Genomic DNA, 72089 nt, shown 5'->3' on the forward strand with positions numbered 1-72089 from the left:
TTAGAAACTATGTTTGCCAGAGGGGCTGACCACAGACTGGCTTGCTTTCTTTATTGAAAAGGGATATTAATAATAAGAGCTAATATTTATTGAGAACCTAATATGTGCTAAGCACCTTCCACCCCTTTGCATTCATTACCTTCCTTAGTCTTCCCTATCACCCCTTATGAGGTAGGTATCATTTCTTATTATTCCCATTTTACAGATGAGGAAACTGAGCCACAGAGAAGTAAAGCAGTATGTTCAGGGTCACACAGCCAGTAACAGTATAATTGAAAGTAAACTGAAAGTAAACTGGAAAGGCAGTGACTTCCTCATGGTGCTATTATAGGCTCTATCCTCATAAAACCCAAATAGTCGCTCCATTCACTGGTGGTAAAGGACCTACGCTGCAGGAGACTCTGGCCTACTAGAGGACATTCTCATTTTTCTGGAATTTTTATAATTGGGCTTTCTTCTTTCTAGTCTCCTTCCTTGCCATAGTGATCTCTTAGGCTCTAATAGTACCCTGAGCCCAATATTTATTTGTTCTCTCTTGTCTTTGCTCACACTGCCTGGGATGACCGTCTCCCTCTTTTCTATTAATCCTAGTCATACTCAGCTCAAATGACACACCACAAGGCATTCCCCAAGGACCCCAGGCAAAATGAAGTGCTTCTTCACCTTGAGCCCAGGACAAAAGTTTATTCTCCTGCTGTGGAAGTTTCTCTTTTCTCGTACCATTCTCTAGAGAAAGGGGCTTCCTAACCTCCCAGCCTTACCATAGGGTCTTACACAGGGTTCATACTCAATAAACATTAGTTAAATGAGAAGTACTGACACCTGGAGGGGTTCTTCCCACATCTCCATCAATATAGACAGGAGATCCAAGTCTGTATAGGCCGGTCTTGATCAGGGCAGAAACTGTAAATGGGGGTAGAACGGGATCATGGGGCGGAGAAGGGAGTCTCCGTGAGTCTGGGCTGCGCGCTGCCGCCCTTTCAACAGCGCAGGGAGAGAAGGTGGGCTCTCTACCTCTCAAAGATTATTTCAAAAAAAAAAAATAATAATCCGGAAAGAATTACAGAGAAGAAAACATGTGCATACAAGAAAAATCCCAAAGTTCTCCTTATCGCTAGACTTGAAATGATCCCTGCCCCCAGACATAAAAGCTTCACTTCCCATCTGTGTTAGGAGGCTATCGTTCCCTGCACGGAGCGAACGGAGAAGGGTGGAAGCCCTGCTTCCCAGATGTTTCTGTACACAACTGGTCCCCAGCGCAGCGCCAGGTAAACACCGGTAAATGAACAGTCAGCATACGAGGGACCTCGGGAGTTTCTGTGCACGGACTCTCTTGGTCTGTTCGCCCACCCAGTCGTGGCCAACGCTTCGTAAACTTGAACCTATGGGTTCACAGGGGCCAGGCAGCCCTTTCCCACTCGAGGAACCAGTAAAGGCAAACGAGGGATGATGTGTCACGAAGAACGAGTTTCGGGGCCTATGCAACCTTCAGCTCACGGCGCGGTGATGTAATCTAGTCAGTTCTGGGTTTCTCGGGGTGGATTTCGAATGCTCGCAATCCGGTACGCTGGTCTGGAAACGCAATCCGATGCGTTCCGCAACCTGTTCTGGGATGCACCGTGACTCTCGCAGCACTGCAACCTACTCCCTCGCGTCACGCCCCAGCGCACCGGGTCCCCTTCAGCAGCTGCACTGCTTTTGAGAATCATGGATTCCCCAAAGCCTTTCCCTCGGCTTAGTTTAATTTTTCTCGAAAACCTCGTGCAGCCACGGCCGGCTCCGCCTCCCGGGCTGAAGGGGCAAGGCGCACCCCAGCCCCGGACCCCGAGGGGGCGTGGCGGACCGGCGCGGTGGGCGGGTCCTGGCGGGGCGGGGCGGGCCCGGAGGGGCGGGCCCAGGCGGCTGCTAGGCCCAGCCAGCCGCAGGCCCGCCGCAGGCCCAGCGCGCCACCATGGTGCGACAGCGCCCGCGGCCGCGGGGACCGCTGCAGCAGCAGAGGCGGCCGAGGCGGAACGGGGGCTGAGGCTGGGGCCTCCGGGTAGTGGGCCCGTGAATCCCCGCGTCCCCGAGCCCCGACTACCCCTCCTTGCCGGACCATGCGCGCCCACAGCCGCCCCGGAGGCTAAGCCGGTCGCCCCGCTTCGCCGTCGCCCTCCCGGTCGCCCCCCATGGCCTTGCCGGGCGCCGAGGGCGCGGCTGACAGGCCGGTGTCCCCGGCCCGGGGCGCCCCCGCCGGCTCCGCGTCGTCGTCGTCCGCCTCCTCCGGCGGCTCGGCCTCTGCTTCGGCCTCGGCGGGAGCGGGGCTGTGGGCCGCGCTGTACGACTACGAGGCGCGCGGCGAGGACGAGCTGAGCCTGCGGCGCGGCCAGCTGGTGGAGGTGCTGTCCCAGGACGCCGCCGTGTCGGGCGACGAGGGCTGGTGGGCCGGCCAGGTGCAGCGGCGCCTGGGCATCTTCCCCGCCAACTACGTGGCGCCGTGCCGCCCGGCCGCCAGTCCCGCGCCGCCGCCGCCGCCGCCGCGGCCCGGCTCGCCCGTGCACGTCGACTTCGAGCGGCTGGAGCTCAAGGAACTCATCGGCGCCGGCGGCTTCGGGCAGGTGTACCGCGCCACCTGGCAGGGCCAGGAGGTGGCTGTGAAGGCGGCGCGCCGGGACCCAGAGCAGGACGCGGCGACGGCGGCCGAGAGCGTGCGGCGGGAGGCGAGGCTCTTCGCCATGCTGCGGCACCCCAACATCATCGAGCTGCGCGGCGTGTGCCTGCAGCAGCCGCACCTCTGCCTGGTGCTAGAGTTCGCCCGCGGCGGAGCGCTCAACCGCGCTCTGGCCGCCGCCAACGCCGCCCCGGACCCGCGGGCTCCCTCCCCGCGCCGCGCGCGCCGCATCCCCCCGCACGTGCTGGTCAATTGGGCCGTGCAGATCGCAAGGGGCATGCTCTACCTGCACGAGGAGGCGGTCGTGTCCATCCTGCACCGGGACCTCAAGTCTAGCAACAGTAAGTGGGCCGGGGGTGGTGGGGGACGCAGCCTTGCCCCCGCGAAGCCCACCTCGGTGCCAGCCCTGGGCCGGCCGCTACCGGCCTTGAGCCAGGTGGAAGGAGGCGGGGGTCAGCCACCTGGCGCCAGCAGCACCCTCTGCGCCGGCGTTCCAGGGCCCGGAGGTCCAGCTAGACCTTGGTTACTTGCCTTGGGGGAGGTGACACACTTACCTTGACTTTGCCTTGTTGCTTTTTGGGCTCCTTTAAAAAAAAAATGCAGATCAGACTTGCTGGCTGACTAAACAGCTGTAAAATAGCTGGATCTTCTGGAAACCTCACGGTGCTCTTTGGCCTTTGGGTACAGTAAGTCGGTCATTTTCTGGAACTGCAAACTGGAGCCTTCCTCAAATGAGGAACCCATGGCCCTCCTTCTCGGGTTCGTCAAACTCCTCCTTTCCTTCAGCTTTACAAGTGCTGAATTGAGATCGCTCTTTACCACTTTAAACATGGCTTGATGTCCCTTGACATTTCCAAAGACTTTTCATTCAGACATCTCTGCACACGAAGTATAATTTTATCATTGGTTTGGTGGCTTGAGTGTTGATGGATCGATCGTCTCCAGACGAGAAATACCAGTTTGTGCCAATATGCACATGTAGGCTTAGAGCAAGCTCATGGTCCTTGCACAGGGTACTTGAAATCTTGAAGACCTGGCCTGTATCGTTTATTTTGTTTGTAAGTCAGGGTGAATTTTCTGTCAATAGAGAACTGACAAATGAGCTAAACCTGAATCCTATTAAATTTCACCTTATGAAAGAGTTAATGGGATTGCCGTTTGAAGTTGGTTCTTCAACATTGAAGATCACTTGGTATTCTTAGGATGGGATGAAATCGCATGAAAGATTAAAAATGCAGCCGGAACTGGCGTTGGCCTACCACAGCTGCCTGTCTTTCAACCTGGTAAAACCTGCTAGGACAGGCGCTAACCCAAACGGAAACACTGTCTTTCCCCAAGTCTGCAGGAAGAAGAGTGACAAGAAGAAATAATGTATTTGTTTTATGTTTGTGTAGATTCTTCTTCCTATTCGAAATTCTTCAGCACTGAAAGTTACTTGAAAATGACGAGGGTGGCATTTTCATTATGGGAGTCAGAATATTTAAGTGTTGCTAACTCCGCGTAAGCATTGGATCCTTGCTTTGGATTTTATTTTACGCCGTCTGCTAACCCCCAATATAAATTATAACCTTATAATTTAGATGGCAACTGCTCAAGTGTCAGAAGCAGATTCAAACAAGATATGGCATAAAAGAGTGGCAGTGGTAGCGTGCGTTCTTAGAGTTCGAACAGAGGTCGTATAAAGGACTCCAGAAGTATTTACTTTTGGACTGTGTTACAGTAAAGACATAGCACAGTTTTCAATGTACTTTTTTTGTAAATGCTTCAAACCCTGCAGTCTTCACTACCAGTTGGTGCTTATTTCCTGAACTGTGCTTTCAGTGAAAGATGGGTTTAACGTGCTGCCACAGAACAAGGCCTCTGTGCCCTGTCCGTGGGTCCCATAGGCTTTCTCCCCAGTGATATCCTGCAAGACCTTATCTGCTGGTTATTTTCTCCAAAACCAGGTTATTTTAAAGACAGCAAAAAAGAGCATCATTGCTTGCGCAGTCTTGATATTTGTGGCAGTTCTGTGATGTACATGGAACTGCGTTCTACAGGCTGATTCTTTTGCAGGACATCAAATAACCAACACGGGCAAATGATTTGGGTTAGATTGATCCTTAGACCAAAAAAGCAAAAGGGCCTGTAACAATTATTTTTTTTCATCACGCTTAGTAATGTGTGAGGTCAGAAGAAATTGCCAAACCTCCTGGAGCATTTTAATTTCTATAATTGTCAGGCAAGGTCGCCTTTGCTTTAAATTGTTGCGCTTTGAAAAAGACATAATTGGCTTCGTCACTAGCCTAGCCAAATATTTGTTACAATATGACCATTACTATAGTTCTTAAGTGACTACAACAGGAACATTTTGCATAGGGCCTAGAATGTGCAAATCACAGTGCCTAGCACACTGCCTTATCCTTGCTCTCTGATGTTATTTATTCAGTGAATAAATGCAGACACTGGGACTTCTCTTGTGGTACATGAAGCCATGACTTCTTATTCAGACTTTTGAGAACAGCAGAAACTCTATTACAGTGTGTTTTGTTTGAATTTATTGGTTATTTGCTAATGGTGGTAGTGAGTTAATAATGTAAACAAGGTTTTAAAAATCAATATTGAATTTTATCTTCATTCTGGAGTCCACAAAGAGCCAGTGTAAAACTACCTGGAACCAAGTTAGTTGAAATTACTGTTTCAAACAAATGTTTAAGTTTGTCACAGGGAGATAATGGTTCTTGACATGTTTTCTTTCCTCTTTTCTGGTTGGTTTTAAGTTTTAATCGTATGTGGGAGACAGTGATTATGTTGAAATAATAGTTGAAATAATAGCTATGTTGTGATGGTACAAACAACTTTGTTCCTTTTCTAACAGCAAAAGATTGCAAGTTGAACCAAATTAGCAAGTTTTAAGCATCATTTATGTTGTCAGAGTATCCTAGGCCCTGGCACCCCCTCTGGATGCAAAGTGTGTAGAAAAAACTTTGCTAAGTCTGTCTATGTGCAACAGCTAGAGAGGAGTGTGAAGCAACTTTGGGTTCCTGTGAACATGGCCAGTTTTCTGTGCATGCAGAGGAGAGAGAAAAATCATGTCTTGAGCCCTCCCCTCACCCTCCAGTCACTTCTGGACCCTGGGGACATGGTGGCAAACCAGATGACAGTATCCCCGCCTACATCCAGCATAGGCTAGCGGGAAAGATAGACGGTAGCCATGCAATGGGAAATATCAGTAAGTATGGTGGGGGTAGATGGTGATGGGGCCAAGGATGAGGATGCCAATCAGACTGGGGTGGTGGACAGAAGCCACTCTGAGGAGTGACACAGAGACGTAGGTGAGGAAGAAGAATGAGTCAAGCAAAGATCCAGGGAAAGGAAGGGTAAAGGAGAATGAGCCTCACCTCCTGCGGACTGGAGGGAAGGCTGGGAGGCTGAGAGAGAGGGAGGAGTAGAGGTAGGCATGGAGGGTCCTGTGGCCATGACCCACAGGGGTTGCACTCTGAGTGCCCTCTGTCCAGAGCCCAGGAGTGTTCTGTGTAGAGGAGCGGTGGGATCTGGTTCTGTGTTTACAAGAGCAGTCTGGCTGCTCTGGAGGATGGACTTAAAATTGGCCTATGTGAAGGCTGTGGAGGTTGTGCCCTTCAGAGGACGGGTTGCTTTCACCCAGGGTGGTAGCAACGGGAGTGGTTTTCAGGGAGGAGGAGTGAAGATAAGCTAGTACAATATGTGAATTACTGACGATGGTCTGAATTATTAGAATTTAGCGTTTTGTTTATTCTGACATAATTCAGTATTGAAAAAAGATTGTGTGGCATAATTTGTTTTTGGTTTTGTTTTGGTTTTTTTACTATTGCTTACCGTGTTGTTGTGATAGTAGTGGTTTTAGCAAAAATAAACATTCCGGGAGAAACTGACCCACAAATTTTGGTAGCTACTTACTTTTATATTTTTTTATTTCAGTGAGTAAGCATCTTTTTAGCTTGATCTTTTTTTTTTAGCTTTCTGGGGAGTAATTATTGTATGCATTATTGTCTATAATGGCATTTACAATCAATAAATAGACATGGTTACGTTTAGTATCACATGCAGTTTAGAGCTCTTAATAAAACTACAAAAGGAATCTTATTTTTTTGAAAAATTTTTCTTATTAATGCAGTGTAAATAAAGGAAAATTGTAGGAAATGTAGTCTCCAAATAAGGTGTTAGCAGCTCATTGGAGTGATTTGGAGGAACTATTAATTACACTATTATCAGTTAAAAGACACGCATCGTCTTTCTCCTCTGGTCTGTTCTTTATTCCAGACGCGTAGCTTCATGCCATGGCCTCTTCCCGCTCCAGCGGGCACAAGGAGATCAGTACAGATACCCCAACGGTGGCAAAAGCTAATCTGCTCTGACACAAAAACAGCTAAAGGATGTATTTTTTAGAAGAACAGCAGGGACAGATGGTCCCCACATCATCCCCTACCATTTTTATACTTTCATATTAAAAATAACTAGGCCACCCCTCTTTTTGTTCTAGTTGTAAGGAGGGGGGTCAGTAATTTGCTTCTGGATTATGCAAACTCGCTCTTCACTGTGCACGTCTGATCGAGTTTGTAATCGTTGTCGAGTGTATCACGCACAGTGAAGGAACGCGGAGAGGGAAGACCGCTCCATCCATTTCAGAAGGTGTCTGTGAGCCCAGCTCTCTCTTCTCGCGCCGGCCAGCAAGTGTGGAACTGCACCAGAGCCGCGCAATTACCGGCAGGAGCATCGCCTTCGAAGCCCGTCGGACCCGGGTTCGATTGTTGGTGTCGCCACTTAGGAGCTGTGTGACCTCGGACAAGTTGTATAACCTCACTGAGCCTGAATTTCTTGATTTCTGAAACTGTCTACTGAATTCCTCTCTTCGAGATGGACAGTCCTGGAGGGAAAATCTGTTTGATGTTTCTTTAACCTGTCAAAGGCATTCGTGGAAAAACTGGCATGAAAACATAGGGCATTTTTTAGGGAACCAAGAGTAGTTGGGTGCAGCTAGAATGAAAGGTAAACAAGGGGTTTTCTGGAAAGGAAACAGGCATCGAGCATGTGGCCAGCAGTGAGTGGGTGACTCGAACATCATCCTAACAAGGATAACAAGAGCCAGCCATTGGAGGTTTTGAGGAGGAAAGTGGTCTGCTCTGCTGAAAGATTAACATCTATACAGGAAAAAAAAATACAAGCTTGCGATAATTTGCTTTATGACTGTACTATCTAAGGTTATCAGTAGGGCAGTAAAAATTAAAATACTTAGACATTGGTTTGACGTAAATTGTTTATCATTTATGATTGGAACCTCGTATTTATAATCAATATTCATTTTGTGAGTTAGTTTAGGGCATTTTTCTCTTTCTGATTCACTATAGTTAGAAAACAGTGACCAGATTTACCGTGCCAGGCTGATGATTGTCTCTCCAAATATCAGGGTGACTGTCCCCAAACCCTCTGTAGCCCTCAAGGGTTCCGAAAAGGTGAAACACCTCTGTAAAGGAGTGTTGGGGGACAGAGGAGGTGTTCCTAGACATGCTGGCAGAACTGTGCTGGTTTTATTTTGGATCTTGAAACAAATTTGTACAGGTGACTTCCAATCAGTGTGAATTTAGTTATTTTTTAAAATTCATCTTTTCCAAATACTGCTTCGTCTCAGGTGTTTTAACTAAGGAATAGTCGTATGAGGCACAAGGGCTCGCGAGTATCTAATGCTTACGAGGCACTGGGTACTGCCCAACCTCGATCCTCACTTACTCTTCACAGCAAATTTTTGAGGTAGGTACTTTATTCCCATTTTACAGATGGAGAAACTGAAGCCAGGGTTTAATTGCCTTTATCAAGCTCACGTGGCTTGTCAGAGAATTGAATCCAGAGCCTGTAATCCTGGACCCTGAGCATTTATCTTCTCCATCTATTGCCTGGATGAACAGTTCTCAAATGTTTGTTCTCAGGACCCCAAAGAGCTCTTACTTACGTGGGTTATAGCTATTGATATTTACCAAGTTAGAAACTTAAAATGATATGTTTAAAATGTTTGATAATATAAAAATAACAGACCCATTACGTGTTAACGTAGCGTTTTTAATGGTAAAAAAAAAAAAATCTTATTTTCCAAAAGAAATTGAGAAAGGAGAGTGGCGTTGCGTTATACTTTTGAAACTCACTGTGATGCCAGATTTAATAGAAGACAAGTGGATGTTCATATCTGCTTCTGCATTTAATCTGTTGTTACCAGGGAAGCCCAGGGGTCCCTACTTTGAGACCCCCCCCCCGGCCAGATGATCATTTCTGTTGGCAAAGAACGGCACTCTAGAGGACTTGATCCTGTCCTTAATGTAGCATCAGAGGCTCCTCGTGAGCTTTTTTTTTTTTGACAGATTAATGTATGTATTTAATATAACATAGAGATTCACATATTTTTTAAAACAAAATGTAGGAGCATGTATACAGCTTTATAACTTTTTTTTTTACCTATTATAAACATTCATTCAATAAACATTTATTGAATATCTGTTGAATATCTGTATAATCATTTCAATGGGTGCATAGTATTCTGTTGTATAATACATCAGAAACAAGTAACCAGTCCTCTGCCGTTACCATTTATTTTTAAAAAATTTTTTAAAGATTTTATTTATTTGACAGAGAGGCAGCGAGAGAGGGAACACAAGCAGGGGGAGTGGGAGAGGGCGAAGCAGGCTCCCTGCTGAGCAGGAAGCCCGATGCGGGGCTCAATCCCAGGACCCCGGGATCATGACCCGGGCCGAAGGCAGATCCTCAATTGACTGAGCCACCCAGGCGTCCCTGTCATTACCATTTACAGCTACATTCAATCCTTGTACAGCCATCTTTGTGTACTTAGATTATTTTAAGTTAAATTCCCAGAAGGGGAGATGCTGAGGCAAAGGACACACACATTAAAATGCTGGTCCATATTCCCCAGTTTATCCCCAGAAGAGACGGTTCATCTCACTAACAGTGTATGACGATTCTTGTTTCTCAATATCAGTTCCCAAATGGGCACTTTTTTCCTTTTTAATTCTTACCAGCACATCAAATAAAAACCTCATTTGTTGTTATTTTGCTTTTAAAAAATAAAATTCTCTGTCTCATTTTTGGATGTTCTGATTTAGTTGACCTTGTTTGGGAATAGCCATGAATTTTTTTCTAATATTTTATGTAGAAAATCTTGAAATACAGAATCGAAGGACTTTAAGCCATCACTTATGTACTCACCACCCAGATTCTACCATTCATGTTTTACTGACTTGCTTGAACACAAATCTAACCCTGTTCGTTGATTAACCCATTTGAACTTTTGATGCAGCAATATATGTTTTTTAAAAAGCTTCTGGATGATTTAAATGCAGAGCCAAGTTTGGAAACTGTTATTCGAAGGACCAAATTTGTGGGATCCTTCTTATGGTTATCTGGGTTGATCTATAAATCCTTCCATGAACATAGACTGCATATAAAATCCAGTTAAGTGTCTGATGAAATTGCACGGTTGGTCATAGAAGGCACCAGGTGAGAGTATGGGTAGCTTTTTCTGGGCTTGTGTCTCTGGGGAAAGGAATCTCTGTAGGTATTTGTTCCTTTGACATTGGGTGACAAAGAGTGTCATTGTGGTGTCTGAGGTTTGCCCTCTGACTCCACGACTTAGCAGCTGTGGGTTCACGGCCCTGACTTCCTATTGAGGATAAAGTGAGATAGTGTACTGCAGGGGTTGGCACACTTTTTCTATAAAGATCCAGATAATAAATATTTTAGGCTTTGTGGACCATAAGATCTCCGTTGCAACTGGTCAACTCTGCTCTTGTAGCCGAAAGCATCTACAGACACTATGTGAGCAAATGAATGTGGCTGTGTTCCAATAAAGCTTTATTTACAAAATAGGCATTGGGCTGGATTTGGCCCATGGGATGTAGTTTGCTGACACCTGGAATATGTCAAAGTATTTCAAAAACTGTAAGACACAATCTAAGTGAAAGTTGGTAACTATGTTCATTTTTATATATTGTTTAGAAACAGTGAATGCTTTAAATATCTCCTAATTGTGTGTGTGTGAACTCATTAGTACTTAAAAGTTTCCTATACCTCTTTATAACCTTAAGAACATTATTATTAGTCATTCTGCAATATATAGTGCCATGTAATCATATATTTGTTCATCTTGCACAGGGGTGAGGGTCTTTTTGATTTGGCTAATTTGCTTGATTGGGGCCAGCCAGCAGTATGAGGAAACAGTCTGGAGCTTTGTTCTCTGTAGGAGTGCTGCCATCTGCGTGCTTTGGCAGGTCTGCTTGTAACTTGGGTTGATAAGTTGAGGGTCAAGGAGGAGGCATGAAGTACTATGTTGCTATTGTAACTGTTTCACTACCAGGTTTCATGACTAGTTGCTTTTCTAAGCTATTGGAAAAAGACCAAATCACATGCCATGTGGGGAAGTATCTTGATTGCATATAAGAATGTTTGAGTTATTACTGGCTTAAGGCGAATGAAGGAGTTTATTTAGTTTCAGGTTTTCTGCAAATGTTGAGTCAAATAATATCAGATATATGACTTTCCGTTCACTAATACATTAGCATAGAATATTGTGGAAGACGTCCTCCCTCAGTTTGCTTTGCACCTACTTTGTGAAAATACTAAGGGGACACAAATATTGAACTAGATTTGCACACACAATGAAATGTAAGAAGTTTTCTCTTTAAAACTGAACATTGTATGTGTCCATGAAAAGGTTTGTACAGTGGTTTTTATTTTTGGTGCAAGAGCAAGATGAAGCTCTATTTTAGCTGACCACATCTCTGTTTTCTTTAGAGAAGTCCATCTTCTTGTATGTAGTAAGCTAACTCTGTCATTCATGCAACAGCTGCTTATGGATTGTGTGCTATGTGCCAGGAACCCTCCGAGGCTCTCGGTGTTCAGTAGTGAGTGAAGCAGAAACGCATTCATCTGCTCCCAGAAGTTACATCCCAGTAAGCAACGCAGACGTTAAACAAGAAATAATAAAAGATGTAGCATGTGGGAGAGTGGGTAAGTGCTTGGTAGAAAAACTAAAACAGTAAGATTGAAGAGGATGAATCCGTTGAGGTGAGCAGTTGAAGTTTTAGGTTGGATGGGTCAGGAAGGCCTTCCAGAAAAGGTAGCTGATCAGGAAAACCTGAAGAAGTGAGGGAACGTGTCATCCGGGGAGAACCACTGTGGTAGAGGGAATGGAAACTGCAGAATCCCCAGAGCAGGAGGCCAGCGTGATGGGAGGGGATTGAAGGAGAACAGTAGGACGTGAGGGGGTGGGGGTCAGGTCAGGCAGGGTCTGGTAGGTCTTGCAAGACCTTTGACTTTACCATGACCCTGGAGAGTTTCAAGCTGAGGACTGGGATCTGACTTGCTTTCTAGCAGGATTGTGCTGGCTGCAGCGTTGACAAGAGATCGGAGGGACACCAGGGAAGAGGTGAATTTGGGAGTCATCTGCGCCCAGGTGGTATTCGAAGCCCTGAGGTGGACTGAGATTATCTGGGAAGTGAGTAGATAGGAAGACCAGAGATCCAAGGCTCTAGTCCTGGCGGTCTGCAGTAATTAGAGATCAGGGCGATAGGAGGAACCAGAAGAAGGAGTGGTTAGAAAAGAAAGGGAGCCCCAGGGAGCTGCGGATGCTCTGGAGGTCAGTGAAGAATGTGTCTCAGGGAAGAATGATCAGCTGTGTCAAATGCTGCGGACGGACAGGAATTCAAAATAACTATTCTGTTGTAATTCTCTTTAAGACAGTCTTTGTTTGCTCATACCGGTTCAGGAGTGCGGAGGTGAGCTGGTTTCCCGTAGCAGCAGCTGACTTCATGTGAGACAGCTGGTAACTCATCTTCTTCATGCTCCTGTTTTCCCCTTATCCTGTTTATGTACCTATTCATTTAACAAATATGAATGGTTGCTGTGTAACATCGGTGAATCAATACGTAAAGTTAATTAGGTGCAAATTCTATCCTCCAGTTGCTTCTAATTTAATCAGAGAGCTGAGAAGAACAGGTAGGGTAAGACAGGCTGATAGAACTTCAGTGCCTTAGAGATGGGGACTTGGAGCTGAGGCCATGCGGGGAGAGGTATTGATAGAGTCCTCTAATACTGCGGCAGGAGGAGAGTGAGGGCATTGCTCATTTTTGGGGGGGGAAGGGGAATTGCAGATTCCGAAGGCTAATGGACTTGAAGCAGTCTCCCAGTTAACACCGCAGTGGGAAGGCAGCGCCGGTGCCCTGATGCTCCTGCAGGAGGTGGGGTGACCGCCCCATGTGGTTCTTACGGAGGATGGAAGTGGAGAGCGTTCTATACGGCAGGAGCCCAGATGCAATGTTGTGTTTTTCAGCGATGGCCAGTAGCACGCAGAATTGTTAGGTTACAGGTTCAACTCAGGGGGCACGAGAAGATCCGGAGAGGTCATTCTGAATGAGGTCCAGAAGGGGCTTGAAGGCCAGGGGGAAAGTTCGCATTTGCCTCCACAGACTGGTGAGTGAGGGGAGTATGTGTCGGGGGAGGCAACATGGTGTCAGTGAGGGACAGATAGAAAGAAATACACGAAGTGTGGTAGTGTTTGGTAAACTTAGAAAGTTAGCACTTACCACAGGTGGTTCTTTTCAGACTTGAAATTCTCAGAGTAACCTTCCTTAGGCTGAGAAAAGTGTGTTCATTAATATTATATTCTTTCACATTCTGCTTTTCTCAGACCCGCTTTCTTTCTTACAACTTTTTTTTTTTCTGATAATGTATTCCTAGTTAAAGATTAATTGAAACTAGCCCATTTGACTCAAATGGAATTTGGACACAGCAATCCCATAAGTGTTCAAAAAATAGAATGGATACAGTGTAATTGCTTTTAAAAAAATATACATTATATGCTATAATTCTGAAAACAGCAATGTGAAACTTCAAAGGAGCCGGAAAAACCACGTGCCTCATGGTTGAGTAAGTAGAGTACGTACAAGGTTGTAAAGGCCGATTGTTCGAGAACGGGGCTAACGAGGGTCAAAAATCTTCACTGAAATCTCACAAAAGGGGGCTCAAACACCCGTCGCTAGGTTACTCACAAGAATTTACCATTTCTGTGGCCAAAAAAGTTTATTTGCCTGGTCTGTACATTATAATTTCTGGTGGCAGGCTGGTGTGCCTGGGCTCTTCCTGGGGAATGGCAGGAAGTGGAAGTTGGCTGCCGACCTGGAGTCCTCAGGCTGAAACCTGGCCAGGTGCCCAAATCTACCTGTCGGGACGCTGGCTATTTTTGGTTTCGGTCACTTTGCCCAAAAGATAAGGAATTTCAGGAATTCTGCTCAACACCTCTGAAATAGAATCCAAAACAATGGGCCTTTCATGGAACTCTAAACGTTTGGCATTCACAATGTTATTTTAACTTGTTTTCTGTGCAAAGTGTGGAGGCACTTAGCTCCTGTGGAAATTTGGACGGCGGTGGAGGGGGGGACGCTCTGAAACCGTCAGTACAAAGGCTGCTCATAGCACATTGTGCCCTGCCATTTATTTAGAAAACGATCAATTTTAAATATTTCGTTGTTAGTTCTCACTTTTATTTCTGTTTTCACTTATTTTCAGGCGTTCTCGGCCTTTGCTTCTCAAGGGCTGCCAGGCCTTCCTGGGGCCTGGGGGGGACAGTCATTTTTAGGCCTGTTTTAATCAGTGCTTCTTCATGCCTTCCTGTGTGGATGTTTGTAGGAGTGAAGACACACGTGAAAATGTCTTGGAAAACAAACTTTGATAGAACTACTGGCCATTTTGATCATTAATTTGGGGTTCTTTTTGGTGGTAAAAATAACCGTTGCTTAAAAGTGAAATTAGTAGTATTATAAGTGGAAAAATATAATCTGATGAAGAAGCTGATTAATTTTTTTGTTTGTTTCTGTGGTTTAAGTATTTCGGGTTGTAAGGGAGTAGATATTTGTTTTTCTTGATATTCATGAGGAGTAAGGACTGAGAGATAAATATACCCTAAGCTGATGTGGAAGGAAGGAAGTTCAAAAATTAATCTCGTAAGCAATCTACAAAAAGAAATATCTGGTTGTTTTGCCCCCTTCTTACAACCAGTAGCTTTATCAGTTTTGCAGGAGACTGAGAATGCATCTGCAGATGGGATCTGAAATCTGGCTCTAAACTGTAACCACATGCTTTTGGATAACATTTCTAGACTGTAGACTGGAGATTAGGATTCCCACTTCATATAATGGTGTGACGATGAAATGAGATATTAAATGTGTGAAAACAGCTATACGTAGTAAAGGATCAGTAAATGGTTGCCAGTATTCTTAGTATTAGAACTGGTGATAATTATCACTAATATCAACTATTCCATTGAGGAATCGATGAAGAGGGTACTTTGTTAGGTGATATTGGGGGATACAGGGGAAAATCTGTAAAATTTAGTTCCTAGGATTAAGTAGCTTTGTATATAATTTAGGGCAATAAACCTTGGGTACAAAGATAACGGACAAAACAACATAATATGTGGGCAGTGAATGATTGGAAAGATGAAATAGTCCTTATTTTGTAGAATGCTCTGGAAGGTTTTCCTAAGGAAGCTGGGCCTTGATAATAGCTACAGTGTAGATGGACAGAAAGAATAAGAGGCTATTCCAAAGAGAAGTGAGTCTCCCCACTCCCAGCCCCTCCATCCTTCACTTTATAGTATAGCGTTGAGATTACAAGCAGGAAAAATGATAGAATTGGGCCTTACTACTTACCAACTGTGTAACCATGAGCAGGCATATAAACCACCTTAAAACAGATCCGTCACCTGTGTAATGGATGTAAAGATAGAATAGGGGGTTCTTGCTCTCTAAGTCTCATAGTTAAAGGTCAATGGGGAAAGAATTGTTACAGCATTGGTATTGGCAACTTATGCGAGTCCCCACTCAAACACCTCTTCATGTTTAAATCTAGTGTTGACTCTGGCCAGTTGCAGTAATGCTTTGACTTTTGTCCCTGTTTAATATTATAAACATTTGACGGTATGATGCAAACACAATACGAATCCACTGCAAAGTGAAATTTCAAGCCTTGGAAAAGATAGAGGATTCCCTGAAGCCCATGAAAGTGATTTTGAAAGACTTACTAAAAACACTTTCAAACCTATTGATAAGGGTGTGTGTGCGTGTGTGTGTGCGTGTGCGTGTGTATGTGTGTGTAATCCTCACAAAATGCTCTTTCAGACACTGTTCTAAGCACCTGATATGTATTCATCTCTCGCACAGTACAGCCTTATGATGTAAGAACTGTCACAATTCCCATGACAGGCAAAGAAACAGAAGCAGGGAATCCGAACCAAGCAGTGTGGCCCGGCGGTGCACGTCCTTCCTCACTGCGCCATACTGCCTCCACTGAGATCAGGTGGTAATTCTCCAGTGAGAGGAAATCAGAAAGAAGAGAACGGGCACCTGATTGGAGAGAGATTTCCAAAGGATAAAGAAAGCTCTCCTGAAAAACTGATAAAAGCTATCCTCTGAGCAATGTTGACAGTGGTTAGGAGGGTATGTTCCTGGGGTCAGACCTCTGGAGCCTCGCTGCTCCTTAGCCATGTGACCAGGGACAGCTTACGCAACACCTGTGTCTCAGCTTCCTTATCTATAAAGTACAGATAGTAAATAGTAAACACCTATTGTATTGCGGTGTGGATTTTATGATTAAAATAGCCGTAAATGCATTTGACAAATAGAACATACTTGGTAAATGTTCATTATTCTTATAACTAACATTTGGGAAAACGCTCCTCTTTATGGTCATGTTCCAAAAATCAAAAAAGAAGAGTGTCTTGTGCTATTCTCCAATTGTGTTTGGGTAATTTATTCTAAAAGACCTCCCACACATGTTTTGTTTTTATCCTTCTAAGAATTAGCACATGGTTACGACAGTGGCACAAACATCCTTATTTAAAAAACCAAAGGATGAAATAGACTTACTTTCATTTTATTTTTCAAGGGAAAACCTGAATAATAATCCCCCATATACCCTATTTACTCTGAAATTACTGTTTAAGTGGATTCGTTCTGTTGCTTTATTTTTTTCAGCACTCATTGTCCTCAGATAATGAAGGCCTATCCCTTGGGATTTTTGTGACAATTGAATGAAATAATGGATGTGTGCAAGGCATATAGGAAAACTCCACGCTTGTTAGCGACTGTCTTATTAATTTGTTGTCATTACTATTAGGTGGGACAGGTGTGAGCAAAGGGCAAGTAGAAGAATGTGCCTGTCGTGTGCATTTGAAGGCATTCAGCACCTGCTGTGAATAAGACGAGACACAGATAGGGACTATGAATGTCGATTGAATGTGTTTGTCCCCCTCGCCCTCCTCTTTCCCTACCAACTTTCTCTCTCTCTCTAACTCATTCACTCACTGTCTCAGAGCTACTAGTCTGGTGGAGAAGTCCGAGGTGAAAACAAGTGCTGATTGTACCTTATGCTTTGTAAGTGCTGCAATAGAGACGAGGTTCACGTGCGTGTGGAGGCGGAAGCATTTCCTCCGTTAGGGGTCTTGGGAAGGTTTCACCAAGAGGACACTATTTGGGCTGGATGAGGAGCTGAAGTGGAGGAAACACAAGGTTGAAAGGTAGGTTCCTACCTGTGCAGGTGTAGAGGCCGTGGTGGCTGCAGTGTGGGAGTGCTGACGTCATCTCCGAGTTTCGCGGAACCATGGAAGTTCGTGTGTTTTTAATGCAGGTTTATTACCATATAACTTACATACAGTAAAACTCACCCTCTCCGGGCGTTCAGTTTGATGAGTTTTGACAAATATATTTATATAATCCTGTAACCACCACCAAGGTAGAGAATTTGCATCACTCCAGAAAGTTCCCTTGGGTAGCTTTGCCGGGAAGCCTCTGGCAAGCCCTGATCTGATGTCTGTCCCCATCCAGAATACGTGTGGAATCATCGCCTGGAAGCTTGACGTCTGGCTTCTTGCATCTGCATGACGGTTTTGAGACCCAGCCATGGTGTTGTGTATATTGGTAGTTGGTGTGTGGAAGGTTTAAAAATTAAGGAAAGCTCTGACATTTTAGGACATCGAATCTGCTGGTTAGGTGCATTATCCTGTCCGGTTAGGACGAGCGTCGTGCCTGCGTGTGGCGGTGAGGCTGGAAGCGAAGTCGTGGCAGGGGAAGTGGACAAGCGGGGGTTGGGTTGTACTGGAACCGTGGAGCTGCGAGTGGGAATGCAGGATTTTAAAGAAGGAGTGAGAGAAGTTAGCAAAACCAGTAGGTTTAAAGCCTTCGCTTGGTAGCAAATGGGAGGGAGGAATCTGGTCAGGGGGCTGCATTACAGCCACATGGAAAACCTAGGGAACTTTCCGCATGGTTATAGAGGAAGATCAACCAGGTGGAGGAGAGAAGAGCCCCAGGTGCTGGGAAGGGCAGGATGTGCGGGTGCAGGTGGGGAGACATGGAGAAGCGTGTTTATTTTAGCTCCTGTTGATGTGAGAGCTCAGGTGCTGACTCTGGCGGGAGTTCTGCTCCTGGAAGTGGCTCTGGAGTGTTCTGTATTTTGTCAGGAGGCTGGGGGGCTAGGAAAACTAGCATCCAGATGATGTTTCTCTAAAGTTTCTCCTTCTTGCTATATTTTGAGCTTTAGTAAAGCAATCATATCTCATAAAATGCCTTTATGAGTTAAAAATCTATAAGCATTTTGCAAGTTTACTATAAGATACTGTTTGATAATAATTATTTATGGTGACATGTCATCTGCTTGCGATACTCTTGAATACATTCAGTAGAAAAGGCTCCGCATTTAGATCAGGACCCAACTTCTAGGACGAAAACAATATATTCTTAACAGGGACTCACAGACTTCTGACCCTACCCGTGATACCTCAGTAAATGTTTCTTGCCCCTAGAAACCATTGACTTTCTCATAAAGAGAAGCATTCATAAAGAGGGCTAAGCCACATTGTGCCTATGGATTAAAAAAAACAAAAACCTTGTAACTGCAGGCACCGGTGATGCAGTAAAGGTTATGATATCGGTGACATGAGTAAGGCAAGATGGTACAATACAAGCCCATTCTCATTCACTCTGCTGACGGAGGTGAAGGTTGTGTCTTAAATACCAAGGAAACAGTGTGACTAGAAAATTATAACGATATGAAAATAGCGCACCTTTGATTTTTAAAAATTTTTTTTTTTTAGTTTTGCTGCTTGAGAAGATAGAGCACGATGACTTCTGCAATAAAACGTTGAAGATCACGGATTTTGGGCTGGCGAGAGAATGGCACAGGACTACCAAAATGAGCGCGGCGGGCACCTACGCGTGGATGGCGCCAGAAGTCATCAAGTCTTCCCTGTTTTCTAAGGGAAGTGACATCTGGAGGTAAGCACCACGCTTCTTGCTTTTGCAGACGGCTGCAGAAACTGGTTGCTGCGCTCCCTTTAAATGAGTCCCAGAGTTTTCAATATCCGAGCCTAATAGAATACAGGCCTTTCTTCTCTACACTCACTGGAGAGCTCTTCTCTCAAAATCTGTTTTTGGTGTTTTTTTGGTGATTATATATCAATAAATATTATTTATTTATCGATTTGTTTATTTTGCTTTCCGGAGTAGAGTTTAATGATTCACCACTTACATATAACACCCAGTGCTCGTCACAAGTGTCCCCCTTAAGGCCCATCACCCATCTCGCTCCTCCCCCAACCACATCCATCAAACCCCAGTTTGTTCTCTAGCCTTAAGAGTCTCTTATAGCTCCTGGGTGGCTCAGTCAGTTCAACAGCTTCCCTCAGCTCAGGTCATGGTCCCAGGGTTCTAGGATCGAGCCTCGCGTCCGGCTTCCTGCTCAGCAAGGAGCCTGCTCTTCCCTCTCCCTCTGCCTCTCCCTCACCAGCTTGTGCTCTTTCTCTCTCTCTCTGTCAAATAAATAAATAAAATCTTTTTAAAAAAGGGTCTCTTATGGTTTGCTTCCCTCTCCCTCTCTTTTTCTTCCCCCTTCCCATATGTTCATCTGCTTTGTTTCCTAAATTCCACATATAACTAAAATCATATGGTATTTTTCTTTCTCTGACTTATTTCGCTTAGCATAGTACACTCTAGCTCCATCCACCTCATTGCAAATGGCACGATTTCATTGGCTGAGTAACATTTCATTGTATACATATACCACATCTTCTTTATCCATTCGTCAGTTGATGGGCACTTGGGCTCTTTCCAACAGTTTGGCTTTGTTGATAATGCTGTTACAAACATTGGGGTACATGTACCCCTTTGAATCTATATTTTTGTATCCTTTGGATAAAGCAGTAGGTATTGTTGGGTTGTAGGGTAGTTCTATTTTTAACTTTTTGAGGAACCTCCATACTGTTCTCCAGTATGGCTATACCAGCTTGCATTCCCACCCACAGTGCAAGAGGGTTCCCTTTTCTCCACATCCTCGCCAACTCCTATTGTTCCCTGTGTTATTAATTTTATCCATTCTGACAGGTGTGAGGTGATATCTCATTGTGATTTTGATTTGTATTTCCCTGATGATGAGTGATGTTGGGCATCTTTTCATGTGTCTGTTGACCGTCTGGGTGTCTTCTTTGGAAAAATGACTGTTCATCTCTTCTGCCCATTTCTTAACTGGATTATTTGTTTTTTGGGATGTTAAGTTTGATAAGTTCTTTATAGTTTTGAATACTAACCCTTTTTTTCTTTTTAAAGATTTCATTTATTTATTTGACAGAGATAGAGACAGCCAGCGAGAGAGGAAACATAAGCAGGGGGAGTGGGAGAGGAAGAAGCAGGGTCCCAGCGGAGGAGCCTGATGTGGGGCTCGAACCCAGAACGCCGGGATCACGCCCTGAGCCGAAGGCAGTCGCTTAACGACTGAGCCACCCAGGAACCCCTGAATACTAACCCTCTATCAGCTATGTTACATATCTCCTCCCATTCTATAGGCTGCCTTTAGTTTCCTTGATTGTTTCCAAATCTGTTTATTCCTAGCTGTTTCATAAGTTCGATTGTCTGATTTTCAGTAAAAGCAGCTAGTTAAAAGACGGGAGAGGGTTGCTAAGTTAGTAAAAGTTGGCAGCTAAAAACAAAGTAGGCGATAGGAAGAAAAAAAAGGATGAAATTCTGTAGTAGAAACTCCTGACCTCTAGAGCCACGAGTTGTGGAGCCAAGCATTCCCACACACCTGGAGAATGCGTTTACCTGGTAAAGCATACTCGAGCCCTCGGATGTCAGGATGCGGAAGGGTGGGAAGGCCCCCTTTCCGAATTGCACATTTCTTTGATTTAGAATCTCCTTTTATAACATTCATATAAAAATGATGTCATTCAAGAGAGGTTACTCTGTGCGGTGGACTGGTAGACTAGCACACGGACTAGCGCGTTAACTGGCGTGTTCACTGATCATCTCTTGCCTTTCTTCCTCCTAACTGGTTATTACAGCGCAAAGCAACTTAGACACTGTCATTGAAGTTTTACAGTATCTCCTGAGATTACTGCACTTCCACAGAGTAGGTAACCAAGGCACTGGGACGTTAGGACATCTCCTCAGGATTATAAAGCTAATAAGTAGGTATACTCCTATCCCAGGCCTGCGATCCAGGATCCGTGACCACAGCCCTTGCTTATCAGGCTACCTGAGTTCTCAGGAGACAGCTTTATTTATATTGTATCCTACCCAGGTTCAGAGAACAAAAGAAAATGCATTACATTCTATAAATAGTCCCATCGAAATAGTTCTATTTTTTCCACATTGATGTTTTCTTTTTTCCACATGGATTTTTAACATAAGCCCTCTCCTCTCTAGAAAAATGACCTGTCTTGAATTATTCATTCACTGAAACTCCCAAGAAGCAAAGTTAGGTTGTTGCTATTGTTTATTTTAGTTTTGTTACGTGCTAATGAGAATAGCAAGGAAGTAGTTTTGAATTTAGACAGTTTTCAGTTATCTCCGGGATACTTTTGTCCCCTGCTCTGAGGTGATTTTTGTTGCTTGATCTATGAGTTAAATTTACTTATTCTTGCGGTTAAAGTGTCTCTGCTAAGGCACCATAATGCAGATAAGAAACTGAACAGGTTGATTGCTAGTAGTTACAGCATTATGTAATTTAAAAGCACTGTACTATATATTCCCCTTTTTTTTCTATGTGAAACAGTGCTGTGAGATGGTAGAGCCGACATCACTATTATTTTATAGGTCAGTTAACTCACGATCAGCTCTTCAGGGCTTTGTGAGTGGAGACGTAGCTCGTAAGCAGTGATACTCCCAAACTCGAGACTTGAGCTTGCAGATGCAGTCGTCTTTCACTGGTGCCCTGGTACTCCACCTGCTCGGGGAGGAGCCCTGGACTCAGGGTTCTCGGACTCGAACTCCTTCACCTAGAGCTGGTAGAACCTCAGCTGGAGGTCCCCGAGGCCCCGTTGCTTGGGCACATTGTGTCGTTTGTACATTCTCATTCCGAACGTTTCCAGTAGATGGTCTGGATACAGTCGGCAGTAACGGAGAGGTCTTCAAATGAGAGGTTATTGTATCTGGAATGACCCGAAGCCAGAGTCTGGAGAGTTTCCAGCTCTTTGCAGACCTGGTGTTCAGAGACCCTTTGTTCTATTACAGTTGTGATGCTTCAGGTCCCCACATCTCCTTAGGTCAGAAGATAATCAAATGAGACTCAGACATCAATTCCGTAGCCAAATTTAAATGCTTTCTTTGGCGTTATTCTGAGCTGTTTTGCCTTTCTTTTAGGTGTGTGTATCTTACTACCTTCTGTCTTCTATCTTTAAAACGATGCTTTAATGTTCTGTATAAGCAACAAACTATAAGAAATGAAAATTAAGTTACCACTGTAAATTTCTGACTTTTTTAAAACTTAAAGATAATGATGTTTTCAAAAGTTAGAAAAGTAAACAGGACTGTACTAGTTATGTTAGTAGAATTTAAAAAAAAAATATATGACTTGCTTATATGCCTGTGTGTTTCCACTTAAAATCAAATGGGGTGTCTGGAGTGAGTGGTATTTTATGTATTAACAAAAGATAATTTGTACTTTATGTCTTGAAGAAGATAAAGGGAAACTAAGGTACGAATGGGTACAGAGTTACGACGAAGAGGTGTTTTGTCCCATCAGCAGGCCCATGCTGATTTTTTTGTCCATAACTATGAAGTAATATGGTAGAAGCATTAGTAATACATCTCTTAAAATATGCAGGGAGAGGAAGAAAGATAAACAACTTCAAAAAAACCATTTTAAAATAGTCAGCATAGTTTGATCTCAGTCCTGTGGTGTAGACGATGGGATTTCTGTGGGACTAGAATCTTTAGTGTCCTGACAGTCCTCAGGAGGCTTTATTCCAGTGTAGAAAAATGAGATAGAAGGAGAAACATCAAAACCACTACATTAAAGGGTGACCTGGTTCTGGACCTGGTTTAATTCAGTTTAGTACTGCTCCTGCACTTTCCTATTCCTTAGATAGTTTGAATTCCTGTCACGAATGCATAACTGATGTCTGGGAAGGCGTGCACTTACGTGTGTTTGGGAAGTTCGCTGGAAGAACCCACCTCCCACCTTGGGATAAGTGCCACGTAAGGGTTTTGTTGGAAGAGAAGATTCTTAATCAGAGCTGGATGGGGGCTCTGATGCATTTATCCCACCACTTGTGTGGTAAGGAAAAGACATTTAACCCGTGTAACTTTATGGCAGTTTTGCTTTGCAGCTATGGAGTTCTGCTGTGGGAGCTGCTCACGGGAGAAGTCCCCTACCGTGGCATCGATGGGCTCGCCGTGGCTTACGGGGTGGCGGTCAATAAGCTCACTTTGCCCATTCCATCCACCTGCCCTGAGCCGTTTGCCAAGCTCATGAAAGGTATTTGTGCACGACCCTCCGTTTCTATGTGTCTGTGGAGGCAAGGGGATTCGCTCAGGAGAACGTCTGAAGATTTTTTAACCAAAAGAGTAGTTTCTGTGATCCTAATTGTCAAATGCTTGTAAGCACCTATACTATTTTATGAATTAGAAACCTTGTCTTCAATCTAAGATGTCAGGTAAAGTATTGACGGATTAAGTAACTTTTTAAAAACCAGTCTAGTTTTACCAGTGACTCGTTCAGGTACAAAATTCAACCAGCTGGTCATTTTATGCCACCAAGTACACCAGTAGCGCTCAAAGACAGAACATAGTTGGCTTCATTCTGCTATTTTAAATTCTACCTCATGATCAAAAATGTTCTACGATCTTAACCGGCACGGTTTTGCCATGACCTTATCTATTTGATGCTTGTCTTTTAAGAAGCAACTGACTCCTTTTGCAAGCAGCTAGTTACCTTCCTTCATTACTAGGCCATTTCTTAGAACCTCTCTTGTCATTGTAACCTTTTAGAAACTTTGGTTTTCTTGGGTCGCGTTCTGGAACTCTCTGTCTGTAGATCACAGGGCAGCTTAGGCTCCTGAAACAGAGTTCGTGGGAAGGCATGGACCTCACGCACCCACATAGTAATGTCATGGAAGATAAACAACAGGAGCCTAACCTAATAGTAAATATGATGCATGCCACTGACCTGGTCACTGTGTACAATACAATTTCCAAAACCATTGTTGGTTTATTTTTAAAATCTTCAGCAGACACCATCAGCACGGGCTGATAATCTGAATTATGCTGAGAAACGGAATTAACGTGGTTCTTGCTGATTTTAGAATGCTGGCGACAAGACCCTCACATTCGTCCTTCATTTGCCTTAATTCTTGAACAACTGACAGCTCTTGAAGGGGCGGTTATGACCGAAATGCTTCAAGAATCTTTTCATTCCATGCAAGATGACTGGAAGCTAGAAATTCAACAAATGTTCAATGAACTGAGAACAAAGGAAAAGGTGAGAGATCTGTATTAATTGTGTGGTGTATCCACATTCACGAAGACTATGGAAACGTGAGTCAAGAACACTATTAGCATTATTATAAAAGGCTTTCAGGCATGAATCTTTATGATTCTTACCTTCCAATTAAAACAAAACGAAACTCTACTCAAAATGTGTAATTAGAAAAGAAGCAACCTTTTATTAGGGGAATTTTCAAAAGTGAAACAAATTTTTTTTTGAATGAGAATAGCATATAAACCTTTTGTATAAATTAACCAACTTCAGTAATTGTCAATATTTTGTCATTTTGTTCATCTTTTTCCCATTATCATCCTTTTTTAAAAATGGAGTACCTTAAATTAAATCCTCGACTCATGTCATTTTTACCCTTAAGTCTTCGATATGCATCTCTAACTGGTAAGAATTTTAGAAATAACTTATTACTTAAAAAAGTAATAGCAATCCCTTGATATCATATAATATTCTGTATTCAGATGTCGCAGTTTGTCTCAAAGGTGTCTTTTTACAGTTTTTGGTTATGTCTTTTAGAACCTTTTTTATGCTAGACTCTGCCTCCCCCCCCCCCACACACACATACACACACACACCCATCATTTATCTCCAATTGCTTTGTCAGAGAAACTGGGAAAGTGTGTAATTTTTGAACTTTTTAATATGAGTAAAGCTCTGGATGGGTTGTGTATTTTAGGAAGAGGCACGAAATAAACATGTATGTTAGATGTGCCAGGGCCGTATTTATGCCACCACATGCAGAGTGAAATGGGAGAAGTGAAGGCACACGGGGTTGGAAGGCAGACTAGTTGGGAAGTGAGTTCAGTTCGCATGGTCTCCCTTGGTGACAGACTGACCTCACAGCCCCGAAGGACCCCACCGCTACGGCATGGCTCTGTGCGACCGCGGCAGTACTTATTTTTAAAGATACTTTTGTAGCACTTAGGCATTTTGAGGAATCAAGGTTTATTCTGCTCATCAAGTGTGTAATTGTTCAATAGGTTAAATTCTGTTGTATGTGCAATAAATGTCTGGACAAAGTCCAACATTGCAGGCTTTTGATAACCTTTATGAAGCCATGTAATTGTCCAGGAAGGAATTTTTATGCCTCAGACATTTGTGCTCCTAAAATTGTAGAATTCTTTTGACGAGGGCAGTAATGATTTGCCTGTATAAAGAGTCCACTTGCCGATTCCAATTTACGACATGGAAACATGGCGGAGAATCATTCCCCCGTGTTAAAGTTACTTGGCCTTGTGTGGTGTGGCTCTGTGTTACATCTCTAGACTTTTCCATTGGCCATCATACTAAGGCCTTCAGTCAACCCAAGAGCAAAGGTCAGGGCAAAAGAGGGAATAACAGCTGTGGTGTGGACATGTGTGCATAAGCGTGACTTGAGCTAGTAGATACAATACTGTGCACGATACCAAGACACCGTGTGCCCACATTCTGTTCTTGGGTAGCTGACATCTACTGTTGTCTTGCTGAACTGGGAATGCATATGAGGCATGTCGTAGGTATTCCCAGGGTGCAAACTGTTTTCTTAAAAATACATATAATTTAAAAATATGTCTATGGGGACCTGGTTCTGAGTTTCAAGGTTATGTTTTGTTATTGTTTTGTTTTCCGCAGCAAATTTTGTTGACTGTGTACTGTGGGCTGGGAGCAGTGTTAGAGTCCTGGGATACAAAGATGGATGTGACAGTCTGTATCTTGAGGTCCTTAGAAGGCCAGGCTAGGGATTTGGCATCTTGCTGACAAGTTTTTAAAAGGGACCAGCTAAGTATCTTGGCACCATTTTACCACCACACACTGAAGTCAAAACCTACTCCTCTCCCCCTGCCCAATCTTTTTTCATTCTGCTTTTTTTTTTTTTTTTAAATAATGGGATTGCTGTTCTCATTGGTACCCAGTCTCCAAGGTCTTGGGAGATGTTTCTGGTGGTCTCCTATGTGACAAAGCCCGGCAGCGGGAATCCCTCCGCTCATGCCCGTTGGCCTCACTTACCACCTGTGTCACTGTGCCATCCCACCTGGGAGCTCTGCATCCAGTCTTGCTCCCCTCACCACCGCCTCCAGTGACCCTTCTACGGGGCAGATCTGAGCTTCCTTTTTCAATGGCCAGTCCCTTTTCCTTATTAATTTCCTTTGTCCTGACATATTTAGCCTCACTTTGTCACAATCATACTGAATTTCTTTCAGTTCTTCTGATGCCATGCTCTTGACCTTTGGTCTTGGTATCCATTCTCTTCTCTGTCCAGAATACTGCCCCCTCCCTCGCTGTTGGTCCCACCTCACAGTTGCTGGCTGCTTTACCATCAGTCCTTCATAGCTCCCTTCCCTCACTGGAACGCCCTGGATGAACTGTGTCATGGCATCCCACACTTCCCTTGTCAGGGCTGGCGCTGAGTCCTTCATTACCATCGCTTGCTTAATTGTTCCTGGTTTGCCTTTTCTGCTAGATGATAAGTTCATCAGCTGTGCTATCTTATTCTTGGTCATTTCCATCCACAGCATTGAACAAAGTACTCAGCACAAGGTAGATATGAGATGAATTAACCTACATAAAGTTTCTTAATATGCTCCTGATATGTATTCTAATAAGTGAGATATTAGCAATTATCGTTATCACATTATTCCTGTTTAAAAAGGAATTTAAAAGTGTGTGTTATAAATGTATTCTGAATCTTACGCCGTCAAAGAGGTATACAACTCAGCTGCTTAACTGCTGCCTGTATTCTTGAGAGACCCCCACGTGTGTGCACAGGGAAAATTTGGTTGTTTACTTCAGCATGGTTGGTGAGAATGAAAACCTGGAAACAGCCTCAGGATCCATTAACAGGGAAGAGACGTCTCAACTACTGTATGTTGATTCCTTGGAAATCTGCAGACTAGTTACAATGAATGAATTCTAGTTGCATGTTTCAACGTGGATAAATCTCAAACATAAGACTGAGTGGAAAAAGCAAGTTGCAGAATAGTTACATTAGATATATTTATGTAAACTTATAAAACCATGCCATTCAAAGGTACAAAAAGACTGAAGGTACAGGTAAGAGAATGACAGAAAGCAACAAGGCACAACAGATCTGCAGAGGGAAGGGAGAGGACTACAGTCGGCCACACATAGGACTTCAGCAGATCTGAGACGGATCAGGTTAAAAACTTAGCATCTATTAAATATTGGTGATGAGTGCATGGGTATTTGCTATTCCAATTGTAGTCTATTTTAAATATTTCATAATTTTAAATGATTGAAGTAAAGACTAGAGAGAAATGTGTAAACTGCTAAAGTCATTTTTTTTCCTAAAGTCATTTTTTTTTCAAGTAGATGTGTAGGTAATTCAGTCCCGACTTAGGTCTTTTGGTTTTTCGTAAGTTTGAAAATATAAAACAGGCAAATGCAACCTTAGATGGTGGGTTTGATTGTCCGCACGAGGTTTTAAGGAGCCTCCCAAGGAGGGTGGCCTGGAAGGCCGGAGAAGGACCTGGGAATCCATCCGGTCTGAGCGAAGAACAGAAGGGGTGCAGAAGAGGACGGTACTTTCGGGGGCTACCCTGGAATACTGGAAGAACTTGAAGGGAGGGAATATGCTTCCTGTTGTATCAGAGTTTGGAAGTAGGACTTCTCGGGTGAAAGCTTCAGGGATTAAAACGTGGTCTCCGAATCAACAACGTTCGGCCGCTTAGAGCAGACAGCGGTGCGGTAGACCGCATTCAGCTTCCTTCCCTCCAGGGATTCGAGCAGACTAAGGGGATATCTGAATGGGATTCTAAAAACTCTGATAGACCCCCCTCCCCTTTTAAAATATACATTTTTATCCGAGTGCCAGAATCTATAGCCATCTAGCAAAGTGGTTAAGACTGGAGCCAGACAGCCGGCTGGAATTGGGGCTCTACCGTTTGCTGACCCAGGGCTGCCCCCCCCCCCACCTCCTCACTAGAAAATGCCACAGGAAGGCTGCTGTCTCCTGGGGGTCCGCGAGGCTTGCTGAGTGCTGTCCGCAGAGTGCTCAGTGCAGTGCCCTTACTCAGCAAGTGGCAAAGAAAGTGGTGGTTTTGATTGGAGCCAGTGGGCCACAGCCATTCCTAGGGCCAGTCAGGACACTGGGCTCCTCTGAGCAATAACATGCTTGAAAATGACCTGACCGGATTACTGTTTAAATTGCATTGAGTTGAAGGATTGCATTGAGATGAGGGTTTACTTTCAGTGATATTACTAATATGTTTCTTGGAAACTTGAATACCTTTTGTTGACTTAATGTGATAAAGAAAATACTGACATTTTTTAACACTTTCTCAAATTGTTCTCGGGAATTCTAAGATGTTTAATAGTGAAAATAAAAAAAGATTTTGGGGCATGGGAGTGGACTTTGAGGAAACGTAAATCACAGGATTTACAATTTAGAGGTGATATTATTAATAATCATGATTTTTATCTATTTCATTTATCTATTTTAAATTGCTGATAATTATTTATGACACCGCAGAACAGAAGCATATCCAGTGAGTGAATTCTTACTAGACATGTGGTATAAAAGTCAAAAAGCGTGCTTTGGAGATGCACGTCTGCTCTTTCTCCATTTTGGGGTTTATAGTGGTTTCTTCATGATTCTTTGGATTCATTTTTGACCTATCCCCTGGTGAGGTCTCTGATTTTCTTTGTATATTCTTTTTGTACAGTGCCCCTTGAAAATACAGCACTCATGGTATCTTGTGAGCCTTTGACTTAAAATTAAAGAGAATATATGATGCTTTTTTTTTCCTCAAAGGTTTCTAAGTGCATCTTTCTTGACAGAGTCAGGAGCACCGTGTGCGTGCACTCTCTCCCTTTCTTGTTCACTGATTGCTTAAGGGAGGAGGCGTCAGACTCGGAATTAATGGTCAGTAACTTGGCTGCGCTCTGCGTGACTCAGGAAACTGCAGCCTCCCCAGACAGCGGTTCCTCCCTAAATTCCTGGCCACTTATCTTCATGTGTCTGTCTTTGTGCATGGGGTGCGTGCACCTGTTTTTGAGCCACTGTTAGAAGGCATGTCACCATCAATGATTAACATCTAGTGCCAGGAATCTGGATTGGCCATTACTAGACTGGCCCGTGCCAAGCAATTAAACAAATATTACTGCTTAGAAATTCTCAGCAACCAAAAGAATTTTTGTGTGTGCTTCGTAATTTCAGAGTATTCAAAGGGGTTCTAATACTCCAGGCCTTTTTTTTTTTCTTTTATTTTTGACTGTTTTAAAATTCATTCAGAAGGAAAAGTACTTTGGCTGCTTTCTTTTGATTTTTTTTTCCTCTTACGAAGTCTTGGGCAAATAATTTTTTTTTTAAAGATTTTATTTATTTATTCGACAGAGAGAGACAGCCAGCGAGAGAGGGAACACAAGCAGGGGGAGTGGGAGAGGAAGAAACAGGCTCATAGCGGAAGAGCCTGATGTGGGACTCAATCCCGTAACGCCAGGATCACGCCCTGAGCCGAAGGCAGACGATTAACCGCTGTGCCACCCAGGCGCCCCTTTTTTTTTAATTTATAAAGTCATTGCTGGAGGATCCACGTTTTAGCCTGGGACCTGGAATTAAACATGGTTTCTTTTTCAATTATTGTAGTAGTCACATACAAAAAGCCTAATTGAATTGGCTGCCCTTAATCTGTTCCTCATGCCATTTCATTTTACAGTAGCTAATTGGATTGATACCAACACCATTGAAAAGCAGTATCTTAACAAAAGGGCAGACAGTAACGAGTTAGAAATTGGAAGTTCACTGGGAAGTATCCTCTGTCTCCAAATACACGACAGTAAGATCTCCAGTTTGGACAAACTTGTTGGAGAAGGCCATCAGTTAAATAACAGATTCCAGAATTTTTTTCTAATATCTACCGTTTTCTTTTCCTTTTTTTTCCTTCTCACATAATAAATAGTAATTTATGTCTGGAGCAATGTAATGAAAAAATACTGATCTCCTTATAAATAAGAATCAACTACTGGTATGTATCACCAGAAGTGACTTGAATATCAACTGGTCTTAAGTAAATCTTTGCAATTTTATGAAGTTTGTTTAGAAAAAATAAATTTAAAGCATGTTTCAAAGGTGAATTTCAGCCCACTTTGGTAAACTTATGATAAATTCAGAATTACTTTGATCTGAATAATTTTTTGTTTTGTTTTTTAGAGCTCCCTAGTCTCTTCTTGATACCATTATATTTATTTGTGGAAGGAGGGTCTTCTGTGTTTTCTTCTATGGTAATTGTACCTACCAATAGCCTCCAAATATTCTTTGAACCCATTTATAAAAAGTCCAAGGGATTAGTAGACTTGAGTTGACATTTTAGTCCCATGGTTCAGCTCTGGTTTCTCCCATGAGCTTTATTTGATAGTGTCCTTTCATGCATCAGTATTCTTGAGGTAGGCTGTATAAAGTGGGCCCGCTTATATAAAGTATGACATGTTTGCCTGATGCTCAGAGCTCCCAGAGCTCCCAGCCCAAAGCTCCATCTGAGAAGGCATCTACAGTTTCTAACAAAGATCTTGGTATTAGGATGGTCTAAGATTAAATTTTCTGGAGCAGTATAAGTAAAAGTCTGCAAGTACCTTGATTTCTGTGTGAGTGCTTGATTTAGTAGCAGGGTAACCAAGAAGAGAAAATAGTTCAGCCCTCAAAGGAATATTTATGTCTCTGCAAAAGGACAGATACTTTTATAGAAATGCAATAAAGATGGAGATGTGATTTTAAAACTTTGTAGAGCTCTTGCTCTAAAGTTCAGGAGAAGTCGGTTAAAGCTCAAAGATGGCCATCGAATCTTGCTATTGAATACTTCTTTCCTAATAGGAACAAAAGTACAGTTGACCCTTGAACAGCATGGGTTCAAACTGTGTGGGTCCGCTTACACGTGGCTTTTTTCAATAAACACAGTATAGTCCTGTAAATGTATTTTCTCTTCATTGTTATTAATAACATTTCCTTTTCTCTAGCTTTCTTTATTGTAAGAATACGCTATTTAATACATATACAAAATACGTGTTAATCGACTGTGTTATCAGAAAGACTTCCTGGCAATATTAGGCTATTATTAGTGGCTAAGTTTTGGGGGAGTCAAAAGTTATTTATAGATTTTAGATGGCATGGTGGGGGGGAGGGTCAGTACTCCTAACCCCATGTTGTTCAAGGATTAACTATATTCTTCAATTCATAGCTTTTTCTATGAAGTTAATAAAACCAAGAGTAAGTTAGACTTTAATCAGTAAGCATCGTGACAGAGGGATTTTTATGGGCTAATACATGAGACCTGTGTATAACATGATACTTTGCATTCATCCATGGGGTCCTGAAAAGTTCATTTTCCATTGACTTACCGTTTTAGAGATGCTCATTTTCATTTCTGATGGACCTTCAGCTGACTTCAAACAGATTAGCTTTGTTTTTCCTGTAACCTCTCCACCATGATGTTTCAATCTCTGAGCAAATTCTTAAGTAACCTAAAGAAGTTCTTCCAAAGTAAAGAAATCTGAACTGCAGTCTTTTGTAAGGAGAATAATTATCCTTTAATTAGTCAAGCTCTAACTTTTGGCTTTATTTGGAAAAGGGTCGTTCCCACCTGTACTTTGTTGCTCTATATTGTACATTTTATGTGTCAGGGGATTTATGAAGGCTAGATATGAAAGAGAAATGTTAAAATCAGGTGTGAAAAAATTGCGATGCCTTTTGGGGACCCGAAGACTGAGAGCGCTTGATGGAGCCCGCACAAGGCTTTAGTTGTCGTCTAAGTCAGTGCTGTGCTAGAAAGATCTGCGCTCCGACGGTCCTGACTGCCAGGAGAGTGCTGTCCCAGGAGGACCGGAGTGGCCAGGGGATGAGCGGAAGAGCAGGAGAGCCTGATTCTTGCTTAACGCTGGGTGTGCTGTCTGCCCCAGGAGCTGCGGTCCCGCGAGGAGGAGCTGACCCGAGCCGCGCTCCAGCAGAAGTCCCAGGAGGCGCTGCTCAGGCGGCGGGAGCAGCAGCTCGCGGAGCGGGAGATCGACGTGCTCGAGCGGGAGCTCAACATTTTGATATTCCAGTTAAACCAGGAGAAGCCCAATGTCAAGAAGAGGAAGGGGAAGTTCAGGAGAAGTCGGTTAAAGCTCAAAGATGGCCATCGAATCAGTTTACCTTCAGGTATGATTTTCATCCTCCTGTTTCCTAAGAGTTTTGAATGTCGATTCTGTAATCGGCTTTGCTTCTTTAGCACTAGGAAGAGATGGGAGAATGAGATTTTAAGACATTACGTGAAGGGCGCCTGGGTGACTCACGTGGGTGAAGTGTCTGCCTTCCGCTCGGGTCATGTGGGATCGAGTCCTGCCTGGGGCTGTCTGCTTAGCTGGGAGTCTGCTTCTCCCTCTACCCCTCCCCCTGCTTGTGATCTCTCTCTCTCTCTCTCTCTCTCTCAAATAAATAAGTAAAATCTTTAAAAAAATGAAATAAAAAATTAAAACATCACGTGAATAAATATCTTCACTTGATTGCTTCAGTTCGTGGTCATAACATAATGACCTAACTCAGGTTCATGTTCACGTGCACAAAGCATCAGTCGCGCCTTAAAGCACATTTGGTGCGGAGTGCTCTCTCGGCATGCTTTCCTGAAAGTGGATTCATAGATCTACTCCTTTTGAGATCAAAGCAGAATTCCTTCTTAGTTGATGGCACTGAACAGCATTGCGTGTCCTGGTGAAAAAATCCTGAGCAACAGAGACGTTGTTTGTACCTTCAACAAAATATATCAAGTACTTCAATTATATGCCTGTCAGTTTTCATGGGAGATGCAAGTATTTTTAAAAGCTTCTCTAGATTTACTGGTTCATTTTTATTCCCCCTGGATTTTAAAACATTGTGACAGTTTTAAACATGGTAATGTATTAGAAGAAACTGAACAGAATAGAAAATAGCAAACATCGATCAATTCGTGAAATTAAATTCTTTAACATTACATGTTATACTTGATTTAAGGAAAAACCAAAAACCCCTCCTCCTGCCCCCGTATTTTGTGATTCTTCTAATACTGGGGAAGAATGGCGACAGAAGGAGAGCTGGCTGCACTTTATGGAATGTGCATTAACTATCTGTTCTCCTTATCTCTCCATTTCTCTCTATAGGTATTACAGAGTCTCTTTAAGGATGCTAGTGTTGTCCTAAGATGTTTGTTAATGGTGTGGAAACTGATTTGAAATAACAGTATCAACAGTTTTGTTATATATATAAAGTATGTATAAATTGTCTTGTAAAAAATTACTTATTACAAAGTACTGGAAGGCTTGCAACATAATGTGACTGTCTAGGTTATTGCAGAAACCCTCAGCTGATCAGAAAATCGCTGATATGTGGCAGTATACAGTATACATTAGTGATTATTTGGTTTGCTGAAGTGAGAATGGGCTGTGGGTCCTTACTCATTTTACTTTGGCCTCTCTGGGAGAAAAAAAGTTGCTTTTTCAGGTTCTCTTCTGAAGTTTGCCTTGTAGCCAAAGTGTAACTTGGCGGACCATGGACTGTGCTATCTTGTATGTCAGACATTTAATTTAAAATAGACTATTTTATTTATGATGAGGCTTCTGCTTTCAAGTGTAGATGATAGAAAAATTGAGAGAGGCACTCCATCTGCATTTTCTCCAGTTCTTAGCTATATCGGCCTTCTCTCTGTGTTGTGACTATGTTATCCTGATTAATATTCACTGATTCCTTGGGAAACTTTGGAGGGGGGTGGCCAATGAGAAACTGCTAGAGAATAAACGTGAGAGAAAAAATTAAATCATTCCAATGATTCTTTAATCTTCAGTGGTTGAATGATTAAAGACCATATCTCAGGATTACTGAGGTCACTTTCACTCCTGTTTTTCTTCTCAAATCGTGTTTGGCCAATATCTTGTATTCATTCAAAGGAGACTGAATGCATCGGACTATTTTTGCTAGATATATATTATTCCTGGATTGCACTATTTGGACTTTTCTCTCTCTAAGAATTTTAGTTACACATTTATTTACCTTGCGGCACTTAATAAATGATTCCAGTTAAAACATACCCCCCAAAATCTGCTATAATCTGAATTCATCTTGAAGGAATGAAATTCAGTTGCTGTAATTAAGTATGGCATTTACTTCTTCTGGCCACAAGGTGATGCTACATTGTTGTCACACGAGTACCACTGTGGAAACCGTTTCTCTTTAGAATCCAACTCTTCACCCCCCATGCCCCCCCCCAATTTACTTGCACAGTGTCCCAAAGCAGGTTACATGTCCAAAGATTCAAGAAGAATGGGGGCGCCTGGGTGGCACAGCGGTTAAAGCGTCTGCCTTCGGCTCAGGGCGTGATCCCGGCGTTATGGGATCGAGCCCCACATCAGGCTCTTCTGCTATGAGCCTGCTTCTTCCTCTCCCACTCCCCCTGCTTGTGTTCCCTCTCTCGCTGGCTGTCTCTATCTCTGTCAAATAAATAAATAAAAATCTTTAAAAAAAAAAAAAAAGAAGAATGATAACCGTAACAATACTTATTTTTCTCCTTCAGGAATTTTGCTTAATATAGAAGAGAAAGCAGTTATTTGTGCCTTAAGTTCAAAGAAGTTACTGTCTTCTAGTAAATTCTTTGAGTTACCAAATGTTAGAACTATTTAATGGTACACTATTAAGGAAGAAGCATCTGACAGGCAGTAGGTTGAATGGCAGCGATGCTTTCCTTTCAGTGTACCAAATTATTCCAACCCCTTTTGCAGGAATTTTCCCATGTGTAACTAGCTTAAAAATTTTCTCAGAGGGGGCGCCTGGGTAGCGCAGTCGTTAAGCGTCTGCCTTCGGCTCAGGGCGTGATCCCAGCGTTCCGGGATCGAGTCCCACATCGGGCTCCTCCGCTGGGAGCCTGCTTCTTCCTCTCCCATTCCCCCTGCTTGTGTTCCCTCTCTGCTGGCTGTCCCTGTCAAATAAATAAATTTCTTTAAAAAAAAAAAAATTTTCTCAGAAACATATTTGAGACTTCTACAAACTGCCTTTTAGTATCTGTGCCTGTACCCCTCTCAGAACCTTGTTATTAAATGTGAATACTTATCATAATTTTGGCCTTCAGAATCACTGAGGATAACTTTTAATCTTATGGCTATTTATAGCTGTGATGGCTTTACTGCTGGAAAACTCAAATGTAGTTCTTCCCGCTGGCAGTCCTCCATGGGACCCAGCCAAAGAAGGGTAGATGCTTACAAAATGAGGCAACATAATCTAAGACAAGAGTTTTTAAATTATATTTTGTGAAGTCTTGGAATTTGTAGGAAGAAAAAGTGATCATGGTAGATATTTTTCTATTGTAACCACTTTCTTTCACTCGCCCTGCATTATGTTTATCTTAAGCCAAAGCTGTATTTTTAGAACATATAAAACAAGGCATAGAGGTTTTGAAGCCTTGAAAAGTGGGTATGTTTCTAGAGCGATGGCGTTCCAATTTCAAGCACTTCAGAAACGCCAAAAGCCTGCCCCAGTCATCTGCCTCGTGTGTGCGGTGTGAGAGTGGGTGTACGTACATGCGAATACGACTACTTTCAGGGCCAAAGTGATTATTCCCTCTAAGACTATTGTGAAACATTGCCCATAAAAATACTGGGGTAGGTTTTACCCAAAAGCCTGTGGACCTCACAATAATCTGCCACAAGAAAATTATTCTCTCAAGTACAAAGAAAAATAACACCAGCCAGTTTCTTTTTTTTTTTTTTTAAGATTTTATTTATTTATTTGACAGAGATAGAGACAGCCAGCGAGAGAGGGAACACAAGCAGGGGGAGTGGGAGAGGAAGAAGCAGGCTCATAGCGGAGGAGCCTGATGCGGGGCTCGATCCCAGAACGCCGGGATCACGCCCTGAGCCGAAGGCAGATGCCTAACTGCTGTGCCACCCAGGCGCCCCCCCCAGCCAGTTTCTTAAACCAATCATTGGGACAGGGTCAACCTTTCCCCACTTTATAGGGACAAGGATGTTTATAATAAAGAATGTTTTCTTTATGTTTAAAAACATAAAGAGTGCCCTTTTTTTGAGCGAGAGAGAAATTAGACATTTTTAGAAGATCAGAAGCACTCTGAAGCTTGGGTATTGTTGAAATACAGTTTTGTATCTTTGCTGCTCCTCCTTGGCCTCGCAAATGTTCTGTTGGTTCCCTGGCCATCATCTGTCCCACTTGGTTTATGGCTCACATGCTGTGAGTTGGTTCTCTGTTCTGGTTCTGAGGATGGGAAGAACATACCCGCCTTCTGCCCTTCTGTTCTGAGGGCTGGAATCTCCCGGCGAATTTGCTTCCAGAGTGTTATGACATGTCACAGGGCTCATTGAACCTTCACAAGGCATTTCGATCTAAAATAAACTCTTTGGTATCTATGGGTAAGGGGATTTCTTTCTTTTATTCTTTCCCCTGCCCCCCAATCCAGTCTGTCACCATGTCCTGCTAAACTGTTTCCTTGCACACATTCTTCTCTTTAACTGCTCTGCCTGGTCAGGTCTTTCTTCTTTCTCACTTGGTAGATGGAAGAAGCCTCCTATCTGGTACTTTGTTTCCACTCACTTTGTCTTCCAAACCACCATAGCCCCTGCTATGTATTTCTCAGCAGTAAACTGTAAGCTCCAGTTTGATTCTACTGCAAAACCTGACACCATCTTCTCATTCAACAAATACTTGCGGATTGACCGTGGTCAAGTAGTAGGGATTACGAGAAAATAAACATGATCTCTGCCCTTGTGTTACTTACAATCTTAAACAGAGAAAATATTGACTCAGCGAAGATTTCCTAAGTACCTTTTCTGGGTGAGGCACTGTGCCAGCCCGCAGTGGGGTGCCACTGTGATGGAGATTTCTGGCCCCTGCCCGAATGGAGCTGACGTTGTCCTGGGGGCAGGGAGGTGAGCCCTAAGCTAATAATTAAATACTTATTTACTCGCTAAGATGATTAACTACTATGAGGGTAGGGTCATGCGATAGTCATGAGCAGAGAGGTGTCACCTGCTTTAAGGAGAGCGTAGAAGTCATCCTAAAAAAGTAACATTTAAATTGAGACTTGAAGTTAAGAATTGACTGAATATAGAGGAGGAAGGAAGAGAACAGGCAGTGAGCACGTGCGAAGAAGGCTTGGTTCCTCCCAGGAATTGAAAAAGACCGCTGTGGTTTGTCTAGGGGTCAACACATCCAGCCCACCAGCCGTTCTGTGCAGCCCACAGAATGATGGTTCATGCACTTTTAAACTCTTGAAAAGAGTAAGAAGAACGATATGTCATGGCACATGAACATTATATGAAATTTAAATTGCCATTTCCATAAAGTTGTATTGGAACAAATTTATGTATCGCAAACGATTGATTTCTCGCTAAATAAGCAGGTTTGAGTAGCTGTGGCAGAAGCCATATGGCCCACGGTGCCTGAAATATTTCCTGTGTGGCACTTCATAGTAAAAGTTTGCTGACCCCCAGTTCAGACCATAGCAAGTGATAGGAGAACGGGGCAGAATGAGACTGGAGGCATGAAGAGCCCAGACGTGGACTTGAGGGGCTTACAGAGTGTGTTACGATTTCGATCTCTGTAACTTAAGAAGAGTAATGCAGAGCCTTTGAAGACTTGTCAGCAGGGGACTGATGTGGGGTGGCATACATTTTAAAAATGCATCTGGCTGCTGTGAGCTAGACCCAAGGGGCCCAGTGCAGATGCAGGAAGATCAAAAGAGGAACTGTGGCAGCTCCAGGGTGGAATGGTGGTGGCAGTGGGGGTGCAGAGAATAGCACGAATCGATAACATGCATCAAGCACAGATTCCGCCCTAAGCCCCAAGCCGAGTATTCTCTGTAATTTGTAGTCCTACAAAGTAGGAATCGTGATTTTTTTTCCATTTTTGTACATGTAGATACTGAGATGCCTCCCCAAATTCACGTGGCTGGTAAGTGCTAAGCTGGGATTCACATGTGGAGTTTGCTACTTCCAGAAGCTAAACTATAAATCTCTCCACTCCAGCTCTCAGATGAATCTAGAACACAGAATTGACAAGATATTTTGTGTTTGCTTGGATATGGAGGGCCAGGGAGAAGAAGACAATATTAAAAATGTTCAGATGGGGGCGCCTGGGTAGCGCAGTCGTTAAGCGTCTGCCTTCGGCTCAGGGTGTGATCCCAGCGTTCTGGGATCGAGCCCCACGTCAGGCTCCTCTGCTGGGAGCCTGCTTCTTCCTCTCCCACTCCCCCTGCTTGTGTTCCCTCTCTCGCTGGCTGTCTCTGTCAAATAAATAAATAAAATCTTTAAAAAAAAAATGTTCAGATGTCCAGCATGAATGATTGGAGAGATGTCTTGCCTGCCAAATTCCAGCTCCTCCTCCTTTCAATTACCAAGTGGTTCTTTAAAGTTCTTTAAAGTGTAAAGTATAATTTTCGAAAAGGAAAATTACAGCTCTTGCAAATATGAAATGAACGCGTGTCAAAGATTTTTATCCAACTCACTAATAATTAGGACAACCAGTTAAAATTGGTTTCAGTGAGAATTTGAGGAGCTAAGTATTTATGGGCAATTTAACAAGGGAATGTTAGGGTTAGATTGCTAGGTTAAATACAAACCTGGTTAGGGCCCAGTGTGGCCATAAACTGTAACCTTTGGGATTGCCTTTCACAGCAGATGGAAATTGCTTGCATCATCACCAGACAGAATCTACAAGTTAACCTCTGCCCCTACCAAGCTGTAAAAACAGCCAGTAGAAAATCAAAGGTTAAGCTCAGCAGTGCACTTTCAGAACACCCAGTAATTTCTTTTACCTGTGCCTGAGTTTTGATAACTTTCCAACAGTTGACAAAGTTTTCCCAGACACTCTGCTCTTCCCTCTGCTAATATTTAGTCCTCCTTCCATGTATTCCTGGTTGTTGGCATACACTTTTGTGACAGCTGCTCATCTTCCCATGAGGTCATAGGACTACAGAATGCTTTTAACTGGGGCAGGGTTAGGGGAGTTTTCCTTGACCCTCTTAGGATCCCCGGCTGGGTCTCAAAATCAAACTGTCAAAGACAGATTAACAGCGGGGGGAAAAAGCATAAAAATTATTTAACGTAAGTTTGATATGGCAGGGGAGCCTTCATACGGAAATGAAGACCTAAAGAAACAGACCGGAGTATTTTTCTACTAGGTTTGGTGAAGAGTGGACAGTCATGAAGAAATGTGATAGGTTAAGGGAAGTGTTTTGAGGGGTGGCATGTCCCAAACCCCTTATAACCTGCATATTCTGTTTTATTTTTTTTGTAATAATTTTTTATTATGTTATGTTAGTCACCATACAGTACATCCCTAGTTTTTGATGTAAAGTTCCATGATTCATTACTTGCATATAACACCCAGTGCACCATGCAATACGTGCCCTCCTTAATACCCATCACCGGCCTATCCCATTCCCCCACCCCCTTCCCCTCTGAAGCCCTCAGTTTGTTTCCCAGAGTCCATAGTCTGTCATGCTTCATTCCCCCTTCTGTTTACGCCCCCTTCATTCTTCCCTTCATTCTCCTACCAATCTTCCTGTTATTTCTTATGTTCCATAAATGAGTGAAACCATATGATAATTGTCTTTCTCTGCTTGACTTATTTCACTTAGCATTATCTCCTCCAGTCCCATCCATGTTGCAGCAAATGTTGAGAAATCGTTCTTTCTGATGGCTGAGTAATATTCCATTGTATATATGGACCACAACTTCTTAATCCAGTCATCTGTTGAAGGGCATCTCGGCTCCTTCCACGATTTAGCTATTGTGGACAGTGCTGCTATGAACTTTGGAGCATATGGCCCTTCTCTTCACTACGTCTGTATCTTTGGGGTAAATACCCAGTAGTGCAATTGCATATTCTCTTTTAATCACCACAGCAACACTATGCAGTATTGGTTGTTTCTGTCCAACAGTTGAGGAGACAAGCTCAGAGTGTTCCTTGCTGGTTTGAGTTTGTTTGTGATGGAAGCAGGACTCATTGAAATCCAGGGTGTCTCCTCTTTCAAATTTGTTTTCCCCGGTGTTAGACTACATGAAGGTAACTTTTCTTCCTAGGAGATCGTTAGGCTCTACAAGCACTCAGTAATGTCCCATTGGTCTGTGACCATGTGTCTGACTGTACGTAACATATCATAGACTCCAATTGTTTTCTTTAAAGATTTATTTAATTATTCATGAGAGACAGAGGCAGAGGGAGAAGCAGGCTCCCCGCAGAGCAGAGAGCCCAGTGCAGGACTCGATCCCGGGACTCTGGGATCATGACCTGAGCCGAAGGCAGACACTCAACCGACTTAGCCACCCAGGCGTCCTCGTAGACTCTGACTAGTGTTGACTCAAGCCCTGAAAGGAAGATAAGAAGGAAACAAGAAACAGATCCAGAGACACTTCCTTCTTACCCTCTGGCAGATTTTCCTCTTACTGCTTGTGCTGATGAAATGCCTGTGAATAGAGCCTAAAATCATGAAATCTCAATTCTCACTACTTTGCATATCCAATAGATTTCCAGCATAAAATCACCGTCCAGGCCTCTCCCAACTTGGACAAACGGAAGAGTTTGAACAGCAACGGCTCCAGTCCACCGAGTAGCCCCACAGTGATTCCTCGGCTCCGAGCGATACAGCGTAAGTGTTCTCCCTGGGTACAGGGGCTCCTGTGGGGATTTCTGTCCTTACCTGACTTGGATTCCATCTAACCAGAGGTGTATTACAGCTCATTGTAACTAACACGTGATATTAGTAGGTGTCACAGCTATTCAGAAAGCAAAATTTGGTTTTACATTTCTTAGTCTAATTTTCTTCTTTTTTTAATTGAGATATAATTGACATACAACATTATACTAATTCCTGGCATATAACATATTATCTGATATTTGTATATGCAGTTGACCTAGAAACAACATGCTGACCACCACTGCCCCCCGCACCACCACGCTGTGCAGTTGAAAATCCACATATAACTTTGACTCCCCAGAAACTTAACTACTTATAGCCTGCTGTTGACTAGAAGTCTTACCAATCCCATAAACAGTCAATGAACACGTATTTTCCATGTAATATGTATTATATACTGTATTCTTTTTTTTTATATTTTATTTTATTTTATTTATTTTTTTACTTTTTTTTTTTAAGTTCCGTGATTCTTTACTTGCGTATAACACCCAGTGCACCATGCAATACGTGCCCTCCTTAATACCCATCACCAGCCTATCCCATCCCCCCACTCTCCTCCCCTCTGAAGCCCTCAGTTTATTTCCCAGAGTCGAAAGTCTCTCATGGTTCCTTCCCCCTTCTGATTACCCCCCTTTCTTTATCCCTTTCTTCTCCTACCGATCTTCCTGCTACTTCTTATGTTCCATAAATGAGTGAAACCATAGGATAATTGTCTTTCTCTGCTTGACTTATTTCGCCTAGCATTATCTCCTCCAGTCCCATCCATGTTACAGCAAATGTTGAGAATTCATTCTTTTTGATGGCTGAGTAATATTCCATTGTATATATGGACCACATCTTCTTAATCCAGTCATCTGTTGAAGGGCATCTCGGCTCCTTCCACGATTTAGCTATTGTGGACAATGCTTTTATGAACATTGGGGTGCATACGGCCCTTCTCTTCACTATGTCTGTATCTTTGGGGTAGATACCCAGTAGTGCAATGGCTGGGTCATAGGGTAGCTCAATTTTTAACTTTTTAAGGGACTTCCACACTGTTTTCCAGAGTGGCTGTACCAACTTGCATTCCCACCAACAATGTAGGAGGGATCCCCTTTCTCTACATCCTCTCCAACAATTGTTGTTTCTTGCCTTGACATTTTTGCCATTCTAACTGGCGTAAGGTGGTATCTCAGTGTGGTTTTAATTTGAATTTCCCTGATGGCTAATGATTTTGAACATTTTTTCATGTGTCTGTTAGCCATTTGTATATCTTCATTGGAAAAGTGTCTGTTCATATCTTCTGCCCATTTTTTGATTTGTTTATTTGTTTCTCGTGTATTGAGTTTGAGAAGTTCTTTGTAGATCTTGGATACCAGTCCTTTATCTGTAGTGTCATTTGCAAATATATTCTCCCATTCTGTGGGCTGCCTCTTAGTTTTTTTTGACTGTTTCCTTGTCTATATACTGTATTCTTATAATAAAGTAAGCCGGAGAAAAGAAAATATTAAGAAAATCATAAGGAAGAGAAAATACATTTACTAAACTATATTGTACGTATTGAAAAAAAAAATCCACATATAAGTGGACCTGCACAGTTTAAAACCATGCTGTTCAAGGGTCATATGCAATGCAGTGTTATTAACTATCATCAGCACGCTATACGTTATATCCCTGTGACTTATTTATTTTATACCCAGAAGTTTGTTCCTTTTGACCACCTCTCCCGTTTCATTCACCCCTTGCCTCTGGCAACCACCAATTTGTTCTTTGTATGTATGAGCTCATTTTTAAAAATTTGATTCCCCATATAAATAAGATCATACAGTATTTGTCTGACTTACTTCCCTTAGCACGATGCCATCAAGGTGCATCCATGTTGTTGCAAATGGCAAGATTTCTTTCTTTTTTTGGCTGGATAATATCCCATTGTATAGCCACACCACGTTTTCTTTATCCATTCATCCACTGATGGACACATAGGTTGTTTTCCTGTCTTGGCTATTCTAAATAATGCTGCCCTGAACATGGGAGTGCATATATATTTTTGACTTAAAATTTTTGTTTTCTTCAAATAAATGCCCAGAAGTAGAATTGCTGGACCATATGGTAGTTCTAATTTTTTCCAGTTTTATTGAGGAATAATTGATATACATCACTCTATGAGTTTAAGGCATACGTCGTGATGGTTTGATTTATATATATTGTGAGCTGATTACCTTAATAGGTTCGGCTAACATCCATCTTCTCATATAGATACAATAAAAAGAAAAGAAAGAAAAAAGAAAAAGGTAAAAATTTGTTCTCCTTGTGATGAGAACTATTAGGATTTACTCTCTTAACAATTTTTCTTTATATCATCCAGCAGTGTTGGCTATAGTCATCGTGCACATTACATCCCTAGTACTTATTTATCTTTTAACTCGAAGTTTATACCCTTTGACCACCTTCCTCCTATTCCCCCTTCCTCCACCCTCCACCGCTGGTTACAAGTCTGATCTCTTTTTCTGTGATTTTTCTTTTTTTTAGATGCCATGTATAAGTGAGATCATACAGTATTTGTCTTCTTCTGTCTGGTTTATTTCACTTAAATTAATGTCCCCTGGGTCCATCCATGTTGTTACAAATGGCAGGCTCTCATTCTTTTTTAAGGTTGAGCAACATTCCATCATATGTATATATCACATCTTCTATAACCATTCATCCATTGATGGACACATGGGTTGTTTCCATGTTTAGGCTATTGTAAATAATGCTGCTATGAACATGGGGGTACAGATATCTTTTCAAGTTAGTGTTTCCATTTCCTTTGGATATATTCCTAGAAGTGGAATTGCTAGATCCTATGGTAGTTCTATTTTCAATTTTTGAGGCTGCTGCATACTGTTTTCTGTAGGGGCTGCACCAATTTGCAATCACACCAGCAGTGAACAAGGGTTCCCTTTTCTCCACATCCCCACCAGTGTTTGTTATCTCATGTCTTCTTGAGGGTGGCCATTCTAAAATGTGTGGGGTGATATCTCATTGTGGTTTTCATTTGCATTTTCCGAATTACTAAGTGATGTCAAACATCTTTCATGTGCCTGTTGGCCATTCATATATCTTCTTTGGAGAAATGTCTGTTCAAGACCTTTGCCTATTTTTAATTGGGTTACTTTATTTTTTGCTATTGAGTTATGTGGTTTTTTTTTTATATATATTTTGGTTATTAGCCCCTTACCAGGTATATGGTTTTCAAATATTTTTTCCCATTCTATAGGTTGTCTTTCCACTTTTGTTGCTGTATAGACACTTTTTAGTTTGATGTAGTCCCACTTACTTTTTTTTTATTTTATTGCTTGAGCTTTTGGTGTCATATCGAAAAATCATTACCAAGACCCCTGTCAAGAAGCTTTATTCTTATATTCTCAGAGTTTCATGGTTTCAGGTCTTATATTTAAGTCTTTAATCTATTTTGAATTAATTTTTGTGAATGGTATAATATATGGATTCACTTGCATTCTTTCACATGTGAATATTGAAGAGTCTTTTCTGCATTGAGTGTTCTTGGCACCCTTGTCAAATACTAGTTGACCATATATGATTGAGTTTACATTTGGGCTCTCTGTTCTGTTCTGTTGGTCTATTTGTCTGTTTTTATGCCAGTACCATACTATTTTGATGACTTTAACTTTATAACATTGCTTAAAATCAGGGAGTATGATACCTCTTGCTTTGTTCTTCTTTCTCAAGATTTCTTTGGCTATTTATGGTCTTTTTTTGATTCCATAAAAATTTTAGGAGAGGCTTTTCTACTCCTGTAAAAAAGGCCATTGGAATCTTGATAGGATTGCATTGAATCTATAGGTGGCATTCAATCGTATTGACATTTTAACAATGTTACTCCTTCCGGTCCATGGACACAGGATACATTTCCATTTATTTGTGTCTTCTCTGATTTCTTTCATCAATATCTTACAGTTTTCAGAATAGAGATCTTTTATTTCTCTGTTGAATAGGAGTGGTGAGAGTGGGCACCCTTGTTCCTGATCTTAGTGGAAAAGCTTTCAACCTTTTACCATAGAGATGATGTTAGCTGTGGGCTCATCATTCATGGTCTTTATTATGTTGAGATATATTCCTTCTATGCCTAATTTGTTAGGACTTTTTAGCATGAATGGATATTGAATTTTGTCAAATGCTTTCTTTGTGTCTACTGAGATGACCATATGATTCTTTTCTTTCATTCTATTAATGTGGTGTATCACATTGATTGATTTGCATAGGTTGAACCATCCTTGCATTCCAGGGATAAATCGCACTTGATCATGGTGAATAATCCTTTTAATGTGCTGCTGAATTTTGTTTGCTAGTATTTTATTCAGAATTTTTGCATCTATGTTCATCAGGGATATTGGCCCATAGTTGTCTTTTCTAGTAATGCTCTTTTCTAGTTTTGGTAACAGGGTAACGATTGCCTTATGAGTTTAGGGGTGATCCATCCTCTTGGATTTTTTGGACGAATTTGAGAGGGATTGGTGTTAATCCACAAGTGAAGCCAACTGGTCCTGGGCTTTTCTTCATTGGGAGATTTTTGATTACTAAGTCAATCTCCTTACGAATAATTGGCCTATTCAGATTTTTGAATTCTTCCTGATTCAGTCTTGGCAAGTTATATGTTTCTGTGATTTTTTTCAATTTCTTCTAGCATGTCCACTATGCTGGCACATAGTTGCTCCTGGTAAACTCATGATCCTTTGAATTTCTATGGTAACAGTTGTAATGTCTCCTTTTTCATTTATAATTTTGTTGATTTGGGTTCTTTCTCTTTTTCTGTTGGTTTAGTTTAGCTAAAGATTTGTCAGTTTTGTTTGTCTTTTCAAAGAACCAACTCTTAGTGTGGTTAATCTTTTCCATTTTTTCTCTATTTCATTTTCTGCTTTGATCTTCATTACTCTCTTCCTTCTGCTAACTTTTGGCTCATTTGTTTTTTACTCTAGTTCTTTACAGCGTTGAGTTAGGTTGTTTATTTAGGATCTTTCTTGCTTAATGTAGGCATTTATTGCTATGAACTTCCCTCTTAGAACTACTTTGGCTGCATCCCATAAGTTCTGGTATGTTTTGTTTCGTTTTTGTTCGTCTCAAGAAACTTTTTTCCCTCTTAAATTTATTTTTTGATCCATTGGTTGTTCAGGAGAATGTTGTTTAATTTTCATGTCTTCATGAATTTTCCAGTTTTTCTTTTATTACTGATTTCTAGTTTTATGCTATGAAGTCAGAGAAGATACTTGATAAAACTTCAGTCTTCTTGTATTTACAAAGACTTGTTTTCTGGCCTAACATATGGACACTCTACATAGGCCTGTTGAATGGGCTGTGAAGCTTCCCGTGGTCTAGTTGGAATGGCTGAAGGCTGTATTCAATGATAAGCAGGAAAATGAATTAGATTCCCTCCCTGGGTGCAGCAGGAGAAGCAGCCCTAAAGCTGGTAAAGCCCTTTGTTTGTCTTACCTCAAGCTGACCCACATCCCAAGTTGCCTGACTGAACAGGGCCACTAGCTTTGCTCCACAAAGTATCAGCTCTGCCCTTCTGCCTCTTGGCTCAAGTTCTGCTTGTCCACACAGCCTCTAGGAGTTGTTTCCAGTCCTTCTGGTCAGAGGGGGCTGGAAGACACTCTTTACAGTGGATGGGCTGTGATTCAGCTCCCTCCCTGGGCATGGGCAAACTGGGCCCTAGGGCTGGCAAAGCTCCTTGTTTGAGAATCTGAATCAGACAGATCTGCACAGCACAGAACTCCATGGTCAGAGTGCACCCCGACTCAGTTGTGCAGATGAATGAAGCTGATGGTTGAGATGACTGTTTGGGCACTGCTAGTGTGAATGCCATCAGCCAAGATCCGTGTGCTGGTTGTTGCAAGCCTGTCCCCCCATCTCCACAGATTCCTAGTGGTTGAGCCCCATAGACACCCCTTAATAAGCCCCCTGGTGCAAGATCAGAGTAGGGGCTCCTGCAGAAGTGACCCACAATGATGGGAGGGTACTCGTCCCCTCTGGGTTCTCTTTGTCCACTGGAGGAACTGGAAGGTCAGGGGAGACCTCTCTTTGTGGTGCTGCTCTGACCTGGGGGGGGGGGGCGTAGTGCACTCCGTGTGTAGCTGCTTTCCTTACCCTTATGATGCAGTCTGTCCTGGTCTCTGAGGAGCAAAGGAAGTGCTTTAGCCTCACCCCTGTGTTCTATTTCTTAAAAGTGAGTCCAAAAAGTAGGTGAAGCAAAACAAGAACGTGTTTTATATGTGTATAAGTAATGTGGTAATCAGCCTACATTACCCTATTAAATAATTGACTTGCATCTTCTCCTTTCTTCACCAATCTTAATTCTTTGCTACTTACTATACTTCTTTGGAGAAAAAAATACCCCAGGTATTCCCAACAGCTTCTCTTGTCTTTGTTTCTGTGTCCCCTCTGGTCACTGATGGGCATGGATATCCTGTTTCTACAATTCAGGAGAGCATGACTGTTAAGAGCATAGACTCTGGAGCCACACTGCCTGGGACTGAATCCCAGCTCTGGCCCTACTGTGCTGGGATTTTGGACAACTTTCTTAACCTCATCACGCTTCAGATTCTGTTTCTCTAAATTGGGGACCATAGTAGTTTGAAAGGGTCAAGTGTATACATGTGGCAAGAGCTCTGTATGTGTTGGCAGTTGTTTCGATCATTATTTTTATGATTATTCTTACCTGGAAGCTCGTTATGCCCTTCAAGTCGCTCACCGTGCTCTGCCGCTTGTAGCGTGAGCGTCTATTCATCGTGAGGATTTTCCCCTTGGGTGGTCAGGCACATCTGATTCAGAGGAACAGACTTCCTTTCACTGTTAGTTGTAGATGTTGTCTGACACATTTCCTCTGGACCAAAGATGGGGAAATGTGAGCAAACTTAGGAAAATTTATTGTGAAAGCATTGTAAGAAGAAAAGAAAAAAAAAAAAAAACCCAAACCTCTGAAACTGAAGGAGAGAATAATTATATGTATTGAGAGAGATGAGAATCATTTCAGTGAAATTGAACAAAAAGGAGATGACCCCCAAATTGTTTAAAGACCACCAAAGTAAATAGCAAAATAAAAATACAATATGAGCTTGACTTTGGATAAAAATATGAGTATGTCACCATCATACAGAACCACTGTCTGCCAAAGACATCTGCTATTTGCACAAAACATCTTCTTACTGTAACTTCCTCTGGCTTACTCTAATCGTTGGTATTATTACAAGATACCATATGTAGGGCGCACTTCTCTTTGGGAATAAGAAACAAATTTAAGTCATCCTCTGAGAATTCAAGTTTCAGGGCATGTCTTAAAGCAAGGGTAAAACACACCTTTTCCGTGTTGTCTGATAGAATGAAAGGGTGGAAAAGTCCATCGCATAACACCCTGTTCTTCCAGGAACCTGCCGCCGTTGTACAGGCTTGGTGTGTTTTTCAATAACTGAGTATCATAATAGATGGTAAACTTAGAGCGCATATTTTTCCAAAGAGATGATTGATACAAGCTGAAGATGTCCGTAACCCTCCCTTATTCCACCCCGTCCCACTTAGCAATCTGCATAACAGACAAAAACCAAGGAAGTTCTGCTAGCTAAATGTAGTGATGACGCGTCTGTGACGGTTTCGTGGAGGCAGAAACAGCCAGCCCAGAAGCTCCATACGGGCAGAGCCCTTGCGACCAAGCCCCCAGCACAACCGTGATAACAGTTACCATCCCCTGAGCGCTTGCTGTGCCCGCACCATTCTAAGCTGTTTCCATGTGTTAATCCATGTAAGTCTCAAAACAGCCTCATGAAGTAGCTTCTATCGTGATCCCCCAATAAGGAAGGCACAGAGAGGTTATGAAACCTGGCCAAATTCAGTAGCTCTGAAGCCGCGATGCTGGATTCCAGGAGTCTCCAAGAACCTGGACTCCGCACCACACCCTTCCCCGGCTCTCAGGACAGTAAATGTTTAGTGAATGTCCAAACAGAAGAGACAACAGAAGATAAGATCAAGACAGGGCGGAGGAAGATGAGGGAACTCTAGCTCTAAGATTGTTGCTGGCGCAGGGGGCACAGGCTGGTGGGTTGTGTAGGTGAGAGAGAGTCCCGTGTGGCCATCCCGCCGCCTGCAGTCCGCTCCAGCCCACGGCTCCCCCGGACCTGCAGACTGCCCGCCCCTTCCTCTCTGACTCTGCGGGGACGCTGTTAGTAAGAGGAGCGAACGACTTACTCAGGATTGTCGTGCACACACACATATACGTGCATACACACAACACCTCTGTCCACATAGATACGTATATTTTAAAATGTGGAAATACTGAAACACACAAAGCAAGCATCATCCGTAATGCAGCCAGTTTTAAAACATGATTATAAAGAAGTGCAGTTTCCATCTTTCCATAAGCAGTCGTCTCCCTCAAAGGTCAACACTTTAATAAAAGTTTGATACCTGTGTTTATTAACTTCTCGTGTAATGTGTGTTTATACACACGCAGGCATTAACACTTACTTTTTAATAAAATGGGTCTACGTCATATATGTAATATAGACATTTTGACACTCTTTTTATCTGAACCTCATCTCTTAGGGCCATAGAGTATTCCCCTCTGCAGATGCGTCATAATGTTTCACATTGTGCTTTGGACCATCTACTCACGGGCTTGGTTTTCTAAGGGTGTTGTAACAGTAGCCACTTTCCCCAGTGATGTCTGAATCCATTGCAGGCTAAGTACAAGCGCACTTCAAGGCTAGAAGCATAGCGTGGAAGCGTGTCAGCAAAATGTGGATATTAAATGTGGATACAGACCTCCCTGTGAGGCCAGGAGAAAAAGCAAGGGGGGTGGGGCAGCTGTTCAACAGTTTGAGGGTTTAAAAAGCAGCCGTAGTCAAACTGTTGTGATGACTGAGCAAAATTTGTGAGGACTAATGAAAAATCAGATTAAATTGCAACGTTAAGAATAGGCTTTGGTTGCTTAGGTTCAGTTTATCTTTTCTTTTAACTCATTCCACTTTCTGGCTACTTTAATGATGAGAGGAAGACGTTTGCCATCAGTAGGGCACGTTCACGTTTCTTCACTGTGGACGTATGTCGACTGAGGTCGTCGTACAGCTGATGTGATTCATTGAACTTCAGGTGTTTTGTACTTGGTTAATGAGCGATGCTCTCCGCCTAGTGACTTCTGATGAAAGCAACAAAACCTGGGGAAGGAACACGGTCGGCCGACAGGAAGAATTTGAAGATGTGAAAAAGAATTTCAAGAAAAAAGGTTGTACCTGGGGACCCAATTCAATTCAAATGAAAGAAAGAAGTGACAGCAAAGAAAGGTAACTGTGTGATACCTGGGGGCACTTCAGCAGACACCATGACAGGTAGCAGTGCCTTTTAGAAATCCACATTGGCCAGACTTCACTTTTTAAAAAGCAATTGGAATAGTACAGAGATATCTGAATATTAATTTCATTTCTAAGATTTTATCCTCCTAAATTATGTTATTATGTAGTTAAGCAGTTAAAAAACTTTGATATGTTTTCTGTCTCATTTCAAGGGTTTTTTTTGTACTTTGTTAGCCCTTCAGAACAATACAACTGTGGTCCCTTTCCTACTTAAAAATGTTGTTGGCATATATCTGTCAAAATCTAATTTGTGTATCACGTGGTTCTATCAAACTAAACATCTTTCTCTTTTAGAATAAGACCTCTCTCAGACGGCAACAGTCCCTGGTCAACTCTCTTAATAAAGAATCCGAAAACCATGCCATTGGCCTCATTATTTGTGGACCAGCCAGGTAAATGTGTTTCGGGAAATAGAATTTTATTTGAGTAGACTTAGCATCTGAGTGTTCTAGAAGCTTTGCTTTAATAGTTTCATGTGGTTGCCCAAGTAGCATAGGGAAGGTTAGCAAGAAGGAGCATTGCTTATACCTTTACTTAAGCTCAAAACCTATTTACTGTCCTGTACGTCGTCATGACAGAAAGTATTAGGCTCCATATTATTCATTGGGAATTTGTAACTCCTGTTCTCTACCAGAAAAATTAGTGTCATAATTAATTCTGTAGAATCGAGTTAATGTAGTATAAGCTAGCAACTATGAAAACATAGACATCCTGAAATTCTCCTGAGATTTAGGGGTGGTCTCCTGGCTGCATCGCTACCTCTTAACAGGACTAAATCTTGTCAAGCAGCTTCTCTATGGAAAACCACCACTTAGAGAGAATCACATTGGAATCTCTTTAATTTAGATGAATCATAATTATTTTTAATACTTAGTATGCCTATTCAATATTCAGATATTAAGAGGTTGAAGAGATATGTTGTTGAAAAACCTCAAGGATTGTCATCACCAAAGAAAAGAAAATTGCTCTTTAAACTTGACAATTTAAGACAGCCCTTTGACACTATAGCCAAATTAAAGATGTTTTAGCGGAACATGGTGTCCATTTCTTGAATTTGTCATCAGTGCCATGCGTAATTTTACAAGCATATGATCACTCACTACCCATGTTCACTTTTCCTCTTTTGCATTGTCGTGAGGATGTGGCTTCAGTGTAAATATCTACACAAGTACATTTGGGTATATGCAGGACAGGTGCTAAGTGCTTCCTGATGTCACATTCATGATGCTGTTCTGACTCTTGCCTATGAAGCTAAGAGGTTCTCCTCTTACTACATGTTACGATTTATTGTCAAATATGGTTTGAAGACTAAGGAAGAACAACTAATTGTAATAAAACTGTTCTTCCTATAGTACATTTTTCATTATTTGTGACTAAACAGAGAGATTAATCGGAGAAGTCCTCCCCTTTTTCCCCTCAATTCCTTTTTTTTTTTTTTTTTTAGAATGTTCTGACCTATTAATAAGTCCTCCGAAGGACAGTTGGAGGAAATACAAGAATATATTTGGCGGACTCAGCTCGATCTCCATTAAGTTAACTCTTGAAGTTCATGTGATGAGTTAATGAGCAGAAGGTTTACAGTTGTCTGTCCCACCTGCAGGTCCCCTCCCACCACCCATCTGTGTGGTCCTGTCCTAAGCATTTGTGCCTCAGCCTGAGGGGTTCCTGAAAGCTTTTCCAGACCACCGCTGAAGCAGCATCCCGCCCCATCCCTGTGTCTCATGACCCAGTCTAATTTATGCGTAGCTCTTATCTGAAATTCTTATTTGTCTACATTGACCCCATTAATGTTTGTATTCTGTTTCACTCCCAACCTGGAATTTCAAGGATTTTGTCAGTTTTGTTTACCACTCCCAATGCCTGGAACACAGCAAACACACACCATCTGTCAAATGGCTAAATGAATCCTAAAAGGGCACGTTTTGATCTTATGTAGAGATTTACCTTGGTTTGGGGGCTATAGATGCTTGTCATCAGTCATCAGAAGGGAAGATTACACTGGACCAGCATAAGTTCAGGACTACTTCCCGGGACACGTGAGCACACTTAGGAAATGCTCAGTGTACTTTTAAGTCAATGAATTTCACTTGTTGATAGCATCCCCCACTCTTTTAAACAATGGGTTGATAATTTGTTACCCGTTACATGTACGGGGCATGTATGTAATACATTTTCATTTCACCCGAACGCATTTCGTGCCTGCGTGATGAAGGTAATATTCAGGGAAGATCCTTCCAAATTTAAAAAGACAGACAGGTGGTCAGAAGCCTACCATCTGCAGGCATGCACGTCTGGGTTGTGATCTCAAAGTACAAAAATCGAAAGATGCAAGGGCTGTTGGGGGGGGGTGGGTTCAGAGGAAGCTGAGACTGTGCGTGGGGGATGGGCCGCGTTATGCAGCACTAGCATCAGGTGGTACTTTGAGAGAGGGCTTTCTGAGGGAAAAGGGAGCTTGGGGTCAGTGTTAGAGGGTGGAAGGAGGCCAGACAGAGGAAGAAGAGGGCACCCTAAAGGCAAGGCAAGGATGGAAAGAGCACCACCAGCTTGGGGACAAAGCTGGCGTCTTGGCTTATCTGTTTTCTAGAGCACATCGCGGGTGTAACAGGACACGGTACTGGAGAAATCACTGGAGGCTCTGTTGTGGATTGCTTTGAACGTGGATGAAGGCGTTTGTTGTTCTTGGTCATTCACTGCTAAGCCCCTGTGTGATAACAGTGACCGCTTGCTCTTCAGCTGCTCTGATTTGTTACCCTTTGGGACCTCTTTGGAGTGTCATCCTCTGTGACAGTGTCTCCCAAGCTTGAATAAAGGCTTATTAAAACCCAGACCCCTGGGCTTCAGCCCTAGAATTTCTGATTGCATAGTCTGGAGTGGGTCAGGAGTTCACATTTCTACACGTTTCCAGGTGATGCAGGCGCACTGGCCTGGGCGGCACACTTTGAGAACCACTGATCTGGGGCCCGTCGGTTCTCATACACACAGGCGAGCTCCAGATAACGGGGCCCACACATTGAGAGGAGACAAAGGGCATGTTTTGTCTGCCACGTTACAGGGCCTGCATATATGTGTGTGCATTTCTGTATCTTGATGGCTTTTTCCTATAATAATTGTATTGCCCATGCCAGTGAAGAACCATTTCCTGAAGGATAGGGAGCCGCAGGTGATGTGCTTGCCAGTTCCTCTGAAGGGAACCTTGAGTTCTGTGCCCAAGGCTCCATTTCCTTCGGGTCTTTCTGGATGAACGGTTTGCTGAACTGAAAAGGACTCCATGTGCTTTGACTTAGAATAGTTATTAAATTTTAGCTTTATTTTATAGTACAGTTTAAATGATTTTTACTGTAAATTGTACTTAACGTGTGCATTTACATCTTTGTTTAGGTGCTTCCGAAGAGCCAAAACTTTCTTCTGATGGATCGGAACACAGAAAACCAAAGCAAACCAAATTGCCTAGTCAAGCCTACGCTGATCTACCTCTTTGGAAAGATGGCCAGAGAGAGAATCCAGTGGAACCTGGAAGCTGGGAGGAGGGACCCTCTTTGAGCTCTGCTGCCAGCACGCCTCAGGTGACCCCTACGAATAATCGGAGCAGATCCCCGCAGAGGAAGAAGACAGAGTCCGCTCTGTACGGCTGCACCATGTTGCTGGTGTCCGTCGCTCTGGGGCTGGATATCAGAGAGCTTAGTAAAGCCCAGGCTGCAGAAGAACTATTGCCCAAAGAAGAAAAGAAGAAACGTGAGGGAATCTTCCAGTGGGCTCCCAAGCCCCGAGGCGGGGCCAGTCCTTCCCCAAGGCCACCGTCTGCGGGCGAGAGGGCCAGCAGCCCACCCTTCCTCCCTCCGTCAAGCGCCACGAGCCTTCTGTCCATGCCCTCTCTTTCCACAAGGTGCTTGCTCCAGGCCGACAGTGAAGACTTGTTGGAGGGCAGCGCACACATCGCTTCGGACCCCGAGATGCCCACTCCAGATTTTTGCGTTGCCATCGGAGGATGTAGTCATGAGCCAACCTCCACACCAAGACTTGAGACTGATCATAGTCCGTGGAAAAACCTGTCTCCTCCTTTCCTAGAGCAGACATGTGGTAATGTGCCTTATTATGCTTCTCCGAAAGAACGCGCATCACATCACAGACGAACCCTGTCTGATGGAAGTGCTTTTCAGACCCCAAGTAGGTTGCATTAGTTGGGTCAAAGTACAAATCAGCACTGTAGAGATTAGAATGTGAAGTTGTGTGGATATCTGCTTGTATCTTTTCCAAGTGATTACATTTACAAGCTTGTTTGCACAGTTAATACAGCTCCTTGAATTCTACCCTACTCTTTTATTTGACTTTAACTATTATTTGAATTCCGGGAAAAGCATAATTTGATCTCAGCAACGTCAGTATATAATAGCAAACTAAAGCAGAATGAGCAGGTGGGGAATAACTGCCCCAAGCCCCTCACAGTAGAGAACACAGGTCATTTGCCCACGTCGGAACCAATGATTAGTGGGAGAGCTGGAGCTAACACTGGTCACCTAGCCTCCACTGTGCTGGGCGGTCTCCTGCGTCCCCAGTGTCACTGCTCAGCTTAGGGTCAGATTGAAATTAGCAGGGGGAAGAGTCAGTGCGCTGGGCAGGGGTTGACTATCATTTCTTCTGTATACAAAGATAATTACAAATATATATCATGAGTATTAAGTGAGGTCATGTATATGAAAAATACTTCTTAGGTTGTACAGTGTTAGTGCTATTTGGTTAGTTGTAAAGTATATTAAAACTGAAATTGTTTGCATTCTTTCTTTTTCCTCTGCTCTTGCAGTGCCCTACCCAGATGTGGTTTTTTTTTTTCAGTTTACTGTCCATCGTCTTTAGATAAATTTATGACTCTTTTGGAATGCAGTAGGCTATTAGTAATTGATGACTGACTGCACGAGGAGAAATCCTAGGACAGGAATCCCACGAGAAACCATTCTTTCTCTCTGTTATAAGCTAATCATTATTTGCTAGATTGGTGATGAGTCCAGATTTCCAGACAAGAAAGACAAGGGGCAGCATGTAAAAATCTAAAATCTGTTTTCTTGCTCCCATCCATTTTTTTCAGATCATCTGAAAGTGAAGTTTCATCATGTTGCCCATCATTTCAAAAAAAAAAACCCCTTTATTCTCATCTAATCCATCTTGAAACCTCCCGTTTTTCTAAAACAGTTCTATCGATCATTGGTCCAAGCGCTATGAAGGTGATGTGACTGTGTTTACGGTTCTAGTTTCCCCGGCAGGAACATTCTGTCCGAGCAAACACCGTATCCCCATAGTTTTGAAAGGTGTGTGTTGAGGGCGTTTTGCTGAAGCTCACTCGAAAGTGACTACCTAATCCATCCGTCCTCCTAGTTACTTGTCTGGGTGTTGACTGGCTTAGAAGTCACTGTCTAACTGCACACCGTCTTTGCTTTCTCGAGCAGCTGGTGCAACTCTCAGCTCAGCCCCCGGCGCCTCGGACCTGCCCCCTGAGCGGGCTCTGGGAATGCCCCCGTGCTCCGCTGGTCCTCAGGGGAACCGGCCAACGGAGGCCCCGCCTGAAAGACAGAGAGCCGGCCCCGTCGTGCCTCGGCCTCGCCTCGCGTCCTTGGGAAGCCGCGCGGAGTCGCAGGCCGCGCAGGTGCGCTCTGCCCGCCCGGGTCCGGGGTCCACCGCCGGTTGTCCCCCCGGGGCCAAGGACAGAACTACACCCCACGTGCCTTCCCTACTGGACGCTGACGCCGAAGGCCAGAGCAGGGACGGCACGGTGCCTTTGTGCGGGATGAAGAGCGGAGCCAGCCGACCGTCTGTGCGTCAACTGGAGAGCGAGTTTCCGTCTTAAGTGCCTTACGTTGTGCGAGCCTTTCTTTGTTTTGTTTTATTTTGCCTTTAAGGTGAACAAATTAAAACAATGTGTCTACCTTTGAACCCTTTCATGCTGCTGTGTTTTCGAAAGCGGTGGCCGTGTTACTAAAGTAGTGATGGATGTCAGCCTTCTCGGAAAAATGTGTGGGATTGCTGTTAGCGGTCATTTTTTTGCTACTGGATTGTTACCTAGTAACTTGAAATGCACACGAGTGTAAAAGAGGAAACGTGCAGCAGTGTAAAGCTATGCCGGGTAGAATGACCTGAAGTGTAGTTGTAATGCTTCATTGGTTCTCACTGACATCCCCAAAACCCAAATCAGAATGAGGTGCGCCATGTTTTCTTCCTGTTTGCCTTTCCTTCTCTCTTTTTTATTTTTTTCATGTTCTTCCTCTTTTTTGTTATTTGTGCAACAAAAAGCCAAGAATAATGTGATATTAGTCACTAAAGTTATCTATTTAAAAAAAAATTGACTAGTCTAGATGGAGAGTCCCAGTGACACCCCTGAACTGAGCAGCGGGCTTGTAATGCGTAGATATGTCCGGGTGTCACATGGATTATGCCTATTTCTCTCTGAGGAAATTTTACTGAATGTATCTTGTAAATGTTTTACTGAATGTAACTTCTAAAAATGTTATTCATCAGAACCCCAAAATGGATTTTTAAAAGGTCAGTCAGTCATGGGCATTTGACTAAGACCACGTTATGTCCACTCGAGCGAGGCTAATCTGTAGGTTCTTTCTATAGAAACAGGTCTTATCATCAGGAGCCACTTATTCGATATCCAGACTATAAAGCTTTTTCATTTTGTAGTAGGATTTTTAAAAATTAAGTGACATACGTATTCATGTATTGCAAACATTCATGTCATTTAATTTTTCTCTGTATAAATGTGTGATTATTCTAATAATCCCAAATACCATTAGAGAGAAACACTGCCAAATCAAGAAACAGAGACACTGTTAGAATTAAAGTATTTTGTAGTGATCATCATGTTTCAGTAAATTGTGGATAAATGTTAGACATCTGCTAAGATAAGCTGATACGATGGAAATGACAAATATGGATTATTTTCAGATATGGGCTTTTAAATGGATTTAGGGTAGCAGATCAGGATTTTAAATGATTTTAGATGATTTTATGAGTCATTTTATAAAATCATACATCTATGATACAGATAGACTACTGAGTTATTAAACTACAGAAAGGCTATCCAGGAGCTCGTAAATTTGTCTGGGTTCTTTTGTTAAATTCATTATGCTTCCCTTCTGTCACAAGAATGTGGTAATTTTGGTTGACAATAAATACTTAATATTTTGCATACAAGGAAAAACTAAATTGCAAACATCACTGGACATTTCGTTTAAAATTTTACCTTGGTTAAGGTTTGCTGAATAACGGAAATGTCAGCAATTTAAATCAGCTGTGATAAAATATGTACCTATAGCAGAAGAAATAAAAGGATATTATTTGGCCACTTGAAACATCAAGTGACTTGGCAGGCGTGCCCAGCAGATGGTGAACAGAGCATGAAAGGATTATATTAACATAAGTGCATCCTACCCCACGGAAAACAATCTCGGGTTTAAAATTCTTGCAGCAAAATCTCAGGTACTTAACTTTGTTTTGTCGTATTATCTTCCATTCTGTGATTTGGCTTCACTCTTGGGAGATTGTTGGGGTACGAAATCAAAATTTGATTTCCTCAAAATGGTACCACATTTGAAACTATGGTTGGCTGCTCCATTACATATTCAGTCATTTGGGGGCATGTATTTCCTGCTAAAAGTAAAGGAAATACATGCCTAAAATAGCACATGAGAGAAGTATAGAAACTCTCAGTTTCGCTTCTGCCAAAACATCATTTGTGTGTGTGTGTGTGTGTGTGTGTGTGTGCGCGCGCGCGCGCGTGTGAGTGAGTGAGGGGTGGAGGGTAGTGGTGGGTGCTCGTTGGTCTTGTCCCTCTGCTCTGTTCCTGCTCCCATGTGGCTTCATTGTAGTCCACTCTACATTATGATGAATTTAGAAATGAAGCTACATTAAAAAGATGATTCCGATACAAGGATTCAGTCTCACGTTACAGCGGATACTTGTATTTTGCTGAGATCTGTTGTATATTTGCGATTTTCTATGTGTATTAGTATATTTAGCAGAATCTGGTTATTTATTTTCATGCAGACTTATTAGCTCGTTGAAAGAGAAATTAAGCTGATTACTATTAGTCAACATTGAAGGTGCTCCCACTGCAGAAATTGAAGGCCTGAGCCTGTTATGCTGTATTATGAAGCCTTGTGACTGAAAAAGATGTTTACATATGTTGTCTATTTTTTTAATAAACTTTTTTTTATAGCTAGTCTACTTGCTCAGTGGCTTTCATCTGATGATTGTGACTCCAGTTTGTAATGGTTTATTTTGTAGGAAAATAAGGAAAAGTACATTAGTAAAGGTCACTCATGCTTAATAAGCCAGGTATTAGCCTGATAACTTCATTAAACTGGAGATTACTGAGTCATGGGATTAAATATTTTTTAAAATTTTATTTATTTATTTTTAAAAGATCTATCCATCTATTCTAGAGAGAGAGAGAGAGCATGCACACAGGGAGGGGAAGAGGGAGAGGGAGAGAGAAACTCTAGCAGACTCCGCGCTGAGCTCTGAGCTTGACACAGGACTCAATCTCATGACCCTGAGATCAGGACCTGAGCCGAAACCAAGAGTTGGACGCTTAACTGTACCACTCAGGGACCCCTGGGATTAAATACTTTTTAAAAGGTATAATGAGATTCTTCATTTAAAATGTTTGGTTTACATATGCATTGAAAAGTTGCACTTCATTGTGAGACTTTTCCAACTCCGTCTTTTCGGAAGGCACGCTTTTGCAGCGTGGAATTAGTATGAATTAAATCTGTTGATGCTGCAGGGATGGAATGAATGAGACATGCTAATTCTTAACATGCTTGAATCAGAAGAATTTTAAGAATCATGAAGCATCCGATAATTCTTACTTAGCAATGAAAGCTTGGGTGGATAAAGAAAGAGATCATAGTGTCTCATGCAGATCCGAGCATCACCCTGCCACATGGGATCGACATGTGACATCCATTGCATATCTAGGTGTTAACGACCCTCCTAGGTGCCCATGTAAGACACCACCTATAATTATCTCCAATAAAATTTGTGAGGCAAGTGTAGTATCCCTATTTCATTTGGAATGAAATAGACACAGAGAAGTTTGGTAGATTTCCAAAGATCCAGCCTGTATCTAGTCCCTACCATCTACCCGTTCATACCTGTTGTAACCAACCAGACACATAGTGGAGAAGATGGAGACGGCTGAAGTGTGAGGTTTGTAAATGGAATCCAAAGCTGAGGCAATTTTTCATCAAAAATTTCAGAAGTCTAGAAAGGTATGGGTATTGAAAGCAAAGTTAACAGTGGTTAATAACAGTGGGATACTTTTTAAGTAAATGTGAAATGAAACCGAAAATACTAAAACATGCATACCTAATAGGTCAACTCAGAAAAATGGCATATTCTGTTAGATGGATCTATACATATGAAGTTATTTAAAAACTACAAAGTAAATGTATAATAATCTGGCAGAAGCTGTCTATATTTTTCCGAAAAGGTCAACATGCTAAGACAGTGAAAGATGAAGTTTTAATAAATGAAAAATGTAATAGTTACCATACAATGGAGCAATTATTACCTATGTTTTTACATCCAAACAAAACAGGTAAGCTGAATTAGGGAGCTCCTGTACGCTGACAGACTCACTGCACGGCCCCTGAGGTCCTAGGAAAGACAAAATGATTTAACAGTGAGCAAGAGAGACACCACCTCTGGACCCTGCCTGCATGGTTCTTAAGATCTAGTAAGAAAGACTGGGGCACCTGGGTGGCTCAGTCGTTAAGTGTCTGCCTTCGGCTCGGCGTGATCCCGGAGTCCTGGGATCGAGCCCCACATCAGGCTCCTCCGCTGGGAAACTGCTTCTTCCTCTCCCACTCCCCCTGCTTGTGTTCCCTCTCTCGCTGGCTGTCCCTGTCAAATAAATAAACAAAATCTTTAAAAAAAAAAAAAGAAAGAAAGAAAGAAAGAAAGAAAGAAAGAAAGAAAGAGAAAGAAAAGACAGACTTTGAGGAACTAAGCAGGGCCAGCTTCCTGGGCATGTGACTTGTGCCATTTAGAGCTCTGTGCCCAGAAGTTCCCGAGCTGGAGGCTAATGCTTTGCTACCATAATCTTGAATTCATTAATACATTTAGGGGGGGTGCCTGGGTGGCTCAGTCATTAAGCGTCTGCCTTCAGCTCAGGGTGTGATCCTGGAGTTCTGGGATCGAGCCCCACGTCAGGCTCTTCCGCTGGGAGCCTGCTTCTTTCTCTCCCACTCCTCCTGCTTGTGTTCCCTCTCTCACTGGCTGTCTCTCTGTCAAATGAATAAATAAAATCTTAAAAAAAAATTTACATTAATTCATTTAGAAGAGGGACCCCTCATTTTTGCACTGGGCCCCACAAAGTATGTGCCCAACCCTGACTACAAGTGAAATGAGTTATAAAAGGTAAAGTAGTTCCTGCTTTGTTAGTACTGGAAGAGCTGATCTAATTTGAGGGATTCAGGGAAGGTGGAAGGAAGCCAGACCCCAGCTGGGGGAGAGGAGCTCCTATCACCAGCTTGTGGGAGGCCCTTGCCTCCTTTTACTCTTGCTGCTTTCCAGGTTTCTCTTTGTTTTTGGCTTTCGGTATTTTTAACCTACCATGTAGATCTTTGTCTAGACTGTGTATCCTGCTTGGGTTTTTCAGCTATAATTTCCTCAAATATTTTTATGCTCCTTTTCCTCTCTGCTTCTGATATTCCCATTACACACATGTTGCTCTCCTTAATGGTGTCCCACATTTTGGGAGGGTTTTCCATTCATTTTTACTTGGTTTTTTCAGATTACATAATCTATATTGATCTCTCTTCCAATTCTCTCATTCTTCTGTTCATATCTACTGTCAAGCCCCTCTAGTGATTTTTCACGTTAACTAACGTTATTTTCTACTGTATTTTCAACTCCAACATTTCCATCTGATGCTTTTTTTATGTTTATCTCTTTATTGATTCTCTTTCTGATGAGAGTCATCATAGCCTCCCTTACATTAATCGTGTTCTCCCTTAGTTTGTTGACCATATTTAAAATGGCAGCTTTGAAGCCTTTTTTGTAGTCTGAGATCTTTCACAGGCCGTTTCTGTTGCCTCCTTTTTTCCCCAGTGTGTAGGTCATACTTTCCTCGTATTTTTGTTGTTGTTGAAAACCAGAAATTTTTGGAAATGCATTGTAGCAACTGTGGATAATGATTTCCCTCACCCCCTCTCCAGGTCTTGCTTTGTTTTTGGTTGGTTGGTTGGTTAGTGATTTGGCTAGACTATGTTAGTGAGGTCTCTTTTCCCCTACAGTGTGAAGCCTTTGGTGTCACTCCTCAGAAGGTGTAGCCTGGGTGTGCACACAGCCACCCTGGGATAACACAGTGTTAGCACGGTTCCATTTGACCTTCTCTTGCACTGATCTCTCACTTACCCTGTGTGCTTCTTTTGGTATTACACCCAGCTCTCAGGCACCAATAATTGCTGACTGGTTGCTCTATTATTTTTTATCATGCCTGGGGCACAAATTGCTCTGCAGTCTATTCCAATTGATTTCAGACAGGGGTAGTTTGGGAGCCGATCTTTTTTTTTTTTTTTTTTAAGATTTTATTTTATTTATTTGACAGAGATAGAGACAGCCAGCAAGAGAGGGAACGACAAGCAGGGGGAGTGGGAGAGGAAGAAGCAGGCTCATAGCAGAGGAGCCTGATGTGGGGCTCGATCCCATAACGCCAGGATCACACCCTGAGCCGAAGGCAGACGCTTAACCTCTGTGCCACCCAGGCGCCCCGGGAGCCTATCTTTAAAGCTTTGTTCTGACCCCGGGCAGGATCTTTTTCGATGTCTTTTTGCCTGATTCTCTCTGGTAAACCAGCTGACCTGTGGTTTATCTTATTGCTCTTAATTAAGAGGGGCCATGGTTTTTGAGAATGCTCTTAGGCTGGAACATCCCCACACCGTGTTTTAAATAAAATTAGTTCCTTTGGTGAAAAATCTGCAGCTCCGTTCTTGTGTGACATCTCCTGCCCTGAGTGAAATATCTGAGCCATACTCTGGGCACTGGGTAGAGTGGTAACTTGTGATCTTCTTGGCTTGCTTCTTTTGGAGTAGAACCACTGCCCCCCAAGGGAACTTGTGTGAAAACATTTAGGAATCCAATATTCTCACTGGGGTAGAGCCTTACGCCGTGAGTGGGAGCTGGATGGAGGAAGAGAAGTCTTGACCTCTCAGTCACACTCAACTATGAATTTAGCCTTTTAAACACAGAGTTAGAGACGATGAGAAATGCTGGTGTCCTGTGCCTACCACTGAAATACCTGCTGATTTGATTGGGAGCTGAGGGAGACAGGAGGGAGTCCTGTCTTTTTGGCCAAACCTGATTGGAATGGAGTTTCTACCAAGCTGTGCTAGGTGGGAGTGGGGTCAAGTGGAGGGAGCAGGCCATAGCTCAAATGTCACAGGCTCTCACTGTTCTTACCAAGATTGAGTATATTTTTGAATAAATATTTATTTGCCATATGTCCTTAAGACATTTCCAGAGGCTTTAAACTTTTTTTAAGGTAGTTTTCACCAGTATGCTCCTCATATAGCCATCCCGTATGTGGAACTCTGGTTATATTTCACAAAGCTCATCACTAACTCCTTTGGGAGCATTTTCTCCTATTGGCTTAGATAACACCACATATTGAAATTTATGGTTTTTAGCCCATGGCCCTAAATGCATCTCAAGCAAATCACTCTCGGTTTTCTATCGCCAGCCTTGTCCTGACCTTAGAACTCCATTTAATATATTTTCTGCTGCTCACTTCTCATCTCCCCTTGTATGTCTAAGGGGCATCTCAACCAAGATGTGGCCCAACGTTCTTGATTCACTGCCTTCCCTAAAGCTGCTCTTCCCTCAGACTTCCTCTCAGTAAACAGCGTGGAGGAGTTAGAGGACGACCCTGAACGGCCATCCTACAATGTCCAGCAACGTCATCACTGTACTTACGTCACTTACAGTCGTTCAGTAACTATTCGTAGAAGAATTGGATGCATGAGTCCCGTTTTGCAGATGAAGAAACTGAAGCTTAGGGAGATCAAGTCAATTGCTGGATCTGAATCCAGTCTGAGTCCAGTCTATGCTTTTCGGTTTAAAAAGTGTGTTAACTGTTAAATAGTTGGTTTTCAATAAGCGTTACTGTTAACATGTTGATCAAAGGATAGTTGAAAGAAAGTAGTATAAACTATAGCTGGAATGCGACTTTGGGGCATTGTTGTGGAGGACTTGGAATACTAGGCTAAGGATTTGGCACCGCATTTTGCTTTATAAAGGAACAATTATAGGTTTCAATCTGGAATGTGTATTAGGCTTCTCCAGAGAACCAGAACTAACACACACACACACACACACACACACACACACGTATAAGAAGAGATTTATTTTTATGAATTGGCTCACGTGATTTGGGGCTCGGAAGTCCTCCACAACAATGCCACAGCTTCTTAAATACCTTCCCGGATCCATAACAAAACTTTTAAGGTTAATTTTATCTGAGAATGGGCCCACTTTTGGGAGCCATCAGTACAGATACCCTCCTGCCTGGAAGTGCGTGCTCATCCGTTGTATTAAAAGAAGCATCCCTGTTGAGTTCTGCCTACCTACAAAATCCCAAAGGGTCTCTGTCAGAGGAAGATAGTACCATGACCCAGAGCCCACCATCCTCTGTTACTTTTCCTCCTTTCTGTTCTTTCCTGGACTGTAAAGATACAGCGTAACAGCACAAACCACATATAAAAGTTCTCTATCCCTAAAACTGTAAGATAGGAAACTAATATTATTTTTACTATTATCTGATCACAGACAGACTAATATTCCAGACCTCGATGGCCATCTTGCCTCTTGCCACTCTCTACAAAATGGCCGCTGGATCTCTGCAGGGATGTCATCTTCCTCCTGGTGATGGTCCAGCCTAGCCCTGGGTTTACTAGCGGGAGATAACACTAGGACACATCTGTAGAGATCGCCAAAGATGGCCTGCTGACAAGGAACAAAGAGGTACAATTTTCTCACTCTGGATGTCGAAAAGTCAGAACACATTCTTGCATCTCTCCAAAAAAGTTTCAAGTCAATTAAGGAATGTTTCCCACAGGAAATACGTATCTAATTTTATTACATAAGTCTGTAGGAAAAGAGTTATTGGGGAAAAAAGAGTCTGCTACAAGTATAAAAGTTTTTCTTTTTAAGGTGTTTGATCATGTGAGTTATAGTGACCCTTGGTCGTGCAAAAACTCTCACTAGAAACTAGAAAAATCTCTACATCTTACGGCTTAATAAGTATTGACATTTCCAATAAGCCAAGTCTTTTCTCTGAACTAGGTAGTTATTTATAAGAGGTACAAATGTGATTCAAATCAATGAGTTGTTTATTGTTTCTCCAATCTCTTCATCACCCAAAGCCAAAGTACCTGTTTCAAAAATTGAAGAATCCTATTTGCATTATTTGCATGGGATTTTCTGATTTCTGCCACTAGATGGCACTATATAGATACTATTTCACAGACAAGGAAAGCCAACATAGGCTGATTATTTGAAAAATTGTAGCCAAATTTATACCCTTAGAGGAAAAAGGAAAAATAATCGATGTGATTTGGGAAAGCATTGGGAAAATGAAGGGAGCAAAGGAAAATGATTTTTTTCAGTGATGGTTACATAAGAACAAGAGGTTGATCTTTATAAAGTAATCTTTTAAAAATAGGTCTGTTCCAAATAGGGAGACAAGGAAGTTTGATAGCTGCAAACGGCATCAAATCTCCAAATGTTTATGTGCAGCCCAGGCAGAACTGAACCAAAATGTCTCAAGTAGGTATTCCACCATCATTAGACACTGGCTGAAAACAGAATTCCCCTGCTATTTAAACCCATCCAGAACCCATCAAAAATATCTACTTAAAACCATCTAAAAAAATCTACTTAAGAAATGTTCCCCATTGTACACCTGAAATTCATATTTAACATGCTATGTTAATTATATTTCAATTTTTTTGAAAAATTCCCTAATATTCACTTAATACACACTAACCACATACTGGATCCTATAATGGACCCTGTGGGAGCACTTGACACACACATTTAAACTCACACAATACTATAATACTGATTCAAAGACACACATCACCCGGATCTTTACAGCAGCATTATCAACAGTTGCCAAATTATGGAATAAGCCCAAATCTTCATCAACTGATGACTGGATAAAGAAGATGTGGTATATGTATGCAATGGAATATTACTCAGCCATAAAAAAGGAGAGAATCCTGTCATTTGCAATGAGGTGGGTGGAGCTAGAGTGTATTACACTAAGCAAAATCAATCAGAGAAAGACAAATACCATATGATTTCACTCATAGGTGGAATTTAAGAAACAACACAGATGAATATAAGGGGGGAAAAAGAGAGAGAGGCAAACCATGAAGCAGACTATAGAGAATGAACTAAGGGTTGCTGGAGGGGGGGTGGGGCGGGGGTTAAATGGGTGATGGCGATTAAGGAGGGCACTTATGATGAGCACCAGGTATTTTCGTAAATAATGAATCTCTAAACTCTACCCCTAAAACCGATATTACACTGTATGTTAACTAACTAGAATGTAAACAAGAACTTGAAATGTAAAAAAATAAGTATACACAACAACATACATATACACTCAACATGTGCACACTTCTACACACAGTACACACAGCATATAACACATGCACACTTACAATACACCACACAACATACTTACATATGCTTACATACACAAACACACCTAAACACACAGCACACAAATACATAATTCCTACAACATATGCACACAACACATGCTTAGACACATAATGCGTACTCACACATCAATACAGCATGCACTTAAACTTACACAGAGCACACATATCCATACACACCCTCACAACACCTAGTCATAGACACACACAAAATATATATACACATGCACACACACACACACACTCATACACCCAACACCACAGTCATTCGGCTTAGCAAAATGATTCACCTTCAAAGGAAGATACCACTCAAAACAAAGGAAGGGTACAGAGGGAACCCCCTGGACCACGACTTGCCTTGGCCTCTGGTCATTATCTTATGCTTATAGGATATACAAAGGGTGATTTTAAACCTTTATTTTTAACATTTTCCTCATTAACAGAGCAGTAGTAAAAATAAGGAATACACTAATACTTTGTACAGCTTAAAGACTCAATCCCTCTTATGCATCATAAAAATATATAGGAGATCATGGTAGGAATCTCTGTTAATTTGTTTTGGTCATGACACTGTGTTTACAGCACTCTTCGGTGCATTTAATTATTGCAAATTATCCTGAAATGTTCTGGACAAGTGAAGTTCCTTTCCTTCCGGAAGTTAACTTTTTTTAAAGCATGCCCAGTAGGAAAGCCTATAAAAGTAGGGGTCCAAAGGTGTTTTAATTGTTGCCATCACCGTGTTTTTAGGCCAACACCCCATGTTCTACTGATCTGACTCTGACTGTATATCAGCTCTTTTAATTCCATCATATGCTCTCAAGAATTTCACCATCATTAAAAGTAAAGTCGAGCAATACCTTTCTTCTTTTAAAGACAGATGCTGGCTTTACACACCCCATACGATCATCTCAACAGATGTATAAAAAGTATTTGACAAAGTTCATCACTTGTTGGTAGTGAAAACTCTGAGTAAATTTGGAAGAGAATCCTTCAATCTGATATTAGGTGTCTCTGAGAATCTAGAGCTAACATCACAGTTAATAGTGACAGCCTGAGATCAGCAAAAAATGCAGCTATGTGCACTCCTGTCACTTCTATTTGGTATTACCTAAGAGATCTCAGCTCCTGCAATACGACAGAGAGTGGAGGTAAAAACCTCACCTGCTGGAAGGGAAGAGGTAAAATGCCTTTCTCAGCAATAACATATGCGGAGAGGAAGAAGACAGAAAGTACCTACCGCCTGAGTGCACAGACGTCAAACTGTAGACCAGAGTGGGCAGGTCGGGTTGCCTGCTGCTAAAGCTGGTGTGGGGTGTGACTGGGAAGTGGCACAACGTGAAGAAAACGTTCTGTGTCTTTATTTTGGTGGCGTTTGCATGGACGTGGACACTTGTCCAAATTCATCGAAAGTGGGTGCATTTAAGGTGGGTGTGTTTTACTGAGCGTAAAGGACATCTCTGTCCAGATTCGCCCTCCAGCCCAAGACCAGACACCTGTAATCGAACTGGGTCTGCTACTCCAGCGGCGCGGAGGGCGGACGCACCGGGTGGGGAGCTGTGGGAGGGGTTAGAAAGGCCTGACAGCAGCCGGCCCAGTGGAGGGGGGGGGGTGAGGAAGCAGCGCTTTGCTTGGGAGTGCATGCTGACGGGTTCTGTTTCTGTGGCTTCAACAGCGGGCCTGTTCCTGTGTGCTCAGCCGTGATTCCGGAATAGTCTTATTGAAGTCACAATCCATCACGGTCACGGACAGACGTTGTTTGGGGGCGCAGTCCTGGGAAATGGTCCAAGTTTAACCAAGACCGAGCCCCGCGTGCGGGCCAGCAGGCAGCTCCGCCTCGGACCTGAACCAGAGGACCAGGCCGGCCCCGTGTCCGGGGCAGCTTCTCTCCTCTTACTTCGGGAAAGTGATGCTAAACATCTCCTTCTCAACCCTGCAGAGCCCTCAGAGCTTCTCGGACTCCAGCCTGAAACCGTGTGCTGCACTTTCGCTGCTCGCTTTATGGGCGGGGTTGTGCACACGGGGCCGACTCCCATAACTAGGGCTTCTAACATTGGCGTCTGAGTTCCAGAAACTACTTTGAACTGCATGGCTGTGATGAATATTTTTCTTTTCTAACTGCACACATTGTGGGCAGCTCAACCTTCATCAGGCTTTTGTCTGTATCATAACCCTTGGCGGCCTTTGAAGATGTATTTAATGTATTTAACTTAGTTTCTCAGCCCCTTAAGGGGGAAATGCTGTTTTCTGGTATGCAATGTATATTCTCCTTGCAGAAGGAATCTTTGAGAGTGAATGCAGCCCTACGGTTCCTGATGAATTGCTGAATCTGTACACAAAAGCCTGCAGATATCTGGGATGTTGTTCTTTTGAAATTTCACTGCATTGTATTCCGAATACTTTGATTTTGGCTAATTACTAGAATTCTCATTCTTTAGATGAAATATTTAAAATCTTCCCTTTGTCATTTATGGACAGAGTTCTCTTCACATTTTTTAAATAAGGAAATCAGGGCCTTGAACGTTTTGTTCCTTTCCCTGGGGGGAAACATGACAATTGGAAATATGTTTCAGAAATTGTCCGCTGCTCAAAAAAAATTCAAAACTCTGCATCAATTCCTGTTTCAAACCTGATATGAAAAGAATTTTTATTATCATGTCTAATCTGCAGGTTTGGAGCGTTCAGTAAATAATCTATGAACTTCAGTTTTCAAAATATTTCTTTTCATTGTTTGGAAGCAAAAGAGAAATTTCCTTGAAGGGACAGAATTTGGTAATACGCAATGTCATGGAAAACATAAACTATATATGCAGATTATTTTCAATAGATCATGAATTTTTGGATGTTTTCCAGAACTTTTGCTGAAATCATATGAATATCCTTATTTCTAACATATTCCTCAGTTGAAATTTAAATGAAGATAATTCTCATTTATTACTGACCAGAGTGTGAGTAGAAGGCAACTTTATTCTTTCTTACAGCTCACCATTTCAACGTGCCCTGCCCACTCATTTTTCCGGCCCTCAGTGGGATCTCGTGCCCATCTGATGCTCACAGAGTTATTAAAATGCCCATCTGAAATTTCCCATCAATTTACCTGTTTGTCCTTCCCCTACATCCCCACCGTGTCAGGCAGGAGATCTGCCTGGCTTCCTCCTCTTCGCCCAGCCTTGCTTACTTCTCCCACTCGGCTCCTCTGCCCGCCTTGGCCCCATGGGACTGCTGAGCAGGGCGGGAGGGGGGAGAGTTTACTTCACAGGCCATTTGTGATTAGTGCTGGTTGCCAGTTGGCATGGCAGTGTCGAAAGCTAACCTCATGGTAGGAGGCTCTCATGGCTTCCTCTGAGGTGGCCCTGCTGGGGACCTTTGATGGCAGTTAGCTGGTAGCAGAGAAGCCTGCATTCACTGATCACCAGGCCTGTCCCTGGTTTCCAGCCATCGGACTCCAACTCCCCAGGAGTCCATTTGGAGGGTCTCTTTCAAGATGGTTCTGGAAGGTTCCATTTTTAGGTTTCATATCTGCCCCGTGAGAACATGAAACTTTGTCCCTTCCTATTTCAGAGGTGCGTCCTTTCCCAGTGTAGCCTCGTGTTCTTGCTCTGTGGCCAGGCCCACTGCTCCAGCTAGGCTCCTATCCTTTGGGCTTTAGGTGAGATAAGTACTAGTTCCCAGAGTCCCCAGATTCCAAGGATGCATGTCAAGCTCTGTGAGTGATTCTTTTGAAACCCCTCTCATTTAAAATGGGGACCCCACCCCCACCTCAACAGAAGACAGGCAACAAAGGCTAACAGAGTAACTTCAGCCCTCTTCAAGAAGCCTCACCCCCTAAACGCTTCACTTCAGCCATCTCCACGCTTTTGCTTATGTACCGCTTATGTACGGGGTCACCACCTGCCGGCTCTTTTATGGGGTCATTCCTTGGCAATTGCTGGGCTGCTCACCTGCCACTCACCTTGGTTCGCAGCCTTTGGGCCCCACCAAACCTGAGATGAAGAGGAAGGTCCTATTTAACTTTCAGGAATTTTGAAGGTATTTTGAAGTCAAGCCATCTTTGAGAACTCGGAGAGTAGCATATCTGGTAATTCTCCTGTATCCTTCTAATGCCCCATTTAAGGATCTTGGGCAACAAGACATGGGAGAAGCATCTAGATTTCCATATCTCTTCCACCCCTCGCAAGTCACAGTCCGGTTCACATTTCTCTGGTCACTCTTTGTCTGGCTTTCTGGAACTTCATTCCACACATGAATGTCTTCGTATTCAGCAAAGATTCAAGGGATTCTAGAGCTCTTTTATTTTTCCCTGCACACCTCCCGCCTCTTCAGCATCATGCCCTTCCACCTCCTGCCATATCGGCCTCCATGACCTCCTTTCTTCATCTCTGAGTCTCAGGCAGACCACTATGCTGGGCTTGGGATCCTTTCTGTTCCATGGGTCTTGGATGTGCCTCCAGGCAAAATCCCAAGGGATCACAGACTCCCTTCGTTTGTTTCCCTTCTCTCAGGGAACACAGCCAATACCACCTACTGTGGTCAATGTCTGAAAACAGGAGTTTCATGTTTTAGGCAATTTCAAGTGTATGGCAGGAGGCTAAGTTAGGTTCCTGTTATCCCATCATAGTTGGAAGCACAACAGTGTGTGTGTGTGTGTGTGATGTTTTTTTATGTAACAGTTATTTTCCAAATATTTAGATATTAAAGGTCTGCTCGTTCTTTTGTGTTCTCACAATATTTTCCAATATTTCAAAGCATCTCACTCTTTCAAGATTCTTATTTTTGAAGCTTGCTGTTTTTGACTTCAACTTAATATTAATCGAAGCTGAATTAAAGACATTTTAGGCTTATGCTTTCTGATTCTACATGTATTGCACCTGTATTATTTTAACATATTCATTATGGGTCCCCTGTTTTTAATCTCTTTCCTTCTTCAGTGTCAAACCTCAAGGCCAGCGGTTCTTTATAGGCGGCTTTTAATGTGCAGATAAATCACCGGGGATCTTATTAAAATGCAAATTCCATTCAGTAGGTCTATGGTGGATTCTGGAATTCTGCATTTTAACTAGCTCCCAGGTGAAGGCCATGCTGCTGTTCTGGGGACCAGACTGTGAGGAGCAAGATTTGGGTCATTCTCTAATTGCCAATGAAATTACTCTTTAAACATATGAGAAATTTACCCAGAAGTGAAACTCCCATTTTCTACCTTGTGAATATGGCGAAGTTTGGAAGAAACAGACCTCAAGAGTAATTTTTTAATTTACTCACAAAAATATTATTTCGGAATCTGTCTTAGCGACCTAGCTCACTGCGAATTCCCATGCTTATCCCCCACACTTCCCACGTTGTACCAATACATATTTTTTTAATTTGTTCACTGAACAAATACTTATTAAGCAACACACATTATTGAGGACAGAATAATAATATCTTCCCAGTCATCATTACTCATTGCACATATGAATGTCAATGAAATAAAAGATCTGAAAGGGTTTTCAAAGGAGAGCATCCCAAACCAATACAGCTGACTCTGGAACAACACGGTTTTGAACTGTGTTGGGTTCACTTACGCATGGATTTTTCTCAACAAATTCAGCTCAGTACTGTAAATGCATTTTCTCTTCCTTATGATTTTCTTAATATCATTTTCCTTTCCCTAGTTTACTTTATTGTAAGCATACAGTATAGAGTGGCGCCCGGGTGGCTCAGCCGGTTAAAGCGTCTGCCTTCGGCTCAGGACATGATCCCAGGATCCTGGGATCCAGCCCTGCATTGGGCTCCCTGCTCAGTGAGGAGCCTGCTTCTCTCTCTGCCTGTCACTCCCCCTGCTTGTGCTCTCTCTCTCTTTCTCTCTGTCTGACAAATAAAT

General features: G+C 42.6%; 1 protein-coding gene across 1 annotated transcript; it reads left to right on the top strand.

Annotated features, from left to right (window-relative positions):
- The first annotated feature begins 2168 nt into the window (after positions 1 to 2168).
- Positions 2169 to 58705, top strand: MAP3K21 (mitogen-activated protein kinase kinase kinase 21). The gene is made up of 10 exons (XM_008689653.2): positions 2169 to 2991; positions 18813 to 18993; positions 23319 to 23467; positions 24294 to 24469; positions 32375 to 32615; positions 40957 to 41079; positions 50288 to 50438; positions 50802 to 50899; positions 53886 to 54671; positions 55946 to 58705. Exons 1-10 carry the CDS (start codon positions 2169 to 2171, stop codon positions 56341 to 56343), a joined length of 3126 nt encoding a protein of 1041 aa, XP_008687875.2. The 3' UTR covers positions 56344 to 58705.
- Positions 58706 to 72089: the final 13384 nt, after the last annotated feature.

This window comes from Ursus maritimus, unplaced genomic scaffold, assembly GCF_017311325.1.
Source record: "Ursus maritimus isolate PB19 unplaced genomic scaffold, ASM1731132v1 scaffold_7, whole genome shotgun sequence".
Taxonomy (NCBI): domain Eukaryota; kingdom Metazoa; phylum Chordata; class Mammalia; order Carnivora; family Ursidae; genus Ursus; species Ursus maritimus.

What these genes read in the sequence shown, in the direction of transcription:
- MAP3K21 (XM_008689653.2), top strand. Translation starts at nt 2,169, where the DNA reads ATGGCCTTGCCGGGCGCCGAGGGCGCGGCTGACAGGCCGGTGTCCCCG. An exon ending in AAGGGAAGTGACATCTGGAG is followed by an intron (nt 18,994 to 23,318) that starts GTAAGCACCACG and finishes TTTGCTTTGCAG; the next exon opens with CTATGGAGTTCTGCTGTGGG. An exon ending in GTTTGCCAAGCTCATGAAAG is followed by an intron (nt 23,468 to 24,293) that starts GTATTTGTGCAC and finishes TGCTGATTTTAG; the next exon opens with AATGCTGGCGACAAGACCCT.